At 43.8% G+C, this 71442-nt stretch overlaps 4 protein-coding genes across 4 annotated transcripts; 1 reads left to right on the forward strand and 3 right to left on the reverse strand.

Annotated features, from left to right (window-relative positions):
• Positions 1–19987: 19987 nt before the first annotated feature.
• On the reverse strand, positions 19988–27262 carry LOC109766332 (uncharacterized). Its single transcript, XM_020325095.3, has 8 exons — positions 26539–27262; positions 26296–26421; positions 26015–26212; positions 24579–24806; positions 23268–24413; positions 22318–22653; positions 21488–21983; positions 19988–21012 (listed from the first exon to the last, which is right to left on the reverse strand). Exons 1-8 carry the CDS (start codon positions 27121–27123, stop codon positions 20237–20239), a joined length of 3891 nt encoding a protein of 1296 aa, XP_020180684.1. The 5' UTR covers positions 27124–27262; the 3' UTR covers positions 19988–20236.
• Positions 27263–27369: 107 nt separating this feature from the next.
• On the forward strand, positions 27370–30372 carry LOC109766334 (uncharacterized). The gene is made up of 6 exons (XM_020325096.4): positions 27370–27650; positions 27753–27835; positions 27927–27985; positions 28074–28583; positions 29035–29125; positions 29857–30372. The coding sequence occupies exons 1-6, from the start codon at positions 27500–27502 to the stop codon at positions 29941–29943; spliced, it is 981 nt and encodes a 326-aa protein (XP_020180685.1). The 5' UTR covers positions 27370–27499; the 3' UTR covers positions 29944–30372.
• A 752-nt stretch (positions 30373–31124) lies between these two features.
• On the reverse strand, positions 31125–33686 carry LOC120966186 (uncharacterized). Its single transcript, XM_040391974.3, has 3 exons — positions 32575–33686; positions 31644–31862; positions 31125–31429 (listed from the first exon to the last, which is right to left on the reverse strand). Exons 1-3 carry the CDS (start codon positions 33616–33618, stop codon positions 31256–31258), a joined length of 1437 nt encoding a protein of 478 aa, XP_040247908.1. The 5' UTR covers positions 33619–33686; the 3' UTR covers positions 31125–31255.
• An 8081-nt stretch (positions 33687–41767) lies between these two features.
• On the reverse strand, positions 41768–42325 carry LOC141025841 (uncharacterized). Its single transcript, XM_073501765.1, has one exon. It carries the CDS (start codon positions 42323–42325, stop codon positions 41768–41770), a length of 558 nt encoding a protein of 185 aa, XP_073357866.1.
• Positions 42326–71442: the final 29117 nt, after the last annotated feature.

Consider the following 71442-nt stretch of genomic DNA (forward strand, 5'->3'; position numbering starts at 1 on the left):
AGCTTAATGGCTTTAAAGAAAGCGCTGCCAGGGAGACAACCCGCAAGTTTTAGAGAGTCATTTATTTCTGTTGAGTGCTTTTATATATTTTAAAAACAAAAAAATATAGAGGGGAACTTAAAACGTTTTCACAAAAGAGAAGCAATTGGAAGTTATGCATTGGAGAAGTGAGGGTCGACCTTGAACACTTGTGTTCATGCTCATGGAAACAATGTAGAACTTTTCATGAAGATTCTCACAAAAATAATTATCCCCTTGTACAATTCCATTGTATTATAAAAATAATGTGCCAAGTTTTGCCTTTAGGATGTTTAAATTGCTTGTTGGTTTGTGCGGTGCAAAACAGAAACTTTGGCTGTAGTGAGCGATTTTACATTTTTTACTGGAACGTCAAAAGGTTATGAAACGTTTTGCACTGTCTTTCTATACAAATGTTTTATTTTTCCTAATTTTTTCAGAATTTTTGGAGTACCAGAAGTATGGTTGATGTTCAGATTACTACTGACTGTCCTGTTTAAGACAGATTCTGTTTTTGATGCATTATTTTGCTTGTTTTGATGAAACTATTGATTTCTATCAGTAGATTAAGCCATGGAAAAGTTATATTGCAGTAGCTACAATGCAAAAACAAAATATGAATTGGTTTGCAACAGTACTTAGAGTAGTGATTTGCTTTATTATACTATGGGATCTTACCGAACTTTTTGTTGAGTTTTGTGTGGATGAAGTGATCAAAGATCGAGGAGGTCTCGATATGAGAAGGAGGAGAGGCAAGAGCTCAATCTTGGGGATTCCCAAGGCACCCCAAGTAAATATTCAAGGAGAATCAAGCGTCTAAGCTTAGGGATGCCCCGGAAGGCATCCCATCTTTCTTCAACAAGTATCGGTATGTTTTCGTTTTCGTTTCGTTCGCGTGATATGTGCAAATCTTGGAGCGTCTTTTGTGTCTAGTTTTTATTTTTCTTTTATGCACCATGCTGGTATGAGATAGTCCATGGTTGATTTATAGAATGCTCATTGCACTTCACTTATATCTTTTGAGTATGGCTTTATAGAATGCTTCATGTGCTTCACTTATATCATTTGAAGTTTGGATTGCCTGTTTCTCTTCACATAGAAAACCGTTGTTCGTAGAATGCTCTTTTGCTTCACTTATATTTGTTAGAGCATGGCCTTTTGTAGAAAGAATTAAACTCTCATGCCTCACTTATATCTATTTAGAGAGTCAACGGAAATTGGTCAATTGCATGGTTAGTCATAAAATCCTACATAAAACTTATGGATCACTGAATATGATATGTTTGATTCCTTGCAATAGTTTTGAGCTATAGAGATGATAATATGTGGGAAGTACTAGTAAATTGTTGTTTTTAGTAAGAATATTGGTGTTAAGGTTTGTGATTCCCGAAGCATGCATGTATAGTCTCTCGCTATGCTATGATGTTGGAGCATGATTTATTATTGATTGTCTTCCTTATGAGTGGCGGTCGGGGACGAGTGAAAGAACATGTGGTGCCCCCATGTTTGGTTTTGGTAATTGACGACAATCTCTATGGACTAATGGTTGCCTTGAGTTATATTTGAAGGTTTTGTCCATAGGCTTTTCTTGGAGTACATGTGTTGGTTTCAAGGAGAGTTTGTGTTGACCAAGGTGCTATTAAGGAATTATCCAAAGATTGGTCATGTGAGAGTTGAGCTTATTGCAAGCATGTCTTGAAGAAGAAGATTGTGTGATCATTCATGTTTACCTTCAAGACATCATCCAAATGAAGAGAGTTGGAAAGATTCTAGGTTGATCAAGACTAAGTCAAGAGTGAATCAAGTTTATCAACTCACAAAGCATAGAAGATGTACCGAGAGGGATCAAGTGATCCCATGGTATGGTAAGCATTGTCCATTGTGCTTTGTGTACTAACCCATGGTCTATGTGAGAGTTCTATGTGGGGTTAGGTACGTGTTCATGGGCTTGCATCAAGAGGAAGATATCACTCAACCCATGGAGAGGATGACATCAAGTGGTGATCGTCATCAAGATTGCCATGTGCAAGTTCAAGTGGAGCATCACGAAGAGATCAAGTGCTTGAAGCTTGCCGTCCATTGTGGTGACAATGGACTTGTGAAGATGTACCGAAGAGTGGCTCACCCATAGTGGACTATGGGGGAGTAATCATCTAGTCTTCATCGAGCCAACGCAATCAAGAAAGGTGGTCCAACTTGAGGGTGTCAAGATCGTCATCATCTAGCTCAAGTGGACCATGTGCAAGGCAAAGGTTTGCCCTTGATAGGTTTTCTATTTTACCGGTCTCATGGTGGTAGTTGGGAGACCGGGTTATAGGATCGATAGCCGTACTATCAAGGGGGGCTCTCAAGTGAGTAGCTTGATCGTATCGTTCGTCGAGAGCTCAAACCATTGCATCCTTGCATCATGTTTCTTGGTTCTTGTTTGGTTCTCTTTGTGAGTCTTAGATCTTATGGTCATCTTGATGACAAGCTTAAGTTCATCGAAAACGGAGTTTGCATGCGTCTTCTATGATGTTTTCGATGTTGGAGGTTTTACCGGTCTTATCCGAGGAAGGGTTCTCACCATTTTCTTTTGGGCCTTTTCTCATTTGCTTCTTATTGGTATTCCTATAAAGATTGTGTTAGGCCTTGTCGCTAGCTTTCCAACAAACTTGGTTTCGTCGAATTCGGAGTCCGTTTGCAAAAGTTGTGTCAGTTTTGGTGTCCTTTAAAGGAGCTGCTGCGGATGTAATTTATTAGTACCGCTCTTGGGAGCGGTACTACCGCGGCTCCTGAGCGGTAGTACCGCTCCGGACCAAAATCTCGTGTTTTGCTCAGCCGAAGTAGGCACGGAAGTATTTTTTTGTACCGCTCGCAAGCAGTAGTACCGCTACCACTTGCGGTAGTACCGCTATCCCTAGCGGTAGTACCGTGGGGACGAGCGGTAGTACCGCTCCGGCGGTTTTACTGGCCTTTTGCCTCCTCGTTGTTGTTTATCAAAGGGGTACTACCGCCCTAGCGGTAGTACCGCTCCTTGGAGCGGTAGTACCGCTCTGTGCAGGCTGTGAGCATAACGGTTGGATTTTTCCCCACCTATAAAAGGGGGTCTTCTTCCCCATTGAACCTTATCCTTTGAGCTCGTGTTCTTCCCCCATTGTTGACCTTCTTCGAGCTTGCTAACTCTCAATCCCTCCATGGATTCTTGCTAGTTTTTTAGGGAAAAGAGAGAGGAGATCTAGATCCACATTTCCACCAATCACTTTCTCCTCTATGTGAGGGGAACCCCTTGGATCTAGATCTTGGAGTTCTTGGTGTTCTCCTTCTTGTTCTTCCTCTCATTTTCCTCCCTAGCATTAGTTGCTTCGGTGGGATTTGAGAGAGAAGGACTTGGGCACTTCGTGTTCCCTTGCCATTGCATTTGGTGCATCGGTTTGAGTTCTCCACGGTGATACGTGGAAGTTACAAGTTGAGAAGCTTATTACTCTTGGGTGCTTGGTACCCTTGAGCTTGTTCCTCTTGGGTGCTTGGGCGCCCTAGACGGTTGGTGGTGTTCGGAGCTCAATCATTGTGGTGTAAAGCTCCGGGCAAGCATCGGGGTCTCCAATTAGGTTGTGGAGATCGCCCCGAGCAATTTGACGGGTTCCGGTGACCGCCCCCAAGGGTTGCCAAAGTGTACGGGTTCGGTGACCGCCCCCAAGGGTTGCCATTTGTACGGGTTCGGTGACCGCCCTCAAGGTTCCCTTAGTGGAATCACGGCATCTTGCATTGTGAGAGGGCGTGAGGAGATTACGGTGGCCCTAGTGGCTTCTTGGGGAGCATTGTGCCTCCACACCGCTCCAAACGGAGATTAGCATCCGCAAGGGTGTGAACTTCGGGATACATCGTCGTCTCCGCGTGCCTCGGTTATCTCTTACCCGAGCCCTTTATTTATGCACTTTACTTTGTGATAGCCAATTGTTTCTTGTCATATATCTTGCTATCACCTAAGTAGGTTTTCTTGCTTAGCATAAGTTGTTGGTGCACATAGGTGAGCCTAGTTGTTGTAGGTTTTGTGCTTGACAAATTAACCGCTAGGTTTATTCCGCATTTGTTCAAGCCTCAACTGTAATTATTTTAAAGCGCCTATTCACACCCCCCCCCTCTAGGCGACATCGACGATCTTTCAATTGGTATCAGAGCCTCGTCTCTCTTTATAGGGCTTAACCGCCTAGAGAGCAAGGATGTCGACTAGGGGTTTAGGATTCTTTGACACTCTTAGTTTCGATGGCACAAATTTTGATGTTTGGGTAATTCGCATGCTTAATCTCTTTAGGGTCATGGACCCAAATTTAGAGCGAATTGTAGATATGGGTTTTTCTCCTCCAAAGGATCCACAAAGATTATCTTTAGAGGATGAGAAAAACTCTTATCTCAATGCTCAAGCTTCTAATGTGCTTTTTGATGCTTTGAGCAATGTAGTTATATTTCAACTCATGCCGTTTCGGGATGCTCATGAGTTGTGGACAAACCTTCAAGACAAATATGGCGTGTCCGAGATTTGTGGAGATGATTGTCCTCCTTCCACCTCCGGTCGTATAGTATTCTCAACTTCTTCTACTTCACCTACATGTGGTTTGCCACAAGGTAATGATATGGTGAGTAGTGGTGTTCATTGCAATGATTATAGTGAGCTTATTTCTGATGATCCTTCATCACTTTATTATTGCAATGCTTCACCTTTGGACTTTAACACTTCGAGCACTCTAAATGTTTCACATGCTTGTGTTAAAAGTTCTTGCATATCTTGTAGAAATTGCTTGCTCAAATCTCATGATGATATGCTTGCTATGTCTTGTTGCCATGATAAAAATGTATCTATTTCCTCGAGTTGTTCTGCTAACAATGTAGAGGAAACCCAACACTCCATGGAACAAGATGTGGTCTTGAATGGTGCTTCAAGGGATCCTACATCATCATCGATTGCTTTTTGCCTTATGGCCAAGGCTTCAAAGGTATCTCCCACTTTGAATCCCAATATATCTTGTGATAATATTGATGATGGCAAGAGTGATGATGATGTTGCCTCCTTAAAAGTTAAGGGGGAAATAATTTTTAAAGCTCTTCTTAAGAATAAAATTGCTCGTTCCAACTTCATGGAAATCATGTCTATTGCTATTGAGGGCAAGAAATATATTGATGAGTTGGAATCTCGTCTTGAGGAGCATGAGGTCACCATTGATAAAATGGAAGGTCATGAGCGTGATTACGCTAATGAGATTGCGGACCTCTCTCAAGCTCTTGAACTTGAACAAACCACCAAGGAATCTCTTGAGGAGACTTTTGCTCTAGAGTTATCTAGAGTGAAGGAATCTCATGATAGAGCTCTTGAGGTGGCCAATGTTTTTGAAACTAAAAATGCTAAGCTTGAAGTTGCTCATGCTAGACTCCTTGAGGATTTTGAGCACCTCGAAAATGGCTCAAGGGTCGTCAAGGGTGAGCTCATCAAACTTACCGAGTCTCATGCTCAACTTGAAGCTTCTTATTTAAAATAGCTTGCCAAGTTGCCTTCTCCTCTTGTTGTTAATGATGATGCTTGTGCTACTAACTCTATTTCTTGTGAAGCATCCATTTTAAAGGACAATGTTGAGCTAAGGGCTCAACTTGAGTTGCTATCTAGCAATTATGGGAAATTGGAAGAAAGTCATGAAAAGCTTTCTAGCTCTCATGATGATCTTCTTGTATCCCATAATGTGCTAAAAATAGCTCATGAGGCTATGATTGCTAAGGTAACATCTAGTGAGCCTCATGTGGACATTAGCACTACTTTTAGTCAAAATGCTATATTGCCTTGTGCTAGTCCTCGTAATTCGTCTATGCATAACATTGGTACATCTTGTGATGAATTGCTTTTCTTGCCTTGTTGCTCCAATGATGAAGCTTATACTTCCTCTAGTACTTGTGTTGAGACTAACCATGTAGAGGAAATCAAAGAGCTCAAGGCCCAAGTCACTTCTTTGAAGAAAGACTTGGAAAAGTGTCATGAAGGGAAATCCACACTCAACAATATCTTGAGTGTGCAAAAATCCCCCAATGACAAAGGTGGACTTGGATTCAACTCCAACAAGAAGAAGAAGTCCAAGATGAACAAGAAGAAGGGCCAAGAACACGTCAAGAATTTGGCCAAGATTATTTGCTTCAAGTGCAAAATTGAAGGGCACCATGTTAGATCTTGCCCATTGAAGAAGAAGGCCATTAGTGACAAGCAACAAGGGAAGCGGCTACAAGTGCATTCTCATGCTCAACCTCAAGTTGAAGAAAGGCCTCTTCCCAAGAAGACTCAATCTAACGCTTCTCAAGTTGAGAAATCAAGTGAGAAGAAAGTGAAGAGTAGACGTTGCTACCTATGTCGTGAAAAAGGTCACGTCGCTTCTTCATGCACGAATGGTACCTTATCCAACCCTATTCTAATTGATGATATCTATTCTCTTGGGAAGGATAAGGTTGGCAATGTGTTTGCCAAATTTGTTGGTACTCAAAGTGGTGTCAAGAAAAGAACCATTTGGGTAGCCAAGCCTATTGTGACTAACCTCTTAGGACCCAACTTGGTTGGGGACCAACTAGCTCATACTTGATCAATAGGTGTTGTTGGAGGACATTGGAGACTTGGCTACATTATGAAGAATTAAGGGGACTTCATCACTCTTATTGTCTCAAGCCAAGTCAATCGAATCATCAAGCTTATATCTTATCCAATGTGCCTTCTTGTGGTAACTTGTACTTAAATTGCTTACATTGAAAGTTACTTGCCCCCTTGCATGTATTGGTTTTGTTCCTTGCATGTGTTTGTATTTGTTGTGTCTCCAAATTGCTTATCTTGAGTAATCAAGTTTATGTATGTTGGTTTGCACTTCATGTACATGTGTGTCGTACGTTGAGCCTTTGTGCATCTTGTTTGTATCTTAGTTGGATCTTGTGAGAGATTAATGGAATATCCCATTATGGGGGAGTGATGTGCTTTGTGCACCTCACAATCCTATAAATGTGTGTACATGAGTAATACCATCTAGTATTGATATTTCAAGATTATCTAGTCGCTATGTGGTATGTCTTCTCATGAGAAATTCAAATTCTAAATTGTCCATTAATTATCTCTTGTTGGATCGTTATTTTTGCCTCTTGTTTATCTTTAATTGGTATCACATTATGGGGGAGTAATATGCTATGTGTATATTACTAGCCTAGAAAATGTTTACATTTGAGATATTGTCACCTAGAATTGATATTGTCAATTATCTTGTTCCTAGGTGGCATGTTAGCTCTACAAGTTGCAATTTGCTTGTGTTTTGTGTGAAGATGATGTCGGATATCCTTGCTATCTACCACTGGGAATTATTTCCAAATACTTCTTGTCTTTTGACAATTGGTACTCACTTATGTGTGGTAGAAATTTTTGATCATCTTCACGTTGGCGTTTGCCTTTTATTTGCCTTATCTCTTGACAAGTTTGTGTCAACTCCCATTGCCTTCCGTGCCACTTGAGGATCTTGTTGTTTTCTTGATCTTGTCCAGTGTTTTCCTTGATATAGTGAACGTGGTGATCCTACCTTGTGCATTTGTATTCAAATGCAAATTCTCTATAATGCACATATATGTATGACGTCCTTTTGGATATCTTGTTCCTTCTTGTTGTAACTATTTCGGGTGTACATCCTTCTTTGTAGATATATATCATCATGATTTCGTCTACCTAGAACCTTATACACTTGAGAGAAGTTGCATATCTAGTTGATATCCTTTCTTTCACGTCCACCTTGTCTGTCTTATGTTATTTCTTTGGTGGCTCAGTGAAAGCTTTTGCCTTGAGTGTGTGTCTTCTATCGTTGCATCTTGATGCACTCTTGTGTGGTGAAGATTATGTTCCTCATGCTTATCTTTACGAGGCTTTTTCCATCTTAATTGGTATCCCTCGTCTTGATGAGGCTTTCATCTTCTATCTTCACCACGGGTTGTCACAAGCATAGGTTCTTTATATGCTTATTAGTAAGCTTGTGAACCCATTTGCTAGGTGTGTGTGGGGAGGACATGTCATGCACCTTGTATCTCCACTATCCAAGACTATGTTGATGCTTAATGCTCATTCGTACATTAGTCTTCTCAAGTGCTTTGCCATGACTCACACACATCATTTTGGTTGAGCCTACTCTTAAGTTGCCTCTTTTATATGTTGCTCAACCATTTGTTTGTTGAAGTGCTAGGCTTTGTTTCCTCTGTTGCTCTCTTGCACTTGTCGTGAGGTTCTATTGATCTTGGGGGAGTGACGATCCTATCTTGTGCTCGTTGTATCCAGTTACAAAACTAAATTGTGCACAAATCATGGGGAGCTTCTCTAGTTTCTCTAGAACACTCCTTTGCTCATATCATAATTTATTTCATTCATGTGGCACGTAGGATCATTGGTCTAGTTGGCTCAATTGATATCCGTTGATTGCTTGCTTCAATTGGTATCTTTTGATTGCTTGTTTGCTTGTTTCTCTCTTTCTTATGTCTTTGTGGCATATCTTTCTTTTGTAAACTTTGGGCCTAAATATAGTTTGTTTTCCTCCTAGTATTTACCGTCAAACTTGTGTATTGCATTCCACTCTCTTGTTGAGAAATACACAAATTATGGAGGAACACAATTTATATTGGCCTTCTAAGCTTTTCTCCCATTTTGGCAATCGATGCCAATGGGGGAGAAGTTTCAGAGAGTTTTGTGGAGAATTTTAGAGAATTCTCTCCTCTTGCTTTGGTTTTGTTCCTGAGCATTTGCATCTCTTACTCATGCATCATTGGTTGTTGCATTGCATGGTGATGCATAATTCCTTATATAAACTCTCTTGAAAGTGATTGTCATCAATTACCAAAATGGGGGAGATTGAAAGAACATGTGGTGCCCCCATGTTTAGTTTTGGTAATTGACGACAATCTCTATGGACTAATGGTTGCCTTGAGTTATATTTGAAGGTTTTGTCCATAGGCTTTTCTTGGAGTACATGTGTTGGTTTCAAGGAGAGTTTGTGTTGACCAAGGTGCTATTAAGGAATTATCCAAAGATTGGTCATGTGAGAGTTGAGCTTATTGCAAGCATGTCTTGAAGAAGAAGATTGTGTGATCATTCATGTTTACCTTCAAGACATCATCCAAATGAAGAGAGTTGGAAAGATTCTAGGTTGATCAAGACTAAGTCAAGAGTGAATCAAGTTGATCAACTCACAAAGCGTAGAAGATGTACCGAGAGGGATCAAGTGATCCCATGGTATGGTAAGCATTGTCCATTGTGCTTTGTGTACTAACCCATTGTCTATGTGAGAGTTCTATGTGGGGTTAGGTACGTGTTCATGGGCTTGCATCAAGAGGAAGATATCACTCAACCCATGGAGAGGATGACATCAAGTGGTGATCGTCATCAAGATTGCCGTGTGCAAGTTCAAGTGGAGCATCACGAAGAGATCAAGTGCTTGAAGCTTGCCGTCCATTGTGGTGACAATGGACTTGTGAAGATGTGCCGAAGAGTGGCTCACCCATAGTGGACTATGGGGGAGTAATCATCTAGTCTTCATCGAGCCAACGCAATCAAGAAAGGTGGTCCAACTTGAGGGTGTCAAGATCGTCATCATCTAGCTCAAGTGGACCATGTGCAAGGCAAAGGTTTGCCCTTGATAGGTTTTCTATTTTACCGGTCTCATGGTGGTAGTTGGGAGACCGGATTATAGGATCGATAGCCGTACTATCAAGGGGGGCTCTCAAGTGAGTAGCTTGATCGTATCGTTCGTCGAGAGCTCAAACCATTGCATCCTTGCATCATGTTTCTTGGTTCTTGTTTGGTTCTCTTTGTGAGTCTTAGATCTTATGGTCATCTTTATGACAAGCTTAAGTTCATCGAAAACGGAGTTTGCATGCGTCTTCTATGATGTTTTCGATGTTGGAGGTTTTACCGGTCTTATCCGAGGAAGGGTTCTCACAATTTTCTTTTGGGCCTTTTCTCATTTGCTTCTTATTGGTATTTCTATCAAGATTGTGTTAGCCCTTGTCGCTAGCATTCCAACAAACTTGGTTTCGTCGAATTCGGAGTCCGTTTGCAAAAGTTGTGTCAGTTTTGGTGTCCTTTAAAGGGGTTGTTGCGGATGTAATTTATTAGTACCGCTCTTGGGAGCGGTACTACCGCGGCTCCTGAGCGGTAGTACCGCTCCAGAGCTGTACTACCGCAGCTCCTGAGCGGTAGTACCGCTCCGGACCAAAATCTCGTGTTTTGCTCAGCGGAAGTAGGCACGGAAGTATTTTTTTTGTACCGCTCGCAAGCAGTAGTACCGCTACCACTTGCGGTAGTACCGCTATCCCTAGCGGTAGTACCGGGGACGAGCGGTAGTACCGCTCCGGCGGTTCTACTGGCCTTTTTCCTCCTCGCTGTTGTTTTTCAAAGGGGTACTACCGCCCAAGCGGTAGTACCGCTCCTTGGAGCGGTAGTACCGCTCGGTGCGGGATGTGAGCATAACGGTTGGATTTTTCCCCACCTATAAAAGGGGGTTTTCTTCCCCATTGAACCTTATCCTTTTAGCTCGTGTTCTTCCCCCATTGTTGACCTTCTTCGAGCTTGCTAACTCTCAATCCCTCCATGGATTCTTGCTAGTTTTTGAGGGAAAAGAGAGAGGAGATCTAGATCCACATTTCCACCAATCACTTTCTCCTCTATGTGAGGGGAACCCCTTGGATCTAGATCTTGGAGTTCTTGGTGTTCTCCTTCTTGTTCTTCCTCTCATTTTCCTCCCTAGCATTAGTTGCTTCGGTGGGATTTGAGAGAGAAGGACTTGGGCACTCTGTGTGCCCTTGCCATTGCATTTGGTGCATCGGTTTGAGTTCTCCACGGTGATACGTGGAAGTTACAAGTTGAGAAGCTTATTACTCTTGGGTGCTTGGTACCCTTGAGCTTGTTCCTCTTGGGTGCTTGGGCGCCCTAGACAGTTGGTGGTGTTCGAAGCTCAATCATTGTGGTGTAAAGCTCCGGGCAAGCGTCGGGGTCTCCAATTAGGTTGTGGAGATCGCCCCGAGCAATTTGACGGGTTCCGGTGATCGCCCCCAAGGGTTGCCAAAGTGTACGGGTTTGGTGACTGCCCCCAAGGGTTGCCATTTGTACGGGTTCGGTGACCGCCCTCAAGGGTCCCTTAGTGGAATCACAGTATCTTGCATTGTGCGAGGGCGTGAGGAGATTATGGTGGCCCTAGTGGCTTCTTGGGGAGCATTGTGCCTCCACACCGCTCCAAACGGAGATTAGCATCCGCAAGGGTGTGAACTTCGGGATACATCGTCGTCTCCGCGTGCCTCGGTTATCTCTTACCCGAGCCCTTTACTTATGCACTTTACTTTGTGATAGCCTATTGTTTCTTGTCATATATCTTGCTATCACCTAAGTAGGTTTTCTTTCTTAGCATAAGTTGTTGGTGCACATAGGTGAGCCTAGTTGTTGTAGGTTTTGTGCTTGACAAATTAACCGCTAGGTTTATTCCGCATTTGTTCAAGCCTCAACCGTAATTATTTTAAAGCGCCTATTCACCCCCCCCCCCCTCTAGGCGACATCGACGATCTTTCAACGAGCGATGGTCTTTTCCTACCAATCTATCCCCCTAGGGGCATGCGTAGTAGTACTTTGCTTCGAGGGCTAATAAACTTTCGCAATAAGTATATGAGTTCTTTATGACTAATGTGAGTCCATGGATTATACGCACTCTTAACTTTCCGCAATTTGCTAGCCTCTACGGTACCGTGCATTACCCTTTCTCACATCGAGACGTGGTGCAAACTTTGCAGGTGCATCCAAACCCCGTGATATGATACGCTCTATCACACATAAGTCGAGGCCTTATTATATCTTCCTCAAAGCAGCCACCATACCTACCTATTATGCCTTTTCCATGGCCATTCCGAGATATATTGCCATGCAACTTCCACTGCTTCCGTTTTGATGACTTGAGCATTCATTGTCATAGTGCTTTGCATGATCATATAGCTGACATAGTAGTTGTGGCTCAGCCACCGTTCATCATTTTTCATACATGTTACGCTAGATCATTGCACATCCTGGTACATGCCAGAGGCATTCATATAGAGTCATACTTTGTCATAGGTATCGAGTTGTAATTTTTTTTTCTTTGGAGTTATAAGTAAATAGAAGTGTGATGATCATCATTATTCATATTTAGAGCAGTGCCCCAGTGAGGAAAGGATGATGGAGACTATGATTCCCCCACAAGTCGGGATGAGACTCCGGACAATGAGAGAAAAGAAAAGAAAAAGGAAAGAAAAAGAAAGACATAAGAAAAAAGAAAAATAAAAAATAAACAAAGAGAGAAGGGGCATTGTTAGTATCCTTTACCACACTTGTGCTTCATAGTAGCACCATGTTTTTCATATGGAGAGTCTCCTATGTTGTCACTTTCATATACTAGTGGGGATTTTTCATTATAGGATTAGATGCACACCCACTTAGTTTCATATTGAGCTTTCATACACTTATAGCTCTTAGTGCATTCTTTGCATGGCAATCCCTACTCCTCACGTTGATATCAATTGATGGGCATCTCCATAGCCCGTTGTTTAGCCGCGTCGATGTGAGACTTTCTTACTTTTTTGTCTTCTTTATGTTTACCCCTATCATCATACTCTATTCCACCCGTAGTGGTGTATCCATGGCTTGCGCTCATGTATTGCGTGAGGGTTGAAAAAGCTGAAGCGCGTTAAAAAGTATGAACCAATTGCTCGGCTTCTCATCGGGGTTGTGCATGATAAATACTTTCTGTTAAGAAGACAGAGCATGACAAGACTATATGATTTTGTAGGGATAACTTTCTTTAGCGCTGATATTTTGAAAGACATGATTATTTGTTGGGATGCCTGAGTATTGATGTCTTTATGTCAAATTATAGACTATTGCTTTGAATCACTTATGTCTTAATATTCATGCCATGATTAGATATATGATCAAGTTTATGTTAGGTAGCATTCCACATCAAAAATTATCTTTTTTATCATTTACCTTCTCGAGGACGAGTAGGAATTAAGCTTGGGGATGCTGATACGTCTCCGTTGTATCTATAATTTTTGATTGTTTCATGCCAATATTATACCACTTTCTCATACTTTTGGCAACTTTTTATATGATTTATTGGACTAACCTATTGATCCAGTGCCAAGTGCCAGTTCCTGTTTTCTGCATGTTTTTTGCATCGCAGAGTATCCATATCAAACAAAGTCCAAATGCAATAAAATTTCACAGAAAATTATTTTAGAATATATGTGATTTTTGGGAGTTGGAATCACCGCAAACGGAGGCCCGTGGTGGGCACAACACACCAAGGCGCGCCAGAGGAGCCAGGCGTGCTGTGGTGGGTTGTGCTCACCTCGTACGTCAGTTGGGGCTCTACTTCGGGCGCAAGGAAGCTTATATCCAGAAAAAAAATCATGTTAAAATCTCAGCGCAATCGGAGTTACGGATCTCTGGGAATATAAGAAGCGGTTTTCGGCCAGATCTGGGAACGCGAAACAGAAGAGAACAGAGAGGGAGGTCCAATCTCGGAGGGGCTCCCGCCCCTTCGCCGCCATAGGATACTATGGACCAGGGGGAATTCTCCTCCCCATCTAGGGGGAGGCCAAGGAAGAAGAAGAAGTAGGGGGGCTCTCTCCCCCTCTCTTCCGGTGGCGCCGAGTGCCGCCGGGGCAACGATCGAGACGGCGATCTACATCAACAATCTTGCTACCTTCAACACCAACTCTCTCCCCTCTATGCAGCGGTGTAACACCCCTTCTCCCTGCTGTAATCTCTACTTAAACATGGTGCTCAACTCCATATATTATTTCCCAATGATCTATGGTTATCCTATGATGTTTGAGTAGATCCGTTTTGTCCTGTGGGTTAATCATGATCTTGGTTGGTATGATTGTATATTTTATTTATGGTGATGTCCTACGATGCCCTCTGTCTCGTGCAAATGTGAGGGGCTCTAGCTGTAGGGTGTTGCAATATGTTCATGGTTCGCTTACGGTGGGTTGCGAGAGTGACAGAAACTTAAACCCGAGTAACTGGGGTCTGACGTATGGGAGTAAAGAGGACTTGATACTTAATGCTATGGTTGTGTTTCACGACCTTAATGATCTTTAGTAGTTGCGGATGCTTGCTAGAGTTCCAATCATAAGTGCATATGATCCAAGTAGAGAAAGTATGTTAGCTCATGCCTCTCCCTCATATAAAATTACAAGAATGATTATCGGTACTTGTTATCGATTGCCTAGGGACAAATAACTTTCTTGTTGACAAAAGCTCTCTACTAAAACTAACTTAGTTGTGTATTTATCTAAACAGTCCCTAGATTTTATTTACGTGCTCTTTATTATCTTGCAAACCTATCCTATCACACCTACAAAGTACTTCTAGTTTCATACTTGTTCTAGGTAAAGCGAACGTCAAGCATGCATAGAGTTCTATCGGTGGTCGATAGAACTTGAGGGAATATTTGTTCTACCTTTAGCTCCTCTTTGGGTTTGACACTCTTATTTATCAAAAAGGCTACAAACGATCCCCTATACTTGTGGGTTATCACAGCCACGTACAGCTCCCAGCTCAGTGCTAGCTGTGGAACCTCACCCTCACCGGGCAACGTGACCCACCCTGGGAAGTTCTGCCGACAAAGCACACCAAGGACCTGGTTGGGCCTGCGGACACCATCGCCGTATTTCCAACCCCTGCAGTATGACAAGGCCAACACATTAGATATTAATTTGAAGAAACGTGAAGGACAAAGGTTAAAAAGAGTAAATGCACTTACTTCTCCCAGTTAGACTCAATAAACCACCTCTGATCGCGGGTCGCCGGCACGGCCGGGAGCTTCGTACCACCATGATGGTAGACCTTCTTGCCCCCCTCAACCAGCTCGCCCTCGTTATAACTATCGTCAGACCAGGTGTCCTCGCCATCAGCATGGCCACTAGTCTCTGGAGTCACGCGGGACGAAGACTCTGGGCCCGTGTCTCATGGGACGAAGGCTCGGTGACCCGAGGCTCGTCGGTCCGAGGCTCGTGGACCGGAGTCCGAGACGGGTCCAAGTCTGACGGGTCCACCTGAGACGGAGCACTCCGGTGGTCCAGAGAATTAGCTGGGGGTGGCGGCGAGGAAGGCGCAACAGCCTTCCTACCTCTCCCGCCACCACGTCCACCTCTAGCTGCACCCCTCTTCGTCTTCCACCGACCTCTCCCGACCGAAGAAGAAGCGCCCGCCGGTGTCGTCATGCTGTCTACCAGCGCTCTCCGAAGGTGCTGGGGTGGAATAATAGCACCCCTCCTGGCACGCGCCAGGAAGGAGGCTCGGAGCGCTCTCGACCCGCGCCCACCATCTGTCAACACCTGCAATGACAAAGAGTAAACGAAATTAGTACAACATAAACATAATAAAATATTTAAGTGTGTAACATCATCATGAACATAACAAAAAATTGAATACCTAATAACATGAACTAATTAATAATATATATTCCCCTCGATCCTCGACCCCTCGACCTAGCTAGCACTAACCTAAGCCACCCACTAACCTAAACTTTCTTCTTCTAAGAAGAAGAAGAAGAAAAAGCTAACCTACAATCTACTTATTCTACTTCTTCTTCTTCTTCTTCTTCTTCTTCTTCTTCTTCTTTCCTTCTCCTCCTCCTCTTCTTCTTCTTCTTTTCTTCTTCTTCTTCTTCTTCTTCTTCTTCTTCTTCTTCTTTCCTTCTCCTCCTCCTCTTCTTCTTCTTCTTCTTATTTTTCTTCTTCCTTCTTTTCCTTTTTCCTCTTTTCTTCTCATCTTCTCCTCCTCTTCTTCTTCTTCTTCTTCTTCTTCTTCTCATTATTATTATTATTATTATTATTATTATTATTATTATTATTATTATTCTCCCCCCTTCTACTTATTCTACTTTTTTTCATCTTTTTTTTACTTCCTTTAATTATGACTATTTAACTAAAACCTAACACTAATCTAATCTAATCTAGCTAACCATATATCTAATATATCTATTATCTAAAACAGAAAAGAAAAAACAGAAGAAAAAAATAGAACTCCTCCTCCTCCTCTTCTTCTTCTTATTTTTCTTCTTCCTTCTTTTCCTTTTTCCTCTTTTCTTCTCATCTTCTCCTCGTTTTCTTCTTCTCCTCCTCCTCCTCCTCCTCCTCTTCTTCTTCTTCTTCTTCTTCTTCCCCCTTCTACTTATTCTTATTTTTTCATCTTTTTTTACTTCCTTTAATTATGACTATTTAACTAAAACCTAACACTAATCTAATATAATCTAATCTAATCTAGCTAACTATATAACCTAATCTAATTAAACCTAAACCTAAACTAAAAAACCTAAACTATTTGAACTAAATAACCTAAACTAATTAAAAAAATTACCTAAACTAATTAAACCTAAACTAACTAAACTAAAAAAACTTAAACTAAAAAACCTAAACTAAGTAGAAAAGAAAAACAGAAAAATAACAGAAAAAATAATAGGAGAATGGGGTGGCAGGGGCTCACCGTGGGGGGCGGCGACGGGTCGGGGAGGGGGCGGCGGCGAGGCGGGGTGGCGACAGGGCGGGGAGGGGCGGTGACGGGCGGCGCTCCTCGGGGGCGGTCGACCCGCGGCTCCGGTAGCGGGGAGGCTCGGGAGGGGGTGGGGAGGCAGGGAGGGGACGGCGACAGGGCGGCGACGGGGCGGGAAGGGGGTGCGACTGGATCGGAAGGGTGCGGCGGCGACGGCGTGGGGTGGCGCAGAGGGAGGAAAGAGGAGAGGAGACAGAGAGAGAGAGGGCGACGGCGGGGGCGCGACCATTAGGTCAATTTTGAAGCTTTGTCGTCCGCCTCTCCTTTGCCATCTGCTAGCGGACGGCAAAGAGGGGGCCCGTTAGGGTTTGACAGTTAGTGGGCCAAACCCCCTCTTTGCCGACTGCTAGCAGACGGCAAAGAGTTGGCTGATGGCAAAGCCTACCTTTGCCGCCCGCTGCCTCTTTGTCGTCCGCTTTCTAGTGGCTGATGGCAAAGCCTACCTTTGTCGTCCGCTAGCGGACGGCAAATGTGCTGATTCCAGTAGTGATACATAGTGGACGGCCTTAATGCTATTAGTTCTATGTTATTAAATTTGTGCATGTACACATCTGTTAGTATTAATTTGCTGTCATCCAAACACTGTCGCTATGTTATTGCAGTTATATTTACCTTCCTCATAAAATGTTTAATTTGTTATTTATAGTACATGAGTAAGAACTTGTAGCATTGTTGTAGTTAATTATATCTTCTGATGTTTCAGAATTTGGTTGTTGTCTCAGTAGCAATTAATTCATTTGCACATTGATCTTTTTGAGAAGATATGTCACAATTAACCTGTTTCTTCAGTTTTTCAAAATAAGTATTGGTGATTTCCTATGTTGCTATAAACTCATTTCCCCTACAATTGTTACTGATCTCGTTTTAAATATTATAGGATGAACGGAAGTGTTCTTACTTGGAGTGGGTTGATCAAGTGTGGCCACAGTCTTTGAAGATGTGCCTAGCAAAGCCCTGGAGCATGTATGAGGAAGAGAACAGAGGTAGGCTTAGAGAAAGTGTTGTCAACGCTGAAGAACATTTGAAGATGCGGGATAAAAAGAGGAAGGTGGAGAATGAGCTCAGATTTTTTAAATCGGACTTTGCTAAGATGGTGTTGGCGAAGGAGGAGGCACTTTTCCCAGTTGGCCAGTGCAAAACAGGTTCTTACTGAACTGAAAGCAGAGGTGGATAAGACGAGCCTGGATGATCTCGATTAGGGAAATGGATATATTGTTCTAATATTGTTCTTATGAAGCTGAACTAACTATATATATACTGTGTTGTTTTCAGGTAGCTATCGTAATGTGATGTTAAAATATATTTATGTGCCTTATATGAAATTGGCAAAGAGTTGTTCGATGTGAAATATGAATTTACGTAATACTAGAATTATTAATTGTAAACTAATAAACGGTTCAAGCAGTAAAAGCATGGATAGCCCAATATCACACAGTTTTCTTCATCAAATCATGTATGATGTAGTTGATAAAAGCAAACAATTAATCAAGGCAGAGCGTGTGATAGTTACACCCATCACACACGAGCCTATACATAAACTTGTGTGGAATGTACATACGAACAAAAACATTTTTCCTGGATTGACTGTGTGGGATGTACATATGAACGGAAACGTTTTTCCTGAATTGACTGTGTGGGATGTACATACGAATGGAAATGTTTTCCCTGGATGGACTGTGTGGGATGTACATAAGAACGGAAACGTATTCCTTGGATTGATTGTATGTGATATACATACGAACGGAAATGTTTTTTTAGATCCACCGTGTGGGATGTACATACGAACGGAAATGATTGGGTTTCGGTGCCTCGCCCGATCGCACACTCACTTGGCGATGGTTCCAAATGCCATCGCGGAAAAGGGTTAAAAACCGTGTATATAGCACCGACGCGTACCAGTGACTACTCCACGGCCTCCGCTTATAGGGCACAGTTTTTGGGCTTGGTCCTCTTCGCCATGGACCAAATGCTTTGGAAGGCTTGGGCCCCACCGAAAGTCAAGTTCTTTGCTTGGCTCGCGCTTTTGGATAGGATCTGGACTGCTGACAGATTGAAGAAGCGAGGGTGGCCTAACTGTGGCCCTTGCCCTTGTGCCGATGGGTGCAGGAATGTGGCCCTCATCTTTTCTTCAAATGTCGCTTCACTCTCAGGCTTTGGAACCTGGCTATTCAGAAATTTCGCATCCACGACATGGACACGTCCGCATGGCACTTGTTCGACTCCATTCAGGCCTAGTGGGCGAGCACGTGCGCCGCGGCACCACCGATAGAAAAGCAAAGGCATTGATTACCATGCTAGTGTCATGGGTCATCTTGAGTGAGCGCAACACAACAGTGTTTAGGCAAAAGAGCGCAACTCAACAAATCTTGCTCAACATCATTGTCGACGAGGCAAATACGGGTCTTTTTTATTGCGAGAATAATTGTCATGCCTTAACATGGGTGCGTGTTGTAACAAACTCTTTCTCCTCTTTATTTAATATATGAGGCAAAAAATTTGTCTCCGTTTCAAAAATATATATGCTATGAGTAACATCACACATATCGATACAATATGAGTCTATAGCCTAATAAATAAAATTTTGTATGACACCACACATAGTCTATGAATATGTGTATGTTACTCTCCACAGTGGCTAGTCGAAACGGCCGTTCTGCTGGCCCACATCCCACATCTGAGCTCGTGTGACCAGTGGGTTTTATATTTAGGAACGGAGGGGTGTGTGTTATCAAAACTCGCTTTGGCACATGGAAGCACACAATCCTGCCACCGAAAAAATATTTTGAAGTGTGAAAAACTTCCAAACAAAAAAGGTATATACATCTCGACATTATATGTGTGCATGTTAAATTTTAAAGAAAACCGATATTTTTTGTGGCTTGTGTAAAAAGACAAAAAGATGTCTTGTGAAAAACATTTTTTAACGTTAGATTTTGTCTTTTTCACACGCGACACATAACTTGTCGGTTTTTTCGCGAAACGACTTTGTGAGGATGTATAATATCAAAATGTATACGTCAAATTTTTGTTTGGAAATTTTTGACATTTTAAAATACGTTTAAAACACATTTTAAAACCAGAAGCGCGCGCTCCCGCGTGCCAAAACGCCACTCTGTGTGTTATCATCTTTTTTGGGAAAAAAGGATTGGTACCATCAATATATTGCTTCTCATTACATAGAGTTTCAACACATATTCCATTTTTCTAGGCCTTGATCGCTATGCAGTTTGTCCGGTGTAATTTTTACGAGTAAAAGTAAGACAATTACCACCATAAACGCAGGAGAGAACAGAGCTGATCCAGCCACCATAAACAAGCCAAGCTCACCAGTTTGTCCGAGGGTAATTTACGAACTAATACCAGCAATTGAACGAACTTGGCAAGCAAGCGGTAAATCTAATCTCCGCAACATAGGCAGGCGTTCATACAACTGTTGTACATCCTCATACTGTTCAATATTGCTGACAGCCAGCTTGTCTGTTTCAGGTATCGTCACGAAAAAACAACACAGTTTAATTTAATCGAACCTAAGGAGCTGATATTACAAGCAAAATTAATTCAGCCCAAAGTCATTTCTGGTGCAATTCACCGTCTTCAGAAATGGATTCACACGCATCACTGTCGGAAGGGAACAAATGCAGCTCCCAGCTGTGCATCACACAGGGTGTAGGCTTCCGGGCTTAGCTTCTTCTGAAACTTCTCTTTCAGATTGAGCCTCGTCACGGTTTGCAGAGCCCGCGTGCAGAATCTACGCACCTCCTGGCGACGCGACTTGTTTTCGGGCATCTTTGTGAGGATTTCCTGCATCAGCTCGCACAGCAGAGCCATATGCTTCTTCAAAACCTTTGATGCGCTCGAGACATCGTCGCCGACCCAGGATTTCAATATGCAGTCCACCAGCTCCAAAGTTTGAACTCTTCGGTATTCAGCCTTGGTGCTGCCGATCTTCTGTAGAGCAAAGCCGAAAAGCTCCCGTCCTACCCAGGGGTTCCTGCGGACAGCCTCCTTCACAAAACCAATCTTCAGCCGCGATTTCTTGTTGCTGAAGTAGTCGTTCAGCATGTACTGGAACTTATCGACCACACTTGCAAGTTCCTGCTTGGAACAACCCTTGGAATTGATAATCTTCAGAATCCAAAACGTGGCATTTTGGGCCGCAGAAGCAACTTCTTTGTATCGTGACCGTGATGCCAGATGCAGAGCCTTCTGCAGCAAACTTTCAAGTCTACTAAGTTCGACATCAAAGCCTTTTGGACATTCTTTTGCTTTGAATATCCTTTTCTGCAATATACCACCAATACGTTGCCTGAACTGCTCATTGCCATCGGCGCTATGTGATTTCACAAAAGCTTGCATTAAGAAAGCATACACATCCAGCACCAGTTTTTTTCCTGCAAAGTTGGGAGACAGATGGTTCAAGAAAAAAAAATTGCATAACATAGGTAGATCACATAGAAGAAAACAATTAATACAAGAACACATTAAGATAAGCAAAAGAGAAGAAAACAAACACCTCCAATGCTGTTAAACATTAGATGGTCAAAGTTCTGCATGTTAGTATATTTTAACAGATAAAAAAGGCAAATATAGTTTTGTCCACAAATAGCTATCTAACTAGAAAGTGCAAGCTACAGAAAATATCAACACAATAAAATAGGCTTTTGTATGCCTTTCATCGGAATGGCAAACCCAAACTAATGATCTACTCCCTCCATTCCTAAATATAAGTCTTTTTAGAGATTCCATTACAAACTACATACAGATGTGTATTCATTCATTTTGCTAACGGAGTGATACACAATTACAAGTGTCATTTTAGCTGATACACGACATATAGACAACAAAAATAAATGAGTGGGAATATACCTGGATTCCTCTGAAGATATATCTCCAGTAAAGTAAGCACGCGAAGCTTAAATCGCATAAGTTGAGATTGCTGGGTTTCACTACCAGGAAGGTTGTTTCGCTCCTTGAAAATCCTCGCAATATAAGGATCAATACGGAACATAGCATCGTCGTCCATACCATCTGAATCATCTGAATCTTCCCCACCTTTGGTAGCTTCTGCCTCATCTCCATCTTTTGCCTTATTGTCGACTGTTTCTTCCAAATCATCCTGATCCTCATCTACTTCATCAGCTGAATCATCTTCCATTTCCTCATCCATTTCATCTGGGGCATCATCAACATTCCCAACATCCGCATCTTCCATTTCATCATCATCTTCGATATCAACACGAGCCTCATCTTCATCATCATCGCTATCTGTTTGACGACGGGAGCCTTTCAAATCTATCTTTACAACTCTCAGCATATCAAGAAGCCCTGTTTCTGTAATCTCATCACTGAACACACGGAAAACCTGTGGTTTCAAAGAGAAGACGTAGTTAGTTACAGCAATAAAATACTCCCTCTGTACACTAATGTAAGACGTTTTTGCAGTTCAAATTAATGTACAGAGGTAGTATATGCCAAGAGTTTCAAAAAAAAGGTGAGACGAGCATATTGTCTGCTTCCATTTTGACTGATACAGATATGGAAAATGTACATTTCATGTTTAGGAATGATGATGAAAATATATTACATTGACTGAAAGAGGCACAAATGATTAAGATGAATGCACTCTACTTATTTCTTAGTATCATCACTTTAGATTTTTCAAAATTGTAAAAGTGCCAGCTGCTATGAATACTTGCCTGTTCAATGGCAAAACACACGGGGCCAGATACATGAGGCAAAACAGAGAGAAAAGTCTGCACAAGTACATCAATAGACTCTAATGACCCATCCTCATTAGGCTCATCTGACCCATCCTCATCAGACTCCTCTGTACCACCCTCAACAGATTCCGGCGCACTGGAATTGTCGCACTGAGCAATTGAAGGAAATGTTTTCTTGCAACATATAATCACATCAATTGCAGCCTCCCAGAACTCCTCTGGATGGAGCAGAACTTGCAGCAGTAACTGAATAAGGAGATAACGTATCACGTGCATTTTAGTTGAATCCAATCCAGTGCCAATTTTTCTTTCCTGATCACGCAGAAAGAAACCACAGATATCAGATAAAGACCCAACAAGGATATGCATGAAGGAACATCAATGATAATTTACAGAACTGTTAGTTTCAAACAACACTACAAAAATTCCATGACTCTCACATAAGCAAACATAGAAGGATATCCAAAACAACAGAAGAAAGTAATGCACTTCTCTTTGGTCACAGGCTATCACATTGTCAGAAAGTATTCATGCAATCCTCTAATGGCACAAGTTCGACATAAGAGCAGCTACAGTGGTAAAAAGGTAGCCCTCTCTTATGCCCTCCACATCTACTATCACATTGTCAGAAAGTATTCATGCAATCCTCTAATGGCACAAGTTCGACATAAGGGCAGCTACAGTGGTAAAAAGGTAGCCCTCTCTTATGCCCTCCACATCTACAGATGATAATAATATAATGTTGCATTTGTTTAATCCATAGCAACATTTCACACACACACCGACATATATGCACAACCAAGTAGGGCATGTGTACACCTCAAAAAAAAAACATGCTCACTACATCATCTTTGCAGACCAATAAAACACAATCTAGAGCATATAAGCAATGAATAAGCCAAGTGGAACAGCAAGCAGTCACAAACCTCCTGGAAAAGTGCAGATTCCGTAGCCAGTGTTTTCTTGAATGCATTATCATCATTGCTGCTCAAGGTTCTGAACAGTGAAACTGAAGGAATATTGCACACAGTGTTAATGAAACGCATGAAGTAGAAGCCTAAGTCATTAGACTTAACCCCGCTAACATGCAAAGCCTCGTCCTTTTGTGCATCTTCTAGTAATAACTGAAGTTGTTCGATGCATTCATTGCGAAGTGATGTTGATATAGCTGTCTTTGGCCATTTGAACTTCTCTTGCAACTCAAATGATGTCACCTCAGTTCCTAAAGAGGCTGAGAACAGACCTTGGACTGCAAAGAATTTTAGTATCTCAGTCTGCACCTGAAATTTTTCTTCAATACACTTGATCATCTCAGAATCTGTCAGCGAACTTCCTTTAGATGTAAGCTTCAGATTTTTCAAGACAAATGGAATTGTATTGACCACCCAACTCTTCAGAAGGTCAGCGTTCCCTTCGCCAACAAGTTCCTTATCTTCAATTGAGCCAACTTCTGAATTCTCATCAGTTGTCTGACTTTGATCAGATGGTTCATCTGCAACAGAACCTTCATCCACAAAGAGTGCCATCAAATTTTGCACAAGATGCAAACAATCTTGGCCATTCTGGATCTTGGCGATCAACCCTTTAACAGTTTTTGTTTTTGTCAGGCTGTCAAATCTTCCAAAGCTATACTTCTGCAAGTTGATGACAACAGCAACACAACGATCATTGTCATTGCTTACTAAACTGACTAATTCTTTCAGAAAATGTTGACCGGCATTGTACAACCACGATGAAGCATTAGACAGAATGTCCATCAATCCAAGAACAACTTTGCTGGACAGAATTACTTGAATAGATGATGGAGATAGTCTTGGTAGGAGATCAATAATTATATTAAATGCTAGATGCTTCCGGTCGTGAGATGAGAGCAGCAATGATCTTTCAATAATAACCTCACAGAAATTGCGTAGGTTCTTTTTTGAATCCTCAGAGGAATTGCCTTTCTTACTCTTTTTGTGCTTTTTGCTAGAACTCGTATTGTTATCACTCTGAGAAGCTTCCTCCCGGATGAGCATGTCCGTGATAACATGCCATATACTATGAATGCGTGGAAGACAAAATGCAGATTCCTGCATAAGTTTACAGCAGAACAATTAAAGGATCAACCAGCAAATGCCACAAAATATACAACATTTCAAGAACATAAGAACATACACTGATTATTTCAGATAGAACATAAGATGTTAAAACTTTATTGAAAGTTCCTCCTGAAACTTAAAATTGCTCAAAATTACCTTAAAACAAGCAGCAAGGGATAGAAGATGCTCTTCTGTGAAAAAATTGTCAAGACTGAATGGATATGGCAGAAGCTTCCCAAATATCTCCCTCTGAACATTACTTCTTTCTTGGAACTTCAAAGCCAGGAAGAGCGCATCTGGATCTCCAACATTAGCAGCTCTGTTGAACCAAACTTGTACACAAGGGGTATCTAGAACCTCAGAGAATATAGCTTCATCTGGCAGCTGCAACACACAGAGAAGTTACAAAGAAACAAATCAACCAAGCGATCACATATGGGAACCATTCACAAATGACAAATGTACAAATATTAGTTTTGTTCTTTAATTCCATTTTACCACAAATGGAAATAGAATGTGCGATTGCAAAAACTAGTATAGTGCCAGCAGCCATATGCGCATAGCCAATACTGCAGTGCTGGGTTCATAATGGTGGCCTATTTGTAAAAAAAAATTGTAATTTCTGTCTTTGCATGCTTATCTACAAAAATAAATGACACCAAAGTTACTGGTTTTTGCATTTGCCCCCTGATTTACAGCTAGATTGGGTGGGGGTGGGAGGTAATAGCTCGTCAGAAGGCTTAATAATGACCAAAGGCAAAAGCGAAAAATGATGGCATATTTGTGAAGGATACAGATGTATATTGATGAAACTATTTAGCAGAGGAACATCCATTCATGCCTCTACACTAAAATAATACAGGTTTCAAACCAAATAAACTGCCAATTTTGGTTGATGCTTAAAACCAATATATTTCCTTCTTCAACGAGCCATCAATAAAAACAAACCACATAAAAAAAGATAACAAAAAACAAGCAAGGGAGGTAAGCACACTACAGCAGAAAAGACTAGCACACTTCTCTGGGGTTCTAAAAACACACAAACAACTGGTAAAAAAATAAATATTCATGTTAGCTTGTTTTGGCTGGTAGTTACTTGACTGCTTAGCATCCTAGTACTTTATACTTGATATACTTGACACGAACACCTAGTCCAACTCACTATCGGACTCAGAATTAAGGTTACTTATTTTTAGAATGTCTTGTCAACCATGTGATACAACAACCTCATGTAAATCAGGGCAGAGGCTATGGTCACAGATTTGTTGTACAAATAAGCAGATTGAAAGATCAGATGGTGATGTAATCAAGGATTGAAATTGCTGCACCACAGTAACACCAGTTTTTTTTATTTTGCGACATTTGTTGAGTTTATTTATTTATTTTAAATATTTATCAAATTCTAGCAGGAAAAATATGTTCTCGATGTCCACCAGCAAATAGCATAGACTGCCATGGGCTGCACTGATGCTGTTTCACCTTTCAACGGACACAAGAAACCTTCCATAGCATGCATGATATTTGTAGTTCTACTAGAAGATTAGAGCACTGCATGATACAAAAATTGTTAAGCATGCACCTATGGTATGTACCTTCCTGGTTAAATCCAGAATCAATGCAACCGCAGGCTCGGTGAGATATCGTTTCTTATTTCCAAGTTGCACAACCTCTGTAACAAAATCCCTGAGAATAGGAGAAGACTTATCACGTTTCCACTGTCCTAAAACCCTTCCAGACCTTGCAAGTGATCCGAATCCAAAGAGGCGCCCCAAAAGATTGTCCTTAGCTTCCTACAACGGAATGAGCACTGGAGAATTAAGCTGACAGTACAGTGGGACAAAAGAAATGTGCATCTAATCATGACGCAAGTTACCGGTCCTTTCATGGAAGCCGAATATTCCAGCAAAGCAGGTATCAACTTCATAACGGCTTCGACGCTGATCGCTTTAATTGATTGGAGCACAGCTGCGAGACCCAACGCAAATCCTTGCCTTGCAAACTGCAAATAAGAACCCCGAGCATATAGCAATTAATTGAAGTGTGTCGCTGCAGTTTAATCATTCCATTACATCACAGAACGTAGGTTCTGTCCTAGACTCAGGACAGCATTCCTAACCTCTCTAGAGGAAGAGATACCGCGGATGAGCCGCCGGATGGCATACCGCACGGCGGGCGCGCAGTTATCCAACCCGTCCTCCTTCTCGGCCTCCATCATCTGCGAAGGGCCGTCGTCGCGATCCCCCTCTTCCCCCTCCCCCTCCTCCCGCGCGGCCTTCTCCTTCTCGTACGCCCTCTGCACGTCCCGGAGCTCGGCCACCAGCGCCTCAGCCGCGGCCTCCCTCAGCGAGGCCTCCGGCGACGCCAGGTCCCTGAAGACATTCATGTGGAGCCCCGGCCCCGCCACCACCGGAGCGGGCGCGGGCACCGGGACCACCGCCGCGGCCTCCTCCGCCGCCGCGGCGGGTGCAGGCGCGGGCTGCGGCTTGGGGGCGGCGGCGGCCTTCTCCGCGGACTGGCGGTGGCGGTCCTTGTCGAGCTGCTTCCGCTGCTTCCTGACCTCCATGGCCAGCTTCTTCTTCTTCTTCGCCGGCACCTCCCCCGCCGGGCCCGCCGCCCTCGCCGCGGCCTCGTCCTGCGAGGAGTCCGACGCGGCGGGGCCGAGCTCCGCCAGCGCCGTCGGGGGCCGCTTCTTCCCGGCCATCGGATAGGTTGGTTGGTTGGCTGGGTCTCCGCGCCCGAGCCGCCGTCTGCTGAGGTTTATGCCCGAGAAGAGACGGGACGGCCAAGCTTGGGGGAGAGGCGCGGCCTACTACTAGGGTTAGGGTTTTTGCTCCCGCCCCCCTCCCTCTTATTTTTTCCCCTTCTACTGAAGCCAGCCCAAGCCCACCACCGTGTCACGGGCCGCGTGCTCTATAGCCCAGTTATCCCGGCCCGAGACCATCAGGCCCGTGAGCATTAATTCTCTCTGGCAGGTGGCGTCCAGGGCGGCGTGTGGGGCCCACGGAATAAGGCGACGGGGCGAGGAGAGAAGGAAAGGGGAAGGGGAACTGGGAAGCGTGTGTCGGCGCGGCGGAGCAATGGCGGACAAGCCGAGCCGGGCGCTGGTGCTGTACGCCGCCGGCCACGCGGCGCTGCTCGCCGGGGGCGGAGGGGGGAAGGGCCACCTCGACGCGTTCGCCTCCATCGCCTCCTGCGGCTTCCTCTCCGTCCGCACCCCCGCCGTCAACGGTACCAATCCAGCCCCCACCCCCTCTCGCGGTCCGCGCGGTTGCTCTGCTTTGCTTACCCCCCATTAAACTGAGAGGTTTCTGGGCTTGTCTCTCAACCTAGAGGACGGAGGGGACAGGAACAGCGGCACGATTCTCGAGCTGGCGCAGCTGCTCGACGTGTACGATGGCCTCTACCCTGCCAAGGTGTGATCCTGCTCTCCGGGTTTGCGTCAGGAGGAAGTAGCTGCAGAGAGGGTTTGTGTTTGCGGTGCTGATTGTATTTGTTGCACTTTAGGATGGGGAAACTGCCCGGGTGGATCCGCAGGAGCTAGTAGTCCCCAAGCTATCCGAGAGGTTGGATTGTGGTTGGTCTTTTGCCTTGATTATTGTTATTAGTTTAACCATTGTAACTGTGAGGACTGACTTGCTGGTGAAAATCCAGGTTTATGGGGCTGAGAGCTGCTATGGTCACCAATTGCCCGGGTGTTAGCTCATTCGCGGCGAATCTTGGCTTCCACGTTTTTGGAACTGAAGATTTCGCCGCTCAGTCAGGTTCAGGCAGCAGTTCTAAGGACACTAGAATAATCGACCGGGCGTTCACTCTGCTGGGATTTGCAGAGGGGAATGTCCAGGATGTGTCTGAATTCGATCTGGTCTTTGTGCATGCCGCAATGGAGAACACAGCCAGCAAGCTGGGGAAATTAGGGATGAAGACGGATCTCAACCGGCTTGACAAATTGGTGGCTTCCGTCATGGAAGCTGTGCCGGTTGGTTCAGCTGTCGCCGCCCGTATTCATGTGTCTGTGATCTTGAGCTATGGATCTGCTACTGAAAATAAGGAAGAGGCATGCCTCATCGTAAACTCTTCAACCGAAACTGATTCCGACTTGAAGTTACTCCGTCCACGCCAGAGCTACACTATGAAAGCAGGAAAGACGTTGGATGATGTCAGGTAAATATTGTTCTTGGCTAACAAAAAAATGTCATAACAGATGTTTTGAAGTGGAATCTTTATTGCAGAAAAATGCTCCTTTATATTCTGTATGTGTTTGATGTGAGTTGAACCATATCATGGCCTTCCATATATAATCTGTTTGTCATTTCCAGTCAATATTTCGGTGTACAAAATGACTCTGCAATGGCTCGTATCACAACCATTTAGCCATCTCATGAAAGCTAACAGCCACGTTTTGGTTTTGTGAAGTGAAGTTGAAAAATGCCATTCTAATGCATGACAGGACAGGACTAAATTATTTTACAGTAGATGCTACATCAGTCTATGTGCCTAATTTTGTTGTTTTACGCACTCAACCATGGAGCAATGTATTGTACAATGAAAGCACATCTGTGTACAATGACGCGTCTAGACTTACACAAATAACTTTATTATGCATATCCTGTAGGAATCATCATCCAATGCTACTGGCACAGTGGCAACAAGGAGTAACACGTTCTGATTTGGCCAAAGAGTTCTCTTTTGAGGAATTTATAAAGGTCTGCTTAATGCACTTTTTAGAATGTTTACCTGAATCATAGAAACTTTATCAAATAATACTGTATATGCAAGTTTGTTCCTGTGATCCTGTTTATTACTTCTGTTTCTTCAGTTGTTTATAATGAACAAACACTGCAGTTCTCCCTTTTTCTAGTGTGGGTACTGGTGCCAGCATTAGAAACATGCCAGTACCTTTTTTAGGAAATAGAGTTTGTAGATTAGAATAAGCCATGTAGTATTGATATTAATTCCTTGGGTAGTGGGCAGTTTATGTGATAATATAGTAACTATGGTATTACTCACCATGGCTGGTTACCCAAAAAACATCTTGTAGTAGGTATGCAGCATAAAATAATTGCTCATTTTCATTGCTACTGGATGGTGACGTGTATCATCTTTATAGGATGCCCTAGATGATTGTGACTGACCAGAATGAGTATGCTCCACAACAGTAAATCGCAGTAGCTTCTTTCCTGTAAAGCAGTTTCTGAAGGGGTCACACTAAATGGCAGCATTGCTATTGCTTTTACATTCTCACAGCTTCCCCGTCTGTGTGCTCATCTGGTCATGATGTAGAACCTATGCTTCCCACCATGTTATGTTTCTTTGTGTTTGAAGTTTTGGCTGGTGATTCTTAGTTATTTCCAAACACAGGTCTTACCATTTTTTCTCTTTAGTTTCAGTTTCCTTAAATCATTTAACTAACTTCATTTTGTAATGTAATCAACAGCGTGCCGGAAACTTTGCTATGCTTGCTGAGCGCTTTCTACATGAGGTTGCATTTAAGCTCTGGAAAGCGCCAAAATATGGAGCATAGTTCTGTCTGAGGAGGTTTTCTCTTAATAAGGCGTGGAATCACCTAATAAAAGAGGTGTTAGACAAGTACTTCTTTCAAATGGGTACTGCGGCAGATATTGCAAATAGATGAGTTCTGTACTCTCCTATGGTCCTCATTTGGTATCACCCATGCTCCATGCCGACGATGCCGTGGTACTGGGAACTCATAGGCTCATTACCAGTAGTAGTTACTTCGTTTCTGTTGTGAGCCTCTCTAACGCTTAACTTTCATGAAACAATGCCATTCTTCGCAGCTTTGCTTGAAATTTCTTAACGTGGCAGTTGTTTCTGCGTCTAGCTCTGTATCAGCTTCGTACCATGTGCGGATCACTGTATGTATTGCTGGAAATGATGACCGGCTGGAGCATCAATTTTAATAACAAATACCGGAATATGTTTTCCTACAGAAGGATAATGAATTTCTTAAGGCGGTACTAATCACCTTTACTTGCAGCTTCAGATCTGTGCTTTTACATATCAGCTTGTGTCCGCATGATTGTGCTCGTGTCAGTGTCAAGTATATACATGCAAACTTGCAAAAGGATTAGAATCCCTGTGGTACAAAATTATCCATCCGTATGTCGTCCTATATGTTGGCTATCCTGATTGAGTGCGCCAAGCAGGAGTAGTGCCACACCTTGTCGATGGTGGCCTTTCAATCTTGCAATATGCCGGTGATACACTTCTTTTTTAGGAATATGACCTCGATAAAGCTCGAAATCTGAAACTCTTGCTTTCAACTTTTGAGCAAATGTCGGGCCTTGTTATGAACTTCCATAAAAGTGAATTATTCTGCTTCGAAGAGACCAGACATATCTGGTTGTGCATAAGGTCAATTCTCGATTAAGCCCTCCTTCAATTTCACAGAGCTGTTTGTTCTTACACTGCTCTGTCACCAAGGCCTGTGCTTTGGAAAAATATAGGGCAAAACAGAATGAGCATGGATATATCAATGCGCATGGAAAGCAAACCAAAACAAGATATTTCAGCTCACCGCAGTTCGCAAGACCGAGTAGCTAGTGCAACATACACCAAAACGATTGCAACAACAGTTAGGGCACAGGCATGAGAAGACTAACTAATAGATGAACTTCAAGTGCTCGACGAAAATTCCCATCCTTGGTTTTGAACTTTTGATGCCTCCTAAAGAAGCACAGAACATTCAAGCTAGCATATCAGAATTGAGATGGTCTCATGCGTCTAGCTATAATTCGGCATCCACTATCGCCACAAGTGATCCAACGCCCCTGGAGTAGGAAGGAATGAACACCCACTCCCTCTCTAAGGCAACTTCATTCTCTCTTGAGAGCTGGGGCGCCCGCTAGTATCATCTGAGACAGGCGCTCCTCGTAGTCCAGTCCCTGGAACCCAGCGATGTCCAAGTGTACAAGACGCTCCAGTGAGAGCTGCTGGTTCTCCCAGCCGTCTTCGTCGTGGCAGACGCAAGCTCGATCCAAGCATGCCGGCTGATCCAGTTCACCAAACGGTCAATAATCAAGCCATGAGATGAACTTTTCTCGACGAAGAGCCATGAGACAACTAAAACGTGAAAAAGTAAATTTCGTACCAACGACATTTCAACCCTTAGCTCTGGCAACCAATTTGGACGCACACAGTATATGTATTTCAGTGCTGAATTGCGTGTTTAATCGATCGATTTCGGGTGCTAGAGGAACTCACCTTCTCGGTGCCTCTCGTGACATCAATGCGGAGGTCTTCAAGATTGCTGCATTGTGCAATGAGCCTTGCCAAACTGGAAGCATACGAATGCCCCTTCCGTGTTGTGATATTGACCGTCAGAGCAGTGATGTTAAGTAGCTGTGGTATGTCGTCCACTAGTATGCTCGCACAATCCTCCATCCCTGAACCCGTGGCATCCACCAGGGCCTCCCTCATATACTGCACAAGGAATATTTCGGCATTCGGCAGATAAGTACACTCATATACTACTGCATTTGGGGTACATGTCTCAGTATACGGCAGCTAATCACTACATTAATAAAGGAAAACTGAAGACAGAAAGAAAATGTACACAGGTTACGAAACAGAGTGTATTAGAAGATAGTATTTGGAGAGCTGTATATATACATCAGAAAATGCATATCAGAGTACCAGTGATCATTGACAAATCGTTTATTACAGGGAATGGAGGTTTAAACTAGGGAGAATGGCACATTCTATTATACTCCTACACAGCAAGCTAGTACATCAGAAGTCAGAGCAATTTATGGGGATTTACAGACTCAGTGAAGTAGATTAGATAAACTTCTCGACATTCTTAACAAGCTCAAGGATGGCCATGATAAGACGAGTGTAACATATTTTTTTTCGACAAAGGGTGTAACATATGACTGCATTGAACATTTGGACGTTTGCTTCATGTGGCATGCATCTAACTAACAGGTTGTATTAGTCAACAAGCTAGTTTGTCAGAAGTCAGAACACTATCTATAAGGTGATCTACCCAATTTGTGAAATATATATTAGATGCAGTTAGAAATACTCTTAACCAGCATAGCTATGAACATAGTAATAATTAAGATGGTCATAATTTATGGCTGCATTGAACATTCAGAGGTTGTTTCATGGCATCTGAAGCTTAGTAGCTTACGCTGGGCACATGTAGGTCCAGGGTAAGGCGGTTCGCGGCGGTGCATTGCTTCAGGATCGATATGGCGGCCTCGTTGCGGGCGGCATGGTTGGCGTGCCCGTGCGTCCACAGGGGAAGCCCCCCAATCTCCCTAACGGACGGCCCGCCGTCGAACTGCAGGCCCTGCATCCTGCACATGCTGGAGCACGTGAGCGCCTCGAGCGCCGGCCCGGCGATCGCCAGCTCCCCTGCGCTGGACTCCAGCCTGAAGCACTCGGTGACGCGGAGCGCGCGCAGGCGTGGCGCGCTCACCTGCAGGCACCACAGGTCGCGCACGCCCACGATCGCCAGCTCCTCGAGGTCGCCGACGCAGAGGTCCAGCTCCCCCACGCCCGCCAGGTGCTCGAGCCGAAGCCTCTTCAGGCGAGGGAAGGACGGGGACGAGAGGAGCCCGCTGAGGCGGTGCTCGTCGCCGATCCGGGCGTTGCTGAGCAGCAGCTCTGCGAGCGCGGGGAACGAGGCCTCCGCGGGCGCGGGGAGCGCGAGGGTGGCGTCGCCCAGGGTCAGCGCCACGGTCGCCGCCGCGGCCGAGCGCGGCAGCTCCAGAGCCATGCCGTTCTTCTCTGCTTCCGCTGCCGCACCCGACGCGCACTTCTCGGTCGTCGACCGCGGGCGTGGTGGCAGCTCGAGCACGAAGGAGCCCGCGGCGCGGGCCATGCCGAAGCGCAGCCACGCGCGGACGTGGTCGGCCGTGACGAGCGCGGCGTGGGGGTGCTCCGTGGCGTACGTGCCGAGGCTGGCGATGTAGTGCTGGTGCGGGGCGCGGAAGACGAGGGAGATCTCGAGCGACTCGACCTGGGCGTCGGCGTCGGCGTGGCGGGCGAGGGCGGCGCCGATGGAGGAGATGAAGCCGGGGGCGTCCGCCAGCGGGAACCTGGACGGGTACTGCCCGACCGTGAAGCGGAGGCGCGGCGGCTCGTCCTCGAGGACCGGGCCGTAGTTGGCGCGCCGGCTTGACTTCGGCGTCGGGCCTGCGACGGCGGCCGTGGAGGTGGAGGAGTCCATGGGGACCGGCGGGCGGGCGTGGCGGGGTTTAGCGTGTGAGGTTGGATTTGGGTCGGGGGGATGCGGCTTCGCTTTTGTGGAATTTTTGGCGGAGAGGAACGGCGGTTGGGTTTGATTTGGGTTGGGGCTTGGGATTTGGGAGGGAAGAACGGCCCTGTTTGTTTCGGATTCTGGGAGCAGATTTTGCTTTGCCAGTAAAACCGAATCTAGAATATGAAACAAACAGCTATTTAGAATCAGCTTTGTTAGTGAAGCTGAATCTGTATTTGGATCATTTTTAGTGCAATTTCCCGAAGCGCCTCAAAGTGTACTTCGGTGGTGAAGCTGATTCTCAGAATCAGATTCGCCAGTGAAGCGAATCCACATGTGACTAAAATCCAAGCGAAGCTGAAACAAACAGGGTTGCATTCATGCAAGACAACGGAATCATAGTTTCACCACACAGGCCACGAGAGAATATCAGGGGGGAACCAAAGCTACTACGATGAAAACCATGTGAAAATTATGTTGTGAAGTTAAAAAAACAATCTTAAAAGAAAATGTTGTGTTAAGAGAGTGATGTTCTACTGGCATGTAAAATCCCAAGTTCAAACTCTAATTCATTTTCGTGGTGTGAAAAAACAAATTTGGTACTCCCTCTGTCCATCAGTATCAAAAAACGTCTTACATTAAAAGAACGGTAATGTAAATGTCACTATTCATTGCTGAATTAGTTTTTCCATTCCTCGTAAATGACTTTGTGTTTGAACTTGGAATTTCACATGCTAATGGAACAGCACCCCTCCCCAACAAAAGAACACTAACCTCTTAATAGTGTGTTATGTATAGAATTTTTGGAAACTTTCGAATGTGGTTCCCACGAAGTTTTCATTGTAACTTAGTTCCATCAGATTTTCTCTCCACAGGTCACATCGAATCGAAGACATCACAGTGTACGGCTATGTCGTAGGTGTAGGCGCTAGTGGGGGAGGAGGATTGCTGGCTGGGCCAGGAGGCGGACAATATTTACATTTGACAATGGTTTCATTGATTATTCCCTGCTCAAACCAAGTGACATCACATCTTATTTCTTCAGTAATATACTCTCTCTGTAAAGAAATATAAGAGCATTTAGATCACTACTCCCACTGTAAAGAAATATAAGAGCGTTATATTTCTGATATGGAGTATTTGATCCCGAGCTCATATGCTCCCGCATGAACAGTACAATCCAAAAAAACAGTAAAAAATTCAAAAATATCTGAATTTTTTGGTGATGAACATTGATAAATTTTCTAATTGCGTGCAAAATTTGAGGTTGAAATGACATTCATGGAGGTCTGAGCAAAAAAATAAAATCGATGGTCCAAAAAGACTATTGTTGGAAGCATTTCGGAGCATCAATTTTGTTATTTTTGCCTAGACCTCCACGAATGTCATTTTGACCTGAAATTTTGCATGCTGTTAGAACATTCATCAATGTTTACCACAAAAAAATTCATATTTTTTTGAATTTTTTTACTATTTTTTCCATTTTACTGTTCATGCGGGAGCATATGAGCTCGGGATCAAAAGAGCACTTTCGGTTATATTTCTTTACATAGGGGTAGAAACTAATTCTTTGTTCTTTGTCAAATTAGAAATGTAATACTTTCATTGATTTATTCTCAATTTTATTTGACGCATCACATCTTCCTTAAGTAATATGGAAATGTAGTACATTGAAATATAATATTCGACTAGATGTCCTACTTAATTCATTGCCGTATAATTTTTGGTAGTACTAAATCTTCTTATGAGTGCTGCTGCCAAACCCTAGTGATCCATCAACATTGTCACAACACGAATGTTCTATGCAAAGGTTAGTGTCTAAGAAGGATGTTGTAAAAGTAAAGGTTGATAAAATACACTCAAGGGAATTATTTATCCGAGCATTTAACTACCGATTTGCTTAATACTGTTATTCATCGTAAGTTGTTCAAGACCACACTTTCTTTCTGATATGATTTCTACCATATCTCCATATCTAGTTGTAAGCTTATGTTTTCTCCACTTTTGTTTTGTCTAGACCAAGATTAAGTCCCTATGTTTTCTCTTTGCAACGTGAAAACATAGCCTTCTCTTTCCTCCTGCACAACAAAAGACCTTAGCCTTTCCTTCTCCTCCCATCAGTGCCGTTGACAGTAAGCCCCATCTCCGATGGCCTTTGGGCCATGGAGGTGTAGAGGATCTTGGCCCCCCATCAGCGGGAGGGACCCCTTTCTCGTTCTTGTTAGATTCAGCGTCTTGGTTGGGGTTGTGTGGCGGCGACGGTGTCCCTCGGTAGGAATAATGTCTCCCATGTTTCTCTCCCCGTCCCAATGGTGCGGCTAGCATCGTCGAAGGGCATGTGGAGGTTTGTCTCCATCAGATCTCACGGGGTTCGGTCGGTGCTGGTCTTCGATGCATCTGTTTGGATTCGCTCTTTGTCCGTCGTCTTCCTCTGGGTGTTTACAGGTTTGATCCTTCTGAACTACGACTTTGTTCATCGGTGATGGTTGCTACTCTGGTGCATCTGTTTGGATTCGGTCTTTGTCTGTCGTCTTCGTTTGGGTGTTTATAGTTTGATCCTTCTGATCTACGACTTTGTTCATCGGCAATGGTTGTTGCTCTGGTGCGTTGGTCCTATGCGGCCTTAGCATGATGACTTCTCGACTGTCTATTACAACAAGGTTTGCCTAGCTCTAGTGAGAGAGGGTCGATGATGGCGCCGTGCCTTCGGCTCACTCCAGTGCTTGTAGTCATCTCTAGGTGGTCCATGGACATGGTTGTAATTGTTATTACCTCTAGTGTTCTTTGTATTGTCAAGATTGAAGATGAATAGATTGGAAGTTTCTCCCGCAAAGAAAGGATCAAGTCCCTATGTCTTCATTTTTGTTGGGAAACGTAGCATGCAATTTTAGAAAAATTCCTACGCTCACGCAAGATCTATCTAGGAGATGCATAGTAACGAGAGGGGGAGAGTGTGTCCTGATACGTCCATTTTTCATCATGCTTTTATATCGATATTTATTGCATTATGGGCTGTTATTACACGTTATGTCACAATACTTATGCCTATTCTCTCTTATTTTATAAGGTTTACATGAAGAGGGAGAATGCCGGCAGATGGAATTTCGGGCTGGAAAAGGAGCAAATATTATAGACCTATTCTGCACAGTTCCAAAAGTCCTGAAACTTCACGGAAGTTATTTTTGGAATTAATAAAAAATACTGGAAAAAGAATCCACCAGAGGGGGCCCACACCCTGGCCACGGGGGTGGGGGCGTGTCCTACCCCCCTGGGCGCGCCCCCTGCCTCGTGGGCCCCCTGGCAGGCCTCCGGTGCCCATCTTCTGCTATATGAAGTCTTTTACCCTGGAAAAAATCATAATCAAGCTTTCGGGAAGAAACTCCGCCGCCATGAGGCGGAACCAATCTAGGGCTTCGGCAGAGCTGTTCTGCCGGGGAAACTTCCCTCCGGGAGGGGGAAATCATCGCCATCGTCATCACCAATGATCCTCTCATCGGGAGGGGGTCAATCTCCATCAACATCTTCACCAGCACCATCTCCTCTAAAACCCTAGTCCATCTCTTGTATCCAATCTTTGTCCCAAAGCCTCAGATTGGTACCTGTGGGTTGCTAGTATTGTTGATTACTCCTTGTAGTTGATGCTAGTTGGTTTATTTGGTGGAAGATCATATGTTCAGATCCTTTATGCATATTAATACCCCTCTGATTATGAACATGAATATGATTTGTGAGTAGTTACGTTTGTTCCTGAGGACATGGGAGAAGTCTTGCTATAAGTAGTCATGTGAATTTGGTATTCGTTCGATATTTTGATGAGATGTATGTTGTCTCTCCTCTAGTGGTGTTATGTGAATGTCGACTACATGACACTTCACCATTGTTTGGGCCTAGAGGAAGGCATTGGGAAGTAAAAGTATATGATGGGTTGCTAGAGTGACAGAAGCTTAAACCCTAGTTTATGAGTTGCTTCGTAAGGGGCTGATTTGGATCCATATGTTTCATGCGATGGTTAGGTTTACCTTAATACTTCTTTTGTAGTTGCGGATGCTTGCAATAGGGGTTAATCATAAGCGGGATGCTTGTCCAAGAAAGGACAGCACCCAAGCACCGGTCCACCCACATACCAAATTATCAAAGTAACGAACGCGAATCATATGAGCGTGATGAAAACTAGCTTGACGATAATTCCCATGTGTCCTCGGGAGCGCTTTTCTCTATATAAGAGTTTGTCCAGGCTTGTCCTTTGCTACAAAAAGGATTGGGCCATCTTGCTGCACCTTATTTACTTTCATTACTTGTTACCCATTACAAATTACCTTATCACAAAACTATCTGTTACCGATAATTTCAGTGCTTGCAGAGAATACCTTGCTGAAAACCGCTTATCATTTCCTTCTGCTCCTCGTTGGGTTCGACACTCTTACTTATCGAAAGGACTACGATAGATCCCCTATACTTGTGGGTCATCATGACCACGTACCCTCGTAGACCGAAAGAGGAAGCGTTTGACAACGCGGTTGATGCAGTCGAACTTCTTCTCGTTTCGACCGATCAAGCACCGAACGTACGGCACCTCCGAGTTCTGCACACGTTCAGCTCGATGACGTCCCTCGAACTCTTGATCCAGCAAAGTGTCGGGGGAGAGTTCCGTCAGCACGAGGGGAGAGTTCCGTCAGCACGACGGCGTGGTGACGGTGATGGTGAAGTGATCCGCGTAGGGCTCCGCCTAAGCACTACGTGAATATGACCGAAGGCGTAAACTGTGGAGGGGGGGCGCCGCACACGGCTAGGAATCAATGTTGTGTGTTCTAGCGGTGCTCCCCCCACATATATATAGGTGGGACAGGGAGAGGGGCTGTAAGGGGCACCCCAAGTAGGAGTAATCCTACTTGGGCGCCTCCTCCAAGTCGGCCTCCCCCCTTCCATAAGTGTCGGATGGGGAAGGAAAGAGAGGGAGAAGAGAAGGAAATGGGGAGGCCAAATCCTCCCCTTTCCTTTCTCCCTTTCCCTCCTTCCTTCTCCTCCTATTTGTCCTATATGGGGGTGCACCAGCCCGCTAGGGGCTGGTCTATCCTGCCCTTGGCCCAATAAGGCCCATATCTTTGCCGGGGGGGGGGGGGGGGTGCCTGGAACCCCTTCCGGTGACCCGATACGTACCCGGTACCCCCGGAACACTTCCGGTGTACGAATACTATCGTCCTATATATGAATCTTTACCTCTCGACCATTTTGAGACTCCTCGTCATGGCTGTGATCTCATCCGGGACTCCGAATAACATTCGGTCACCAAATCACATAACTCATACAACAAGCGTGCGGACCTTACGGGTTCGAGAACAATGTAGACATGACCGAGACACCTCTCCGGTCAATAAGAAACAACGGAACCTGGATGCTCATATTGGTTCCCACATATTCTAGGAAGATCTTTATTGGTCGTACTGTAATGACAACATACGTTATTCCTTTGTCATCAGTATGTTACTTGCCCGAGATTCGATCGTCGGTATCTTCATACCTAGTCCAATCTCATTACCGACAAGTCTCTTTACTCGTTCTGTAATGCATCATCCCGCAACTAACTCATTAGTCACATTGCTTGCAAGGCTTATTATGATGTGCATTACCGAGAGGGCCCAGAGATACCTCTCCGAAACTCGGAGTGACAAATCCTAATCTCGATCTATGCCAACCCAACAAACACCTTTGGAGATACCTGTAGAGCATCTTTATAATCACCCAGTTACATTGTGACGTTTGATAGCACACAAGGTGTCGGGGATATACCCCGCGGTATGACCCGGCCGGAGATACGACCTGGCTAGACTTGGTGTTTCATTGGTGACCCAGCAGATGGTGGTAAGCCGGCAGACAGTTGTAAGCCGGCAGACAGTGGTAAGCCAGCAGATAGTTGTAAGCCGGCAGACAGTGGTAAGCTGGCAAACGGTTGTAAGCCGGCAGACAGTGGTAAGCCGGTAGACAGTTATAACCCAGCAGACAGAGTCGCCTGGGGCTAATAAGCCCAAGACGTTAAGAAGCCCAAGACGTTAAGAAGCCCATGGAGAGAAGCCCGTGATGAGAAGTCAGAATAGTTTAAATCTTAATCCGACTAGGACTCTACATGTAACCCGCCCCTTCAACTTATATAAGGAGGGGCAGGGCACCCCAAGGAGGGAGAGGAGAATATTTAAGGCTAGACACAATTAGGAGAGTCGGCTTATGCGGCGACTCCCTCATGAGCATAATGAGACTTGGCCTCAAACAACATGTAGGGTTATTACCGGATGATGTTTCCCTGGTCCCGAAGCTGTCTAAACCCTTGTCTTGTGTGATGATCTGCCTCGCGTCTCTCATCCCGATCAACCCCTCTCAAGCTACCACATAGATGCGTTGGCCTCATGAATAAGTCCTCACACTAGGACATCTGCCGTGACAAATCCACGACACAAGGCATTCCTCCGGTATCCGGGAGTTGCATAATCTCATAGTCGAAGGAATATGTATTTGACATGAAGAAAGCAATAGCAATAAAACTGAACGATCAATATACTACGCTAACGAATGGATCTTGTCCATCACATCATTCTCCTAATGATGTGATCCCGTTCATCAAATGACAACACATGTCTATGGTTAAGAAACTTAATCATCTTTGATTAACGAGCTAGTCTTGTAGAGGCTTACTAGGGACACTGTGTTTTGTCTATTTATCCACACATGTATCAAGTTTCCGGTTAATACAATTCTAGCATGAATAATAAACATTTATCATGATATAAGGAAATATAAATGACAACTTTATTATTGCCTCTAGGGCATATTTCCTTCAATTTTTTCCTTTCATCCTACTAGTGCAGAGGGCAAATGGATACCGACGACCTCTTGCATATCCTTTTTTTTACTATCTCTACTACTTAAAAAGGACGGAAGGTTCTCGTTTCACCTTTCTACCCACCACGCCTTCGTCCAACCTTCCCCGTATAATTATCAATCACTTAATTTACTTACCTTCTGAACCAATTCCACTTTAATTTACTTACCAAACTTTTGATCAAAATATAGGGTAAATAACGGGTAGAATTGGATGAACATTTATTTACACAATCGCATACTATGGGCCGGTAAATCACTTATGGTAAAAAAAAGGTATCTCAGAGACATAATTTGATGAAAATTTATTTACACAATCGCATATATGGGCAAGTAAATCACAAGCTAACGTACTAGAATACTTATATCCCGTTGCAACGCACGGGCATTGTTCTAGTTCACGTATACAAAACTGCATAATTATGTGTTTAAAATCCAAAGCATGTGTGTGTGGCAGTGGAATATGGGGATTGTGAGCGGATGAGCCATTGACATAGATTTTTTTAAAGAACCGGTGTACCACCGGCATTCATATATTAAGCAGATAGAAGGCGGGAAATATGTTCATGATCAAGTGATCATGGTGGTTTACAAGGTTTGGGCGTGGGAGCCTCGAAAAGATCTACTGAAAAGAAGTACTCTAGCCTGGGTCTCCCAGTGGTGTCTCTAGGCATTTCGCCCCAGCCAGCTTCCAACCTTCCGCGTCTCTTTTGATTGCAGCGATGACATTGCAGACCTGGTTTGATTGATGCCTGAAAGTGCAGTTGTTTCTTTCCTTCCAGATGTGCCATGTGACAAGGAAGATCATCATCTTGAGCCTCTCTCTGAGCCTCGGCCTGGCCTGTTGGATGAGGTTGCGCATTTTTTGAGCAGAAGTGGTGGTGTGGTCCGTGGTCGCAGTGAGGAGCGCAAGCTTTCCACAGCCGGTCCAGGTTGATATTCGCCGCCAAATTTCTTTAGTAACCGGGCAGTCCCAGAAGAGGTGAACTGAGGTCTCCAAATTTCTTGTGCAAAGAGTGCAGAAGTATCCGTTTTCACATCCTCTGCGCTGAAGCCTGTCATTGCACCAGAGGCGATTATGAAGCAGTAGCCAGAAGAAAACTTTGATGTTTCCAGGAGCCCAAGTTTTCCATATGAGTTGCTTGTCCTCCGTCTTTGGTCGGTCGCTGAATTGTGCCTTGTATGCTGATTTTGCACTGTATGTGCCGGCGCTCTCGATGTGCCATGATATCTTATCATCGACCTAGGGCTACAGCGTCGGATTTGCTACCCGCAACGCCCTCCATAGGATGAGGAAGCTGTGGACTAAATCTTCGTTTGGGCGCTGCCTGATGTCCTGAACCCAAGTGTCGTTTGCGAGCGCCTCGGCCACGCACCTGTTCTTTCCCCTCGATCGCTTGAACAAGTTCGGGAACAGAGTGGCCAGGTTTGGAGAGGTGATCCATGGTGACAGCCAGAAAGAAGCAAGTTTTCCATTGCCAAGGGTGACAGTGGTAGAACTATCAAATAGTGCTTTGTCAGTTTTATCACACGGAAGTCCAGATCCCTTCCGTGGTCTGTCTTCACTTTGCCACGACAACCACAACCATCTCTGGCACAAGGCGCTGGAGAACTTTTGCAGGTCGTGTATGCTGAGTCCTCCATTTTCAATCGGGGCACATATGTTCTTCCAGGCAACCTTGCATTTGCCTCCGCTGAGCTCCTCGTCCTGTGCCCATAGAAAGTTCCGGCGAGCTTGGTCAATTTCTTTGAACAGAAGCTTAGGCAGCCCAAGAACAGAGAGTGCAAAAGTTGGAATTGCAGACATGACGCTTCGGACGAGAACTCTTCTTGCTGCGATGGATGATACGTCTCCATCGTATCTACTTTTCCAAACACTTTTGCCCTTGTTTTGGACTCTAACTTGCATGATTTGAATGGAACTAACCCGGACTGACGTTGTTTTCAGCAGAACTGCCATGGTGTTATTTTTGTGCAGAAATAAAAGGTCTCGGAATGACCTGAAACATCACGGAGAATATTTTTGGAATTAATAAAAAAATACTGGCGAAAGAATGAAGACCAGGGGGCCCACACCCTGTCCACGAGGGTGGGGGCGCGCCCCCTGCCTCGTGGGCCCCCAGGTGCTCCACTGACTTCAACTCCAACTCTATATATTCATGTTCGGGGAGAAAAAAACAGAGAGAAGGATTCATCGCGTTTTACGATAAGGAGCCACCGCCAAGCCCTAATCTCTCTCGGGAGGGCTGATCTGGAGTCCGTTCGGCGCTCCGGAGATGGGAATCCGTCGCCGTCGTCATCATCAACCATCCTCCATCACCAATTTCATGATACTCACTGTCGTGCGTGAGTAATTCCATCATAGGCTTGCTGGACGGTGATGGGTTGGATGAGATTTACCATGTAATCGAGTTAGTTTTGTTAGGGTTTGATCCCTAGTATCCATTATGTTCTGAGATTGATGTTGCTATGACTTTGCTATGCTTAATGCTTGTCACTAGGGCCCGAGTGCCATGATTTCAGATCTGAACCTATTATGTTTTCATGAATATATGTGAGTTCTTGATCCTATCTTGCAAGTCTATAGTCACCTATTATGTGTTATGATCCGTTAACCCCGAAGTGACAATAATCGGGATACTTACCGGTGATGACCGTAGTTTGAGGAGTTCATGTATTCACTAAGTGTTAATGCTTTGGTTCGGTACTCTATTAAAAGGAGGCTTAATATCCCTTAGTTTCCAATAGGACCTCGCTGCCACGGGAGGGTAGGACAAAAGATGGCATGCAAGTTCTTTTCCATAAGCACGTATGGCTATATTCGGAATACATGCCTACATTACATTGATGAACTGGAGCTAGTTCTGTGTCACCCTAGGTTATAACTATTGCATGAGGAATCGCATCTGACATAATTATCCATCACTGATCCAATGCCTACGAGCTTTTCACATATTGATCTTTGCTTAGTTACTTTACCGTTTGTTGGAAATATGCCCTAGAGGCAATAATAAATGGTTATTATTATATTTCTTTGTTCATGGTAATTGTCTATTTTTCATGCTATAATTGTATTGTCCGGAAATCTTAATACATGTGTGAATACATAGACCACAACGTGTCCCTAGCCTCTAGTTGACTAGCTCGTTGATCAACAGATAGTCATGGTTTCCTGACTATGGACATTGGATGTCATTGATAACGGGATCACATCATTAGGAGAATGATGTGATGGACAAGACCCAATCCTAAGCATAGCATAAAAGATCGTGTAGTTTCGTTTGCTAGAGCTTTTCCAATGTCAAGTATCTTTTCCTTAGACCATGAGATCGTGCAACTCCCGGATACCGTAGGAGTGCTTTGGGTGTGCCAAACGTCACAACGTAACTGGGTGACTATAAAGGTGCACTACGGGTATCTCCGAAAGTGTCTGTTGGGTTGGCACGGATCGAGACTGGGATTTGTCACTCCGTGCGACGGAGAGGTATCTCTGGGCCCACTCGGTAATGCATCATCATAATGAGCTCAATGTGACTAAGTCGTTAGTCACGGGATCATGCATTGCGGTACGAGTAAAGAGACTTGCCGGTAACGAGATTGAACAAGGTATTGGGATACCGACGATCGAATCTCGGGCAAGTAACATACCGATTGACAAAGGGAATTGCATACGGGATTGATTGAATCCTCGACACCGTGGTTCATCCGATGAGATCATCGTGGAACATGTGGGAGCCAACATGGGTATCCAGATCCCGCTGTTGGTTATTGACCGGAGAGGCGTCTCGGTCATGTCTGCATGTCTCCCGAACCCGTAGGGTCTACACACTTAAGGTTCGGTGACGCTAGGGTTGTAGAGATATGTGTATGCGGAAACCCGAAAGTTGTTCGGAGTCCCGGATGAGATCCCGGACGTCACGGGAGGTTCCGTAATGGTCCGGAGGTGAAGAATTATATATAGGAAGTCAAGTTTCGGCCACCGGGAAAGTTTCGGAGGTTACCGGTATTGTACCGGGACCACCTATCCCGGAGGGCCCCGTGGGCTGAAAGTGGAAGGGAACCAGCCCTTAGTGGGCTGGGCGCCCCCCCATGGGCCTCCCCCCATGCGCCTAGGGTTGCAAACCCTAGGGTGGGGGGGCTTCCCACTTGCCTTGGGGGGCAAGGCACCCCCTTCCCCCCTTTGGCCGCCGCCCCCACCCTAGATGGGATCTGGCCGGCGCCCCCCCTCCCAGGGGGCCTATATAAAGGGGGGAGGGCAGCAACCCACAGCCTTGGGCGCCTCCCTCCTCCCCTGCAACACCTCTCTCTCTCTCTCGCAGAAGCTCGGCGAAGCCCTGCCGGAGACCCGCTACATCCACCACCACGCCGTCGTGTTGTTGGATCTCCATCAACCTCTCCTTCCCCCTTGCTGGATCAAGAAGGAGGAGACGTCGCTGCACCGTACGTGTGTTGAACGCGGAGGTGCCGTCCGTTCGGCACTCGGTCATCGGTGATTTGGATCACGGCGAGTACGACTCCGTCATCCACGTTCATTGGAACGCTTCCGCTCGCGATCTACAAGGGTATGTAGATGCACTCCTTTCCCCTCGTTGCTAGTACACTCCATAGATGCATCTTGGTGAGCGTAGGAAAATTTTAAATTATGCTACGATTCCCAACACCGTTGCCACTGTTACAGTTACTACAAAACTGCTACTGTTACTTTTGCCACCGTTACCGTTACTTCCATACTACTTTGCTACTAAATACTTTGCTGCAGATATTAAGTTTTCTAGGTGTGGTTGAATTGACAACTCAACTGCTAATACTTGAGAATATTCTTTGGCTCCCCTTGTGTCGAATCAATAAATTTGGGTTGAATACTCTACCCTCGAAAACTGTGCACTTGATTTTTTTCCTCAACTACGAGGGGAGGTAAGGAACTGCCATCTAGCTCTGCACTTGATTCACCTTCTGTTTTGAGTAAACTTGCGACACCTAAACCTGCTTCTGCTATTAATTCTGATATGTCCCATGTTATTGATTATGCCACTTCTGCTATGCATGATGCTTATGATGAAACTACTTCTATGCTTGATACTACTGTGCCACTAGGTGAATTTCTTGATGAACAACTTGCTAGGGCTAGAGAGAATGAAATTATTGAAACTGATAATATTGATGAAAGTGATGATGAAGATTCTCCCCCTAGATATGAATTTCCTGATGTGCCTGAGGTTATGTTATGGATGAAGAAACTGCTAGAGACTTTTTTGCTTGCAAAGATAGATATGATCTTAAGAAACTGTTAGTTAAGCTGAAAGAAAAGTCTTTGAATGCTAGAATGAAATATGACCCTGCTTTTGCTACTTCACCTATCTGTATTTCTGATAAGGATTATGATTTCTCTGTCGACCCTGAGATAATTACTTTGGTTGAATCTGATCCTTTTTATGCCTATGAATCTGAAACTGTTGTGGCACATCTTACTAAATTAAATGATATAGCTACCCTATTCACTAATGATGAGAAAACTCGTTACTACTATATCCTTAAGTTATTTCCGTTCTCATTAAAGGGTGATGCTAAAACATGGTTTAATTCTCTTGATCCTGGTTGTGTGCGTAGTCCCCAGGATATGATTTATTACTCCTCTGCTAAATATTTTCCCGTTCATAAGAAACAAGCTGCTTTGAGGGAAATATATAATTTTGTGCAAATTGAAGAAGAGAGTCTCCCACAAGCTTGGGGGAGGCTTCTCCAATTACTTAATGCTTTGCTTGATCATCCTCTCAGGAAAAATGAAATACTTGATATCTTTTATAATGGACTAACCGATGCTTCCAGAGACCACCTGGATAGTTGTGCTGGTTGTGTTTTCAGGGAAAGAACAGTTGATCAAGCTGAATTGCTATTGAATAATATGTTGACTAATGAAAATAATTGGACACTTCCTGAACCAACTCCTAAGCCAACTCCGAAGAAAAGGGGTATTCTATTTCTCAGTCCTGAAGATATGCAAGAGGCAAAGAAATCTATTAAAGAAAAGGGTATTAAAGCTGAAGATGTTAATAATTTACCACCTATTGAAGAAATACATGGTCTTGATAACCCGACACAAGTAGTAAAGGTAAATTCTCTCTATAGATTTGATGAAGGTGATATTCCTCGTTATAAGTCTGCTAGCCAATGCTTAGATGAGTTTGATAATTTTATTGATAAACAAGAAAACTTCAATGCTTATGTTGGTAGACAATTGAAACGTAATGCTTATATGATTGAACACTTGAGTGATTATATGTCTAGAGTTAAAGGTGAACTTAAACTTATTAGTAAACATGCTTCTATGGTTACCACTCAAGTAGAATAAGTACTGAAAGCTCAAAATGATTTGCTCAATGAATTAAATAATAAGAAGAATGATAATGTTGTTAGAGTTATGACTAGAAGGGGGTAAAATGACTCATGAACCTTTGTATCCTGAGGGCCACCCTAAGAGAATTGAGCAAGATTCACAGAGAACTAATGTTGATGCACCTAGTCCTTCTAAGAAGAACAAAAAGAAAAATGATAGGACTTTGCATGCTTCTAGTGAACCTGTTGTTGACACACCTGAGAATCCCAATGATATTTCTATTTCTGATGCTAGAACACAATCTAGTAATGAACATGAACCTAGTGATAATGTTAATGATGATGTTCATGTTGATGCTCAACCTAGCAATAACAAATGATGTAGAAATTGAACCTGCTGTTGATCTTGATAACCCACAATCAAAGAATCAACGTTATGATAAGAGAGACTTCGTTGCTAGGAAGCACGGTAAAGAAAGAGAACCATGGGTTCAGAAACCCATGCCTTTTCCTCCCAAACCATCCAAGAAAAAGGATGATGAGGATTTTGAGCACTTTGCTGAAATGATTAGACCTATCTTTTGGCGTATGCGTTTGACTGATATGCTTAAAATGAATCCTTATGCTAAGTATATGAAGGAAATTGTTACAAACAAAAGAAAGATACCGGAAGCTGACATTTCCACCATGCTTGCTAATTATACCTTTAAGGGTGGAATATCAAAGAAACTTGGAGATCCAGGAGTACCTACTATACCATGCTCCATTAAAAGAAACTATGTTAGAACTGCTTTATGTGATCTTGGAGCCGGTGTTAGTGTTATGCCTCTCTCTTTATATCGTAGACTTGATTTGAATAAGTTGACACCTACTAAAATATCTTTGCAAATGGCTGATAAATCAACTGCTATACCTGTCGGTATTTGTGAGGATGTGCCTGTTGTGGTTGCAAACGTTACTATTTTAACGGACTTTGTTATTCTTGATATTCCCGAGGACGATAGTATGTCGATTATCCTTGGTAGACCCTTTTTGAATACTGCAGGGGCTGTTATTGATTGCAACAAAGGCAATGTCACTTTTCATGTTAATGGTAATGAGCATGCGGTACACTTTCCGAGGGAACAACCTCAAGTCCAAAGTATCAATTCTATTGGAAAATTTTCAACTATTACTATTGGAGGTTTTGAATTTCCTCTTCCTACTGTCAAGAAGAAATATGATGTTCTTATTGTTGGGGATGTGCATATCCCCGTTGAGGTAACATAGTGTTATTCGAAAATTCTCCGGTTTCATGTTATTCGGAAAAGAGTTTGTTAACAAGACTTGATCAACCTTGTTAGTGGATTCCTTTTGATGAGCATGAGATGGATGAAGTTAGAAAGCACAACCTTCTGTACCCTCCTTTTACTTTCTGTTATTTAGATTAAATAAAGCAAAAATAGTATTTTCTGTCTGCTTTCTGAATTATCCATGCAATAAAAAAAGTACCCCGAAAATAAAAGTTCTCCAAATGCCCCGAAAATGAAATATGATTTTTTTCTAGAATATTTAAGAATTTTTGGCACTGAGAATACATCAGGGGGAGCCAGCACCTGGCCACGAGGGTCCAGGGCGCCCCACCCCCCTGGGCGCGCCCCCCTGCCTCATGGGCCCCACGTGGCCCCCTCCACTTATTCTTGCACCCACACACTCCTTCCTCCAGAACAAATCACCCACCGGCTCAAACACGAGTTCTAGCTCATCTTGCTGCCATTTTCGATCTCCTTGCTCAAAGCTCCACTCACAAAACTGCTTTGGGGGATTGTTCTTTGGTATGTGACTCCTCCAATGGTCCAATTAGTTTTTGTTCTAGTGCTTTATTTATTGCAAATTTTTGCTGCTTAGGTGACCCTGTTCTTGAGCTTGCATGTCAAATTTATATGGTCCTAAGTAGTTCTAATGCATGATATAGTCTCTAGGCACTTGTGGGAGTAGTTGCTATCAATTTTGTTGAGTTTGGTTCACTTTTATTTTGAGTTACTAAAAATCTCAGAAATTTTCAGAAAATGATGAAGAGATTGTTGAGGGGCTCTTCGAGCCGAAGCTCAAAGGATAAGCAAAGTGAAGAGAATAAGAAGCCCAAATATAATCTCCCTCGCACCGCGAAGTTCGTCCGTGTGAATGGCATTGTGATGAGTTCTTGAGAGCAGCCGGGATTCATGATGATTTTTATTATTTGGCTGAGAATGCAGGCCTCACCGACTTCCTCCGTGACCAGTGCGAACAGTATCTCCTACTCACTAATATTTTTGTGCAAAATTTTCATTTCCATGCTAGAAGATCACCACCTTCGGTGGATTTTTATTTATATGATGAGTATAGGGAGATGTCCCTTTATGATTTTTGTGCGGTTTGTAAGTTACCCTTTGCGGGCAACATAGAGGAACCACATCGTAATGATGTGGAAGGGTTTATTGATATGATTGCTATAGGGAAAACGAGGAAAGTTTTCGATGCAAGAATCACTAGCATACATTTTCCTGTTCTGCGTTACTTCGCAATATTTGCTAGTAGATGCTTAATTGGTCGTGGGAACAGTGGAAACCTTAATGCTCCTGATATTATTATTTTGCGCCATGCCTTGTTTCGTGATACAACTTTCAGTTTGGGCGCTATTATTGCTAAACGATTAAGTCTGAACCGTACAAAGGGCTCCATCTTCGGTGGCATCTTTGCTTCGCGCCTTGCCGCACACTTTAATATACCTATTAGGCATTATGAGAAAGAAGAAAAGTTGTTGCCCCCTGTCTTTCTAGATTATAAGAGTATGGTAGCACATGACTTTATTGTTAAAAATAAGAAGAAACTGCTTAAGTGTAATTTGATATTTGATAAAAATTATTGTGAGACTGTTACTTTGCCTGCACCCTCTTTGTTTGACATATTTTCAGGCACGTACCTCATTTTGCCGGAGGCCATTCATGCATATTTGAGCGCGACACCTGCTCCAGAGGCTGAGCCGGAGCCACAACTTGACCCTTATCGGCAGTCTGTTTATCAGTGGGATCCGGAGGAGATCGCCAACCAGTGGCACCTCGAGGATCCTCCTTAGTACACCGGAGAGAGTAGCTTTGATCCATGGGCATAGACCAACTTAGGCCAAAAGCCTAAGCTTGGGGGAGTACGTATTTCTCACCGACGTTACATTCATGTTCACACACTCATTCTAGTTGTCGGTGCTCATACTTTTTCATTGTACTATCCATGCTAGTTTATTTTCCTTTTTCTCGCTTTCTTCTTGTGTGTTTGGAAAACCTTAAGGAAAAAATAGTTGTAGCTTTTAGCTAGTTTACTTTCCATGCCTGTAGTAGTAATAATTAAAAGAAAACCCAAAAAGATTTCTCGTTCTTCTTTCGCTTGTTGGTAGCTTTCCCGTGTAAATAGTTTTATTTCCTTTCTTTTCTTTGGGGTCGAGGGGAGAAGACCATAATGAAAATGTTGAAGTGGCTCTTATATGAATTATTGTTGATTTAACCAAGAGTCCATATTACCTTGTCTTCTCCTTTGTATTAAATGCTTGCAGATTCTAGCTTAGTCCAATGCACGTGCACTATTATTATTATCCACACCGTTCGGTCGTGCAAGTGAAAGGCAATAATGACGATATATGATGGATTGATTGAGATGAGAAAAGCTGGTATGAACTCGACCTCTCTTGTTTTTGTAAATATGATTAGCTCATCGTTCCTGATTCAGCCTATTATGAATGAAACATGTTTGCAATGACAATTAGAGATTATAGTTGCTTATGCCATGCTTAATTAGCTTAGAGTTTATAATGGTTTACCTTGCGTGCCAACATGCTATTAAAGTGGTTGTGATGTGGTATGATAGGGTGGTATCCTCCTTTGAACGATTCGAGTGGCTTGACTTGGCACATGTTCACACATGTAGTTGAAACAAAATCAACATAGCCTCCATGATATTTATGTTCATGGTGGATTATGTCCTACTCATGCTTGCACTCAATGTTTATTAATTTTAATGCATGTTCATGACTGTTGTCGCTCTCTACTTGGTCGCTTCCCAGTCTTTTTCTAGCCTTCACTTGTACTAAGCGGGAATACTGCTTGTGCATCCACTTCCATAAACCCCAAAGTTATTCCATATGAGTCCACCATACCTTCCTATATGTGGTATCTACCTGCCGTTCTTAGTAAATTTGTATGTGCCAAACTCTAAACCTTCAAATAAAATTCTGTTTTGTATGCTCGAATAGCTCATGTATCAACTAGGGCTGTCTGTATCTTCCATGCTAGGCGGGTTATTCTCAAGAGGAGTGCACTCCGCTCCTCACTGAGAATGGCTGGTCACTGGGATGCCCAGTCCCATGCTCAAATCAAATCAAAATAATTGCAAACAAAACTCCCCCAGGACTGTTGTTAGTTGGAGGCACCCGTTGTTTCAGGCCAGCCATGGATTGAAGCTTGTTGGTGGTGGGGGAGTATAAACTTTACCATTCTTCTTGGGAAGCGCCTATAATGTGTGTAGCATGGAAGATATCGAGATCTCTCGGTTGTTATGTTGACAATGAAAGTATGCTGCTCAAAATATTATTTATCTCTATTTCAAAATCGAGCTCTCGCACCTCTACAAATCCATGCTTCCCTCTGCGAAGGGCCTATCTATTTACTTTTATGTTGAGTCATCATCCTCTTATTAAAAAGCACCAGTTGGAGAGCACTGCTGTCATTTGCATGCATTACTATTAATTTATATTAATTATGACTATGACTGGATCTCTTCTACCATGAATTACAATGTTTTGTCAGTCCTTGATCTTCAGAGGTGCTCTGCATTTATGTTTTGTGGTCTCAGAAAGGGCTAGCGAGATACCATCTTGTTATATCATATTATGATTGTTTTGAGAAAGTGTTGTCATCCGAGATTTATTATTATTGCTCGCTAGTTGATTATGTCATTGATATGAGTAAATATGAGACCTAAATGTTATTGTGAATATGGTTAGTTCATAATCTCTGCTGAAAACTTGAATGCTGGCTTTACATATTTATAACAACAAGAGCAAACAGAGTTTATAAAAGTTTTTCTTTATCACTTTCAGTTTGTCAACTGAATTGCTTGAGGACAAGAAAATGTTTAAGCTTGGGGGAGTTGACACATCTCCATTGTATCTACTTTTCCAAACACTTTTGCCCTTGTTTTGGACTCTAACTTGCATGATTTGAATGGAACTAACCCGGACTGACACTGTTTTCAGCAGAATTGCCATGGTGTTATTTTTGTGCAGAAATAAAAGGTCTCGGAATGACCTCAAACGTCACGGAGAATATTTTTGGAATTAATAAAAAATACTGGCGAAAGAATTAAGACCAGGGGGCCCACACCCTGTCCACGAGGGTGGAGGCGCGCCTACCCCCCGGGCGCGCCCCCTGCCTCGTGGGCCCCCTGGTGCTCCACCGACCTCAACTCCAACTCTATATATTCACGTTCGGGGAGAAAAAACAGAGAGAAGGATTCATCGCGTTTTACGATACGGAGCCGCCGCCAAGCCCTAATCTCTCTCGGGGGGGGCTGATCTGGAGTCCGTTCGGGGCTCCGGAGAGGGGAATCCGTCGCTGTCGTCATCATCAACCATCCTTCATCACCAATTTCATGATGCTCACCACCGTGCGTGAGTAATTCCATCATAGGCTTGCTGGACGGTGATGGGTTGGATGAGATTTACCATGTAATCGAGTTAGTTTTGTTAGGGTTTGATCCCTAGTATCCATTATGTTTTGAGATTGATGTTGCTATGACTTTGCTATGCTTAATGCTTGTCACTAGGGCCCGAGTGCCATGATTTCAGATTTGTACCTATTATGCTTTCATGAATATATGTGTGCTCTTGATCCTATCTTGCAAGTTTATAGTCACCTATTATGTGTTATGATCCGTTAACCCCGAAGTGACAATAATCGGGATACTTACCGGTGATGACCATAGTTTGAGGAGTTCATGTATTCACTAAGTGTTCATGCTTTGGTCCGGTACTCTATTAAAAGGAGGCCTTAATATCCCTTAGTTTCCAATAGGACCCCGCTGCCATGGGAGGGTGGGACAAAAGATGTCATGGAAGTTCTTTTCCATAAACACGTATGACTATATTCGGAATACATGCCTACATTACATTGATGAACTGGAGCTAGTTCTGTGTCACCCTAGGTTACAGCTATTGCATGAGGAATCGCATCCGACATAATTATCCATCACTGATCCAATGCCTACGAGATTTTCACATATTGATCTTTGCTTAGTTACTTTACCGTTGCCACTGTTACAATTACTACAAAACTGCTACTGTTACTTTTGCCACCGTTACCGTTACTTCCATACTACTTTGCTACTAAATACTTTGCTACAGATATTAAGTTTTCCAGGTGTGGTTGAATTGACAACTCAACTGCTAATACTTGAGAATATTCTTTGGCTCCCCTTGTGTCGAATCAATAAATTTGGGTTGAATACTCTACCCTCGAAAACTGTTGCGATCCCCTATACTTGTGGGTTATCAATGGACATCAGCCGTCCCTTCCAACCGGCAAGGCGAGCTCGGATATGATCCAGAATGAACTGAAAAAGAACCAGTCGTGCTCTCCCGAGGCTTATTGGCAAGCCCAGGTACTTGATCGGGAATTGAGCGATCCGCCCGCCAAAATTTTGCAGAACATCCTGGAGGTTGATGTGATCACATCTTATGGGTGTGACAGTGCATTTGCTGATGTTGAGGTGCAGGCCTGAAGCATCACCGAAGCGGGATATGATGTCGAAAAGCTTGTCAATCTCTACCCGATCGGGGTTTGCGAAGATCACGGCGTCGTCAGCGTACATGCTGGTGCGCAGTTTCAGCTCTCTTCCTGGCAATGGTGCAAGAATGTCGTCCTCTGCAGCTTTTGTTATGAGGTGGTGAAGAACATCCATGGCTAGAATGAATAGCAGCAGGGACAATGGGTCTCCTTGCCGCAGCCCCCGTCGGTGGATCAGTGGTGCTCCAGGGTCACCGTTCAGCGGGAAGGAGGATGACGACGACCGGAGCAGCAGGGCGATCCATTCCCTCCAACGAGTGCTAAATCCCAGTTGTTGGAGCAGCTCAAGAATGAATTCCCACGATATCGAGTCAAACACTCAAGCAATATCCAGTTTGATCAGCAAAGCGGGCTTCTTTTTGTGGTGTAGTGAACGAACTGAGTTTCTGACATACAAGTAATTGTCCTGTAAGCATCTTGATTTGAGGAACGCGCTCTAGGCTGGTGAAATGATGGAGGATATCTTCTCATCCAATATGAGTGACAACACCTTGGTAATGAGCTTGGCTATGGAATTGATTAGGCTAATTGGCCTGAAATCCCCCACTGACTCAGCTCCATCTTTCTTTGGCAGCAAGGTCACAAAAGCAGAATTGATCTTGGCGAAGTTGGCTCCTGATAAGCTATGGAACTGGTTGAAAACGGCCATCACCTCAACTTTTATGATATCCCAGCAGGTCCTGAAAAACTGTCCGTTGAAGCCGTCTGGCCCCGGTGCCTTCTCTGCCGGCGATGCCAGAATTGCAGTCCAGATCTCAGCTTCTGTGAAAGGGGCGTCCAAACCATCAGCCTGAATGGTTGGCAATTGAATTCCAGCCTAGTTAATGGTGCATCCTCTAGGCTCGGCAGCTCCCATGATCTTGCTGGAGTGCTCATGGATGGTGTTGGCCTTCCCATCATGCTCGATCGCCACATGGCCATCGGTCCGCAAGGAGTGTATGAATTTTTTTTCTCTTCCTGGAGCATATCTTGGCATTGAAGAAGGCGGTTTTTATGTCGCCAGCCTTTAACCAGGTTATCCGAGAGGCCTGACGCCGCCGAGCTCGTTCAACCGCAACCAAGCCTACAATTCTCTGCTTCAGGAGTTTTCTAAGGTTGAATTCAGCCGGGGTTAACTGACGCTTCTCCATCCCCATATCGAACCTTAGGATTATCTCTGACACAATGTGAAATTGCAATCTGGTGTCACTGAACAGGCTGCAGCTCCAAATCTTGAGATCTTTGGCCACCCTTTCAAGTCTTGTTTTGATTCTGCTGAAGGCACATGTTTCGGTGGCAGGGCGTTGCCATGCCCTCTGTACTGTTTCCCTGAAGTGTGGGAACTTGATCCAGAAACTCTCGAAGCGAAATCTTGCTTGTCGTGGAGGAGCGGTGGCACTTGCCAGGATCAGAGGGCAGTGATCCGAACAAGACGTGGAAGCAGCGAGGAGCATAAAGGAGGGGAAAAGGGCCTCTCATTCTAGATTGACGAAGAACTTGTCGATGCTAACTAGCGTGGGTGATTCCCTCTCATTGCTCCAAGTAAACCTCCTATTCTTGCACTTGATTTCTTTTAGTGTCGCCGAGTCTATTGACATAGATAATAAGATTGAATTAGGGAGGCAAAGATAGCGGGTGAAAGATATACGTGAGACACAATTTATGTGATCACTTAAATATGCATGCCTCCTTGCAGCGCAAGGGAAATTAACTAGTGTATGTTAAACTGATGTTGAAATACATACTCAGAGAGTATAAACTAGAAAGTAATGAAGAAGGGGTTTCCCGATTGGAAAAGGGGAGTATATAATTTCCATGATGCATGAAGTCACTTACATTTGTGTATCTACTATACATATATCTATACCGATCAAATAAAACTCACCCGTTCAGTCACGTCTATCTAACGATCTACGTCACTTCGGTTGAAAGTGCGTTATATCGACTAGAGGGGGGTCAATTTTTATGAATTCTTCACTGAGGAATTTGCTGGTGAGGAAATTCCTTAATGAAGAACTACTAGTAGCGGAATAAGTACTCAGAAGTAAACATAACAGAATACAAGCATGGTCATCATGATGAAATGAAGACAGGCACAGAGTACAAAAAGCGTAAACACAGGATAGCACAGGATGAAGACAAACAGACTGAAGAAATTGAACTGAGGAAATTGAGAAAGTCTTCAGTCAAAGTCTTCAAACACAGATATGAACAAGTGCACAACACAGTTATGAGGAAATGAAAGAGTTGAGGAAATAGAACCAGTAAGCTCGGTGAAGACAATGATTTGGTAGACCAGTTCCAACTGCTGTCTCAGTTGTACATCTGGTTGGAGCGGCTAGGTATTTAAACCTGAGGACACACAGTCCCGGACACCCAGTCCTGAACACACAGTCCAGGACACCTGTTCCTCACCGTATTCTCCTTGAACTAAGGTCACACAGACCTCGTTCAATCACTCGTGGTAAGTCTTCAGGTGACTTCCGAACCTTCACAAACTCCGTCACTCGGCGATCCACAATTTCCTCTTGGATGCTCTAGACCATGACGCCTAACCGTCTCGAAGAAGCATAGTCTTCAAAGGTAACAAGCGTCAGATCCACGCAGGATCAATCTCTTCAGTGATGCTCAATCACTTTGGGTTTGTAGGTGTTTGGGTTTGGGTTTTTCCTCACTTGATGATTTTCGCTCAAAGTCCTCGGAGGATGGGATGCTCTCAAATGACAAGTGTCAGTTTCTCTCGGAGCAGCCAACCAGCTAGTGGTTGTAGGGGGCGGCTATTTATAGCCTAGGGAGCAGCCCGCATGATAAGACATAAATGCCCTTCAATGATATGACCGTTAGGTGGGTAGATATTTTGGGACAGCTGGCGCATAGCACAGCAACGGTCGGAAATTTGAGGTTCAAATTCCTCAGGGCTATCATGTTCCTCACTGTGTAGGCAATCCGCACTGGCGAATTCCTAACTCCTCAGTCAGAACAAATTCCTCAGAGACCAGAAGAACTTCGTCTCTGTCACTGAAGAATATGACTGAACTGTATGAGATTTCCAATGGCTTCACTCGAAGGGATTGGTAGGTGTAGGATTTTGAGTTGAGCATCACATGGAAATGTTTCCTTAGTATTTCCTCGACCCCCTTTAACAGTACGGTGTTTCCTATGACTCAAGAAAGAGAAAATGAAACTACGAAAACAAAAGTCTTCACGCTTCATATTCCTCAAATGAATACCAAGTCTTCAAGGTCGCACCAATTTCTTCACCTTCAAAGTCTTCAGAAAGTCTTCAGAAATCCAAAGTCTTCAGTTGAAGAACTTCATTTTTAGGGGTCGACTTTCTCTGTAATTATCAAACAACTCATAGACTTATAGATCTGTGTACACTCATAAACGCATTAGCCCCTTAACCTATAAGTCTTCAATACACCAAAATCACAAAGGGGCACTAGATGCACTTACAATCCCCCCTTTTAGGTGATTGATGACAATATAGGTTAAGTTTTCAACGGGGATAAACATATGAAGTGTAAATACTGATATTGAGGAATTTGATTGCAAGATATAGAAGAACTCCCCCTGAAGATGTGCATAGTGAGGAATTTGCTTTTGAAGCAATGCACACTTGAAGAGTTGAATCATGGAGATCTCCCCCTATATCTTGTAATTCATACACGCATTTGACATAATATATGAAGAATTTGAAATGCATGATGAAATATGGTGACTGATGTAATTCAGCATGCGTGCAATAACATTAACGAGGAATGCAGAAGAAACAACAAAAGTATCAGGTCACCATAGAGTTTAAGTTTACAACTCGATCCAGCAAAGTCTTCAAAAGAACGAGAGTTGCAACTTAAAAAAACGCCCATTTAAGATAGACCCGCTTGAAGACTAACTCAAATTTCTCCCCCTTTTTCATCAAATGACCAAAAGGGTCAAAAATGAGGACTAACGCCCCTGAAGAATATCAAGGTGATGAAGGAGCGTCTGCGTTGTTGGGGTCGGTTGTTGGAGTAGGGCCTGCCGCAGTGTCGTCCAAATCTTCATGTTCATCAGTGTCACGTGATGAAGAATAGGAGCTGGCCACCAAGGAAGGAACCTTGACCTTCTTGTACTTCTTCGGAGGAGGTGCAGCCCAGTCAAGATCGTCCTTGAGACCCATTGTCTTCAGATCTTCTTCACTATAGACTTGAGACAGAACAGCCCAGGTGCGGTTGAGGATTTCATGAAGGTAGTAGTGGTTTTTCTTCACTACATTGTGGGTAGCGGTCATGTTGTGAAGAATTGAACCAAACTGACGCTTGACCCATTTATGATTGCGATCAACCTTTTGGTGAAGACTGAGGAGAAGCTCACGGTCAGTCATCACCCTGGGTGCTGTGCCTTGAGGATTTTGCTTGGGTGCCTTGGCGGCAGAGTCATGGGTGGCAGAGTCATCATTGGTGGTGTAGGATGCAGCCTTGCGAAATTGTCCATCCAATGGACGAATGCCTTCATCAATTACAGCAGTAGCCTTGCCCTTTTCATCAGCTGAGGAAAATGTCCGTTTGAGGACTTCAATTGGGGGCAAGTAGGTGCAATGGTTCAGTGTATCAGCTTTAGTTGAGTGAAAGACCTTGTCCTGATGAATCTCATAATCCAAGGTGCATAAGGCTTCAACTCAAATGGTGACATGGCGACATTAGCCAGAGTCCTCATGAAGAAATCATGGAAGTTGATGGGAATGCCATGAATGATATTGAAAAGCAGATTCTTCATGGTGCCAACGACTTCTTCTTCATTTGAGTCATGGCCCTTGACTGGACTCAATGTCTTCGTCAGAATGCGATAGACAGTCCGAGGCACATACAACAATTCCTTCACAAGGAATTTTGTTCTTGAGGTCTGACCTGGCTTCAAAGGCTTCATCAGCACTTGCATGTAGTGATCGGTTAGCTCAGGTTCATTATAGACGCAACAAGCACCTTCAAGGGGCGGACTGAGAGGTAAGGCACGAAGCAATTCAGTAGTTGGTGCCTTGTAGTGAGTGTTTTCAGACATCCATTCCAGCACCCATGAATTCACATCTTCAGAATTTCCGGTGATGTGCAGCGTTGCATAGAATTGAAGAATAAGTTCTTCATTCCAATCACAGATGTCAGTGCAGAAATTTAACAGTCCAGCGTCGTGAAGAACACTAAGGACTGGCTCGAAGCACGGCAGAGATTCCATGTCCACGTGAGGAATGTGCTCATGATCGAAGACTTTGTCTTTGTCGAACAGCACCGAGGAATAGAAATTTGCCTGGCTGGCAGTCCAGAAACGCCTCTTCCTTATGCGAGCAGAGTCATAAGGGTTGTGATCAGTGAAGAATACATGCTCGCCAAAGAAGGCATCAGTCTTGAATTTTTGCTTCCTGGAGAATGGATCCTTTGGTTTGGGCAGAGGAGTGTCAGTGAGTTGCATCACAACCTCAGGAATCGCAATCTCAGGTTCTTCAGGCTGAGGAATTTTTGGTTCCTCTTCAGTGGCAGCCTGGTTCTTGAATTCTTCACTTTCAGTTTCTTCAGCACTAGCGGCTGGAATGTCTTCATGAGCTTCATCAGATCCCATTTGAACTGTAGTGACTGGGGACTGAGGAATTTGCTGCAGTGGAGTGAAGAGTGGAGAATTGGGGTGCTGACTTTCCCAAAAGTCATCATTCATCACAGGTGTGGTACAACCAATGTCCACATATTCATCTTCAATTTCTTCAACGTCGGCCTCTTCAGCAGTAAACTGAGGCACAGGCGAGGAAACAACTGGGGTTGAAGGGATTTCATCCACTTCAATTTCTTCATCCATCTGCTCTGACGTAGCAGCAGAAGGAGTTTCTTCATCAGATCCGCTAGGGATCACATATTCTTCATCAAAAGGAACAAGGTCCTTTGATGGCATGGTTGAGATTGGAACAGCATCAATCGGGTTTGCAAAAGAGCTGGTCATAGGCTTCATTTTCTTCGGAGTAGAAGAATCTGAAGAAGCTGATGCTTTCCTTTTCTTCACTGCTGCACGCTCTGCAGCCTTGGTCTTCTTCACATCTGATGCAGATGGAAGGATTGGAGTTGGAGTAGGCGCAGGTGGATCAGAGGAATTTGGTGCAGTTTCTTCAGGCACAACTGATGCAGTTGCCCTGACCTCTTCATTTTCTTTAGGCGCACCACAAGTGGGTGCCCTGGGAATTTCATCAGCGGCTGGAATGCAGTCATCAGCCCTGGAACTCACATTATCTTCAGCAGCCTGATTGTCATCAGCGGTGCTGGCATGTTCTTCAGTTTGCTGAGCAGATGCTTCAGCTGGAGTGACTTCAATATGCACAGGGGCAGCGGCACTTGAAGTGAGTGTCTTCGTCAGATTGACGAACCTGACCTTGGCTCCTTTCCAATCAGCATAGTAAGCTTTGAAATCATCGCTGAGGACTTTGATTTCAGACTGGAGCTTTACGAGTTCATCAGTTGTCATAGAGACAACGTTGTTCTTCAGAAACTTCTCCTTCTTGTACTGTGCTTTCTTGAGTTGCCTGGCCTTCTCATATTTCCATTTTTCTTCACTGATGAAATGGATCAGCATGTGACTTTGGCCAGGTGTCAACTTGAAATCAGGCATAGGAGTGTTTGGGTCCTTATGCCAGAGATCAATATAGTCGAGGATCAGCTTTGGATCCAAAAGCAGTGGCACTTCTGTGCCCTTGGCTCTAGCGGCCCTGACTTGCCTATCTCTGATGATCTTAGCAAGTTCTTCATCATCAGCTTCATCATCTTCAGACGGTACTGGGAAGGCGACCTGCTTCTTCTGAGGACTTGGGCGAGAGCCTCGTCCTGCAGTGGTCTTAGTCTTCAGCAGAGAGGGTCCTGTTGAAGAATATGGTGCAGCTGAGGACTTTGGAGGAGCAGGAGCGGCTTGAGGAATTGGCTGTGAGGGCTTAGCTGAGGAAATTGGTTGTGAGGGCATTGAAGAAGAGGCACTTGGCTTGTGCGCAGGCTTCTTTGCCATGGATTTCTTCGGCCTTACAGAGGCCTCAGCAGCAGCAGCAGCAGTGGAATCTTCGTTGAATTTCCTCACTGCATCTTTTGCCTGTTTGGCCAACTTGGCCTGGCGCTTGGCCCATTCTTTAGGAAAATCCTCACCGCGCTTGATGCTAGTGGGATCTTCCTCTTGGCCAGGTGCCAATGGAGGTCCTGAGCATGGAGGAGTAACAGCGAATTTCTTCATGTATTTTGGAGTCACATACCTGTACTCCCTCCACTCTTTTGCCCATCTCCTTTCTATCCTCTGAATGCGCACCTTGCGTTGATTTTTATCTTCCTCGGGGGGTGTGCAGTACCCAGCATAAATGTCCTCAGGGATTTCAAAGGCAGTATTGACCTCAGGCCTCTTTCCTCCTTTCTGTGGCCTCTTTTCATTAGCCATTTTCTTTAGTTGAGGAATTTGAACAATTGAACTCTCTGAAGAAGTATGCAACTTTTCTTCAAGGAACGCTACAAATGAGTTAAGTTGATGAGAACCTAGTGATTCAGCAGCGGACATGAGTACCTGTGAACAGAGTATAGTTGCGAGGAATTTGGAGAGGTCATATGCGTTCTCAGAAGGTTTTTCAATAAGAACAAGTTTGAGGAATTTGACCAGATGAGTCTTGAAGAATTTCACTAAGCGTTCTTTGTCTTAGGTTCCAGAGTTGTATAGATCGAAGATCCACACAATTGAAGAATCTTGAAGAAAAGTGATGCTTAGAGAAACGAATCAAGAGCAGATGACATGTGAGGTGTTTAGTGTGTGAGGATTTGAAGAAAAACACCTTTGAAGATTTTGTAGTAAACATTTGAATCAAAGTGGGCAGTAAAAGTAACTTTTAATTACACTGAACGAAGAACACGACGAACTGGGATGTGGAGAAGTGAAGCTCGTCTGTGCAGATCTTCCACGCCCTAACTTGGCGGAGGAAGACGGCTATGGCGGCGGCGGAGTGAAGATTTCTGCAGCCGGCGTGAGTACGGCAGCGACGAGGTCGATGTAGTGAAGCTCTTCCTCACCGGTGACGATGATGTAGCGGGGGCGCTAGGGTTTGAGAAGCTCGAGCTTGGAGAGAGGTCGAGCGGAGTAAAAGAAGTGAGGAAGGGGAGTGGGGGTATTTATAGCCACGGTGAAAAACGGTTCGCCCAAAGAAATTGGACGAACGTGCCCCTGACCCTTCTCATTCGCATGACATGTGTCACCCACATACTGAGAAGTGGAGATCGTGTTAGATCGTGGGTGAATAGATAAGTATATCGTGGGAAGCAGAACAGTTTGAGCGGCAAAGCCGAAAATTTGGATAAGATAAGTTAAAAGTTCCGTTCGCAAATTCTTTAGCTGACAAGGACGCAGTGAAGATTTTGAATGAGTTTCAAATAGAATGCACATGAAGAATTTGTGAATAGATTGGGTTGAGTATAGCATAGAGGGGGAAGGGTCCGATCACATTCACTTAGCAGAAAAACCAACTTGAAGAATTAGCCATAAGTGAATGCTGTAGAGGACATAAACTCATATATATATATATATATATATATATATATATATATATATATATATATATATATATATATATATATATATATATATATAGCCAATGAAGAGAAACGACGGAAACAGTGAAGATTTTGCAAAGTTGAAGAATATGAACAACTGAGGAATTTCAAAGCTGAGGAAAAACTCAAATTGAAGATTTTCAACTTTTGTGGTGGCGTGACCCACCGTATAAGAATGATGATTTCAGACACTGCGTACAATTGTCGTAGGGTTCTGAGAATCAAATTCTTCATTAATTTCTTCACACTTAGAGTGTTATTCTTCATTGATTGAAGAAAAACGTTTCTTCATGTGTTGCACATCTAAGTCATCAATTTTGCATAAGTGTTAGGATGAGTGTCCTTTTCAAAGAACATTCGAAGATTCTAAGATATTTAGCTCACACCGCAACTTGCTAAATCTCTTCTCATCCAAGGGCTTTGTGAAGATATCGGCTAGCTGTTCTTCAGTCTTCACATGTTCAATAGAAATGTCGCCCTTCAACACATGATCGCGAAGAAAATGATGACGAATCTGAATGTGCTTTGTCTTTGAGTGCTGAATTAGGTTGTGAGCAATCTTGATGGCACTCTCATTGTCACAGAAGAGAGGCACATTCTTCACGTTGACGCCGTAGTCCTTGAGAGTTTGCTTCATCCACAGCAATTGAGCACGGCAAGAACCAGCAGCAATGTACTCAACTTTAGCAGTAGACAGTGATACGCAGTTTTGTTTCTTCGAGGACCAACAGACCAAAGATCGTCCGAGGAAATGACATGTACCAGATGTTGACTTGCGATCCACACGATCACCAGCATAGTAAGAGTCAGAATATCCAACGAGATCAAAAGCCGAGCCCTTGGGGTACCATAATCCTAGTGTTGGTGTGTGAGCTAGATATCGAAGAATATGCTTCATAGCATTATGGTGTGATTCCTTCGGTGTAGCTTGAAATCGGGCACACATGCAAACACTAAGCATAATATCTGGCCTAGATGCACATAAGTACAATAAAGAACCAATCATGGAGCGGTATACCTTCTGATCGAAGTCAACACCATTTTCATCAGTGCACAGATGGCCATTTGTGGGCATAGGAATTTTGACGCCTTTGCAATCTTGCATGCCGAATTTCCTCAGTACATCCTTGAGGTATTTCTCCTGAGATATGAATATGCCATTGCGTTGTTGACGAATTTGAAGACCACGCCCGAGGGGCCTGCTTGAGGCCATAGAGGGCCTTATTTAGTCTGAAGACTTTGTCAGGATGCTTAGGATCTTCAAAACCTGTGTGTAGCCTTGAGCTACTAGCCGTGCCTTATTCCTCACCACAAGGCCATTTTCATCTTGCTTGTTGCGGTGGATCCACTTTGTGCCAATGATATTGTGTTTGCGAGGATCTGGACGATTGACCAGTTCCCAAACGTTGTTGAGCTCGAACTGATGTAATTCTTCTTGCGTGGCCTGAATCCACTCAGGCTCCGGAAATGCTTCATCTACCTTAGTGGGCTCTGAGATAGAGACAAAAGCATAGTGCCCACAAAAGTTAGATAAATGTGAAGCTTTTGAGCGTGTGAGAGGGCCTGGTGCTTCAATGTCATCGATGATCTTCTCAACTTGCACTTCTTTTGCAACGCGAGGATGAGTAGGTTGTCGTCGAGGAATTTGATCAACATTTTCTTCAGCACCATTTTCTTCAGCAATTTCTTCAGGTGCATTAGCTCGACGTTCTTCACGTTCTGGAATGAATTCTTCAGCAGATTCTTCGGTAGGAATGACATCCTCAGTAGCCTTGAACTTGTAGTTTCCTCAGGTGCTGGTTCATCTATCACAGAGGGTAGGTGCTCTCTTTGCGAGCCATTAGTTTTATCGAACCGCACATCTACAGTTTCAACAACCTTGTGAAGAACGGTGTTGAAGACTCTGTAGGTGTGCGAGTCCTTTCCGTAACCAAGCATTAAACCTTCATGTGCTTTCGGTGCAAATTTAGCATTGTGATGAGGATCTCTAATCCAACATTTAGCACCGAAGACTTTGAAATAACTCACATTGGGTTTCTTGTCAGTGAGGAGTTCATAGGCAGTCTTCTTGAAGAATTTGTGAAGATATACCCTGTTCATGATGTGGCACGCAGTATAAATTGCCTCAATCCAGAAGTGATGAGGCGTCTTGTACTCATCAAGCATAGTGCGAGCCATCTCAACAAGAGTTTTGTTCTTGCGCTCCACGATGCCATTTTGCTGAGGAGTGTAAGGAGCAGATAACTCATGAGTAATACCAAGTTCATCAAGATAGTCATCAAGACCAGAATTCTTGAACTCAGTTCCATTGTCACTTCTGATGTGCTTGATCTTCACACCAAAGTTGGTTGAAGCCCTCGAGGAAAATCGTTTGAAGACTTCCTGCACTTCATGTTTGTAAGTAACAATGTGTACCCATGTGTAATGAGTGTAATCATCAACAATAACAAGCCCATAGAGAGATGCGTCATTTGTGACAGCTGAGTAATGGTTAGGACCAAAGAGGTCCATGTGAAGCAATTCGAATGGTCGACTAGTGGTCATGATAGTCTTCGCTGGATGCTTAGCCTTGGTCATCTTTCCAGCTTCACAAGCTCCACATAGGTGATCCTTGAGGAATTTGACATTTTCAATGCCAATGACATGCTTCTTCTTCGCAAGCGTGTGCAAATTCCTCATGCCTGCATGACCAAGTCGTCGATGCCATAGCCATCCTTCTGAAGCTTTTGCAAGTAGGCACATGGCTGGTTGCGGTCCTGTAGAGAAATCAACAATATACAAGTCTCCTCTCCTAAAGCCTTCGAAGACTTTGGAATTGTCAGCTTACATAACCACAACACAACGATACTTGCCAAAGACAACTACCATATCAAGATGACAAAGCATTGAGACAGACATGAGGTTGTATCCTAAGGACTCGACAAGCATGACTTTGTCCATGTGTCGATCCTTTGTGATCGCAACCTTACCTAGACCCAATACCTGACTTTTGCCTTTGTCAGCGAAGATGATATGCTTCAGATGCGATGGTGATAATGGTGCATCCATCAATAGATTCTTGTCACCAGTCATGTGATTAGTACATCCACTATCGAGGACCCACTCAGTGGCTTTGGGTTGATCATCCTGCAGATGAATTAGTGCAGCTTACGAACTTCACATACTTCATCAGTGAAGAATATGACATCACAATTCATCAGATGAATTTCATCAAGCAGTGCAACAGTTAAAACAGTATGAGGACGTGTGAAATGAAAGTTTATTTCTTCATGATTAGCCTGCGTCCTTTCAGGCAAACTTCAGGTCTCCAGCAAATTCTTCAGACGTTTAAGTACGTCTAGAGACCTGGCCCTGCAGAAGAGATTAGTTCTTTTTCTTCACCACCCATATATGAAGGGGTGGCAAAGAGTTCATCACTCTGCGAGCTCCATATGAGAAAGGTGGCATAGAAGCCAATCCGTTTCGTTTCACATAAGAGAAGTTAGGGTAAGCATATGAATAAGCAGAGAAATTCTTCGAGGACTTATCAACATAATGATTAGAAGAATAATGCTCATATTCATAGCCCTTGGCTCCTCCCTGCGAAATAGAGTTGTTAGCACGATGATGTTCATATGAGGACTTTGATCCTCTTGAGGAATTTGATCCATATGAGGAATTTGGTCTGTATGAGGACTTGGATCCATATGAAGAATTTGATCTGGGGTTCCTATTCCTCACAGGTGGTGTCATGAGGACATTCACCTGAAGACTTTCAAGGCATCTTTTGGCAACCCAGATTTTCTTCATAGGAGAACCGTTCCTGCAGTTAGTGCCAACATATCTAGCAAATACTTCACCATTCTGATTTTTGAACAGTTTATAGTCGGAGTCAAATGACTCATCAGAAGAATGAGGAGATTCACATGTAAAGCCAGATAAGTTAGATGGATCAACTGGAGGTCCCTTTGTAGTAACCCATGAGGTTTTGGGGTACTGCTCAGGCTTCCAATATGTACCATCAGCATTGCGTTTTCTCTCAAAGGCAATACCCTCTTTCCTAGGGTTTCTGTTGAGGATCTGCTTTTTAAGCACATCACAAAGAGTCTGATGCCCTTTGAGACTTTTGTACATGCATGTCATGTACAATTCCTTCAGCCCTGCATCGTTAGTGATACTAGCAATGTCCTCAGATGAGGAATTAATGATTGCAGAGACAGTTGAGGAATTTGTAGCATTAGGAGCATTTGAACATTCAGGTGAAGAATTAGCAGATTCACGTTCAATGCATTTCAAACATGGAGGAACAAATTCTTCCTGAGCAGCGCTGATTTGTTGAGCAAGTAATGAATCGCGCTCCTTCTGAAGATCTTCATAACTCACTCTTAGCTTCTCAAGATCTTGCTTTCTTTGAAGAAATTCATAAGAAAGCTTCTCATGATCAGATAAGAGAGTGTTATGATGACTTTGAAGGTTGTCAAACTTAGACTGAAGTCTCTGAAGATTTTCAGTCAAGGTTTTAGTGCGATCCATTTCTCACCCAACATATCATCACTCTTGTCTAGCATGTTTTGAAACTTTTCCAAAGCCTTTTGTTGTTTAGTGGCAATACAAACAAGCTTGGTATAGCTAGGTCCAAAATCATCATCAGATTCATCATCACTAGACTCGGATGAGGAACATTCGGTTACCTTGGCACCTTTTGCTATGAGGCATGGTGCAGAAGATGATGGTTCAGGTTCGAAAGTCATCGTTTTGAGTGATTCATTGAAATCCTCAAACCAGGGATCATGACAAGTTCGATGACCTTCATAGACGTCAGAGATTCGGTCCCAGATAAGCTTCGCATTGCAAAGATGCATAATGCGCCTGAATTCATCTCTGGATAGGCAGGAACAGATGATATCCTTCGCCATGATGTCAAGTGGAGTGTACTTGCGAATATCATCAGCGTCCGCCATCTTACATAGATCGGTAAGACCAATCTCAGTGACGGTCCACAGCTCGCTGTTCAGTGCCATGAGGAGCTTCCTCATCATGGCCTTCCACTTGGGATAATCATGACCGTCAAAGATGGGGCATGTCACTTTCTTCATACCTGCGGTCGACATAACTAAAACTCTAGGCGGTTAAACCAAAATCACACAGAACAAGGGAGTACCTTGCTCTGATACCAATTGAAAGTGCGTTATATCGACTAGAGGGGGTGAATAGGCGATTTTTATGAATTCTTCACTAAGGAATTTGCTGGTGAGGAAATTCCTTAATGAAGAACTACTAGCAGCGGAATAAGTACTCAGAAGTAAACATAACAGAATACAAGCATGGTCATCATGATGAAATGAAGACAGGCACAGAGTACAGAAAGCGTAAACACAGGATCAGAGGATGAAGACAAACAAACTGAAGAAATTGAACTGAGGAAATTGAGAAAGTCTTCAGTCAAAGTCTTCAAACACAGATATGAACAAGTGCACAACACAGTTATGAGGAAATGAAAGAGTTGAGGAAATAGAACCAGTAAGCTCGGTGAAGACAATGATTTGGTAGACCAGTTCCAACTGTTGTCTCAGTTGTACATCTGGTTGGAGCAGCTAGGTATTTAAACCTGAGGACACCCAGTCTTGAACACACAGTCCAGGACACCTAGTCCTCACCGTATTCTCCTTGAACTAAGGTCACACAGACCCCGTCCAATCACTCGTGGTAAGTCTTCAGGTGACTTCAAAACCTTCACAAACTCGGTCACTCGGCGATCCACAATTTCCTCTTGGATGCTCTAGACCATGACGCCTAACTGTCTAGAAGAAGCACAGTCTTCAAAGTTAACAAGCGTCGGATCCACACAGGATCAATCTCTTCAGTGATGCTCAATCACTTTGGGTTTGTAGGTGTTTGGGTTTGGGTTTTTCCTCACTTGATGATTTTCGCTCAAAGTCCCCGGAGGATGGGATGCTCTCAAATGACAAGTGTCAGTTTCTCTCGGAGCAGCCAACCAGCTAGTGGTTGTAGGGGGCGGCTATTTATAGCCTAGGGAGCAGCCTGCATGATAAGACATAAATGCCCTTCAATGATATGACCGTTAGGTGGGTAGATATTTTAGGACAGCTAGCGCATAGCACAGCAACGGTCAGAAATTTGAGGTTCAAATTCCTCAGGGCTATCATGTTCCTCACTGTGTAGGCAATCCGCACTGGCGAATTCCTAACTCCTCAGTCAGAACAAATTCCTCAGAGACCAGAAGAACTTCGTCTCTATCACTGAAGAATATGACTGAACTGTATGAGATTTCCAATGGCTTCACTCGAAGGGATTGGTAGGTGTAGGATTTTGAGTTGAGCATCACATGGAAATTTTTCCTTAGTATTTCCTCGACCCCCTTTAACAGTACGGTGTTTCCTATGACTCAAGAAAGAGAAAATGAAACTACGAAAATAAAAGTCTTCACGCTTCATATTCCTCAAATGAATACCAAGTCTTCAAGGTTACACCAATTTCTTCACCTTCAAAGTCTTCAGAAAGTCTTCAGAAATCCAAAGTCTTCAGTCGAAGAACTTCATTTTTAGGGGTCGACTTTCTTTGTAATTATCAAACTCCTCATAGACTTATAGATCTGTGTACACTCACGAACGCATTAGTCCCTTAACCTATAAGTCTTCAATACACCAAAATCACAAAGGGGCACTAGATGCACTTACATCGGTGTTTAGCGTTGGACATGTACTACGCATTTTTAGCACCTCCTCTAAAAAATATCATGTCTAAATCAAAGTGAACATTAATCAAGTAATTATGTCATACCTAACATTAGTGTGTAATTTACGTATATTTTCCGTAATATTAATGTGCAATATAATTATTATCTTGTCTAGTATTAATGTGCATTGCACGTACACAATTACTAGTTAGTAATAAATATGTCATCTAGATTGTACCAATAAGACAATTATATTAGGTAGTATAGTACCAGCCAAAAAGATAATTTTAATCCACAAAAGTAATGAAGGCATAATATGGATATCTTTGGTATTTTTTGTTCCCAAAGAATAAACATGCCACCCAGCAATGTGTCACTTGGGATCCAAATTGCCATTATTGTGGTTTTCTATAAACCATGGTTTGAAATTTTTGATGTGTTCGTAATCAACAAATGCCACAATTTTATAATCCTTATCTCTGTCCATACTATTTTTACAATATTTTAAAAAGAGGCCTCGACCTCTTTTTCATACACCAAACTGGATAAAGTTGTGGTTTTTAGATATTAGAGTATTCATTACCATGCATTGAAATACTTAGGTTTTAGATTACTACAGTCTAATATCGCTTTGTTTCCAAACTAGGCGATGTCTGGTCTCGCCAACGACATATGACTGACTAAGTAGGAATACCATCTTTCATTTTCATGTAAGCCATGATAGGCACAATATTTTTATGAATGATGAAGGCACCACGTGCATCAAGTCAAAGAAGGGGGGAAATGTGCTAGAATTTGAAGGCAAGTTTAAGAGAAGAAGATACTAGAGCAACTCTAGTAGACTCGCGACATCTCTGATTGCCGTATGCGAAAGCGTGCTCTCTCTGTGTTGTGTGCAAACATAGAGTCGTCACAGTGCAGACTTCATAGATGTAATCTTATTTGTTTTTTTGTCATTTTCTTCAATTTTGTACGGGCAATTGAGTCTCAATTTAGTTTAACAAGATGCATGTATACGATAACTCAATAGCAACTATATTCAGTGGCCAAAAATGCACCACTTTGCATACAATTAGCAACTTGAAATATTGCTTTTCAAATAAGCCATGTTGCTATTCGAGCGACAATGCTACCTAGTACTACCTACACTACTTGGTGGCTGACATCGTCGCCCTTCTCGTCGGCCTCAGCATTGTCGGTGTCCTCGTCCTCCTAAAGATCGTCAAAGTAGGCATAGGGGATGATCTCTCAAGTGGCAGGTGAGGGAGTCCTGGACTAAGGGGTCCTCGGGCGTCCGGCCTGTTATCCATGGGCCAGACTGATGGGCTGTGAAGACCCGAAGACCGAAGACTATACCCGTGTCCGGATTGGACTCTACTTGGCGTGGAAGGCAAGCTAGGCGGCCGATTATGAAGATTCCCTCTTATGTAACCGACCTCGTGTAACCCTAGATCTCTCCGGTGTCTATATAAACCGGAGAGCATAGTCCGGATAGGACAGATTCATTACCATATACTCATAGGCTAGACTTCTAGGGTTTAGCCATTACGATCTCCTGGTAGATCAACTCTTGTAATACTCATATTCATCAAGATCAATCAAGCAGGAAGTAGGGTATTACCTCCATAGAGAGGGCCCAAACCTGGGTAAACATCGTGTCCCCCGTCTCCTTTTACCATCGATCCTAGACGCACAGTTCGGGACCCCCTACCCGAGATCCGCCGGTTTTGACACCAACATTGGTGCTTTCATTGAGAGTTCCACTGTGTCGTCGATGAAAGGTTTGATGGCCCCTTCAATCGTTAGTAATGACGTGGTCCAGGGAGAAACCTTCTTCCCCGGACAGATCTTTGTATTCGACGGCTTCGTACTGCGGACCAACTCGCTCGGCCATCTAGAGGAGATCGATAGCTACGCCCCTGGCCATCAGGTCAGATTCGGAAGCCTGAACTACGTCACAGACATCCGTGGAGACTTGATCTTCGACGGATTTGAGACCGCGGCAACCGCTCCCCTTCGCCTAGATGAACATGGCTTAAACCTGTCATCGGGCCGCATCCAGGAGATAGCTCCTGTAACAACTCTGGCCCTAGATCCGGAGCAGATCAAGTCATCCGAAGATGGGAAACTCAACCCCATCACGGGGGCTACCAATTTGGTGGCGTTGGAGCCGCATGCAGATTACACTTCATACGATACTTACATCAACGGAACACCGGACTTGTCTCCGGCATCGAGTTCCGAACCCTGTGAACCCGCGGATACCGAACTCGATCGGCTATCGATCTTCAAGTTCAGCGCCACGGATATCTTCCAACACTCGCCCATGGGCGACCTACTAAACTCACTAAACAACCTATCCCTGGCATACGGCTCATTGCCGAACTATGTTCGGTTCGACCTTACAGCGGATGATGGAGAATTTTGCTTCCCACCCGCCACCCACTTCATAGCCACCCGAAGACCCAACCAACACGCCCGACCCGTGCTCCGAAGACAT

The sequence above is a fragment of the Aegilops tauschii genome, chromosome 6 (assembly GCF_002575655.3).
Source record: "Aegilops tauschii subsp. strangulata cultivar AL8/78 chromosome 6, Aet v6.0, whole genome shotgun sequence".
Lineage (NCBI taxonomy): Eukaryota > Viridiplantae > Streptophyta > Magnoliopsida > Poales > Poaceae > Aegilops > Aegilops tauschii.

What these genes read in the sequence shown, in the direction of transcription:
- LOC109766332 (XM_020325095.3), bottom strand. Translation starts at nt 27,123, where the DNA reads ATGGCCGGGAAGAAGCGGCCCCCGACGGCGCTGGCGGAGCTCGGCCCC. An exon ending in TGTGTTTTGCCATTGAACAG is followed by an intron (nt 21,984 to 22,317) that starts GCAAGTATTCAT and finishes TTGAAACCACAG; the next exon opens with GTTTTCCGTGTGTTCAGTGA. An exon ending in ATATCTTCAGAGGAATCCAG is followed by an intron (nt 21,013 to 21,487) that starts GTATATTCCCAC and finishes CCAACTTTGCAG; the next exon opens with GAAAAAAACTGGTGCTGGAT.
- LOC109766334 (XM_020325096.4), top strand. Translation starts at nt 27,500, where the DNA reads ATGGCGGACAAGCCGAGCCGGGCGCTGGTGCTGTACGCCGCCGGCCAC. An exon ending in AAGACGTTGGATGATGTCAG is followed by an intron (nt 28,584 to 29,034) that starts GTAAATATTGTT and finishes CATATCCTGTAG; the next exon opens with GAATCATCATCCAATGCTAC. An exon ending in CTTTTGAGGAATTTATAAAG is followed by an intron (nt 29,126 to 29,856) that starts GTCTGCTTAATG and finishes TGTAATCAACAG; the next exon opens with CGTGCCGGAAACTTTGCTAT.
- LOC120966186 (XM_040391974.3), bottom strand. Translation starts at nt 33,618, where the DNA reads ATGGACTCCTCCACCTCCACGGCCGCCGTCGCAGGCCCGACGCCGAAG. An exon ending in TGGACCTACATGTGCCCAGC is followed by an intron (nt 31,863 to 32,574) that starts GTAAGCTACTAA and finishes TTCCTTGTGCAG; the next exon opens with TATATGAGGGAGGCCCTGGT. An exon ending in TCACGAGAGGCACCGAGAAG is followed by an intron (nt 31,430 to 31,643) that starts GTGAGTTCCTCT and finishes GAACTGGATCAG; the next exon opens with CCGGCATGCTTGGATCGAGC.
- LOC141025841 (XM_073501765.1), bottom strand. Translation starts at nt 42,325, where the DNA reads ATGTCTGCAATTCCAACTTTTGCACTCTCTGTTCTTGGGCTGCCTAAG.